Source organism: Triticum aestivum, chromosome 3A (genome assembly GCF_018294505.1).
Source record: "Triticum aestivum cultivar Chinese Spring chromosome 3A, IWGSC CS RefSeq v2.1, whole genome shotgun sequence".
Taxonomy (NCBI): domain Eukaryota; kingdom Viridiplantae; phylum Streptophyta; class Magnoliopsida; order Poales; family Poaceae; genus Triticum; species Triticum aestivum.
Window position 1 is genome coordinate 226,671,868 of NC_057800.1, and position 72,089 is coordinate 226,743,956.

Below are 72,089 nucleotides of genomic sequence, written 5' to 3' on the forward strand. Positions count from 1 at the left end.
CCCCGGGATTTCCAAAAAAATACAGACAACACTGGGTTCCCCAGGTGCCTCAATCCACCCAGTTGTTTGATTAAGTTGCCACCTTAAGTTGAACCATTAATTAACAATCTCACATCTGTCATGAATTTCACTCAAACCCAAACCACGACTACGAGCATAGCATAGCAATATAAGCAATACGTAGAAGTAACACCCAAGGGTTTGAATATAACAGGGCAATAGGTTCTACCTCAGCAACTACTTCCCAACCTACAAGTTAATGACATCCTAATCATGCAATGTTTGAGGATTGGAACTAATACATAAAAACTGGGTAATAATGGGATATGATCAAAGTATTACTTGCCTTGCTGACGATCCGCGAATCCTAGAGACTCGTAGTAACACGCTTCGCACTCCGGGAATTCTATCGCAAGCAAACAATAACATACATAAGTGAAAAGCAATGATGCACAAGCAAAACTCAAATAAGAGAGGTTAACCAGAAAGCTCAACTTAAGAACTCCGGTACGCAAAAAGAATCAAATCAAACGAAGCAACGAAAGTCAACCGGCGAAAGAAAACCACTTCGTTTACTAATCTAAACTTAGGTCAAATTTACAGAAGCAAAAACTTGTTTGAGTTGATTAACCGGAAAGAGGGTTTCAAGTCGAAACTCCAGGCGCTTGAATCGCCTGATTCCGATAAACGAGCGAAAAGATAAACAGAAATTAAGATTGGATCAGAAATCGCGATCAGAAAAATCATGGAATAAATCCGAGAAAAAGAAAAACAACGAACAGATTAACGAACGAACGTTCGTTATCCGGATCTAAACGAAGAACGCGTTCGTTAAAACGAACGAACGAGCGAACGCTCGCTAAATAAATAAACCGGAGAAAAACCAATCTATTTAAAAAAACTAGGGTTTTGAAAAAAAGAACCAAACGGTTTTTAAGAAAAAACGGCGGTTGGATCCGGCGACTACCTCCGGCGAGGGGCTCCGGCGAGGGCTTGGGCGGCGGGGCGGCGGCTCGCGGGGCGGCGGCGGCACGCTGCAGCGGCGGCGGCGGGGCTCGGCGGCGGCGGGAGGCACGGCTCGGGGTGGGGTGCGGGAGGCGGCCATGGTGGCGGTGGGGGGCTCGGACGGCGCGTATATAAAGGGGGCGGGGTGGTGCGGCTTGGAGGAGGGGGCAAGGCGGCGGCGACGGAGTCCGGCTTGGACTCATCGTCCGAGTCGGCGGCGGCGGCGGCTGGGCCGGCCTGGCTCGGCTGCGCCCTAGGCCCAGTCAGGCGCGGGATTTTTTATATATATAATACCGCCGACAGAAGAAAAATCCTAGAAAAATAAATAAAAATCTAAAAATTCCAAAACAAATTTTCACCGTCTAAATAAAATATTTAGGACGAGTTGAACATTTTCTTGGCCCTAAAATGCAATTTTGAAAACATGCAATTTTTCTAATGCAAATAAAATCCGAATAAAACCAAATAAAATCCAATAAATGATTTTAATATTTTTCCTCCAATATTTCAATTATTTTGGAGAAGTCATATTATCTCCACTCATTTGATTTAATATGAAATATTTTTTGGAGGGAAAAAATATTAAAATCAAAATCCTCGTTTCATTATTTGATAAAAATCAAATATGAAAACCGGAAAATCCCCAACTCTCTCGGTGGGTCCTTGAGTTGCTTAGGATTTCGAGGACTGCGAAACGGAAATGCAATAAATCATGATATGCATGGATGATATATGTATAACATTCCGAATTGAAAATTTGGGATGTTACAAACCTACCCACCTTAAGATGAATCTCGCTGTCGAGATTCGGGTTGGCTAGAAAATAGGTATGGGTGGTCCTTGTGGAGATCATCCTCTTGTTCCCAGGTGGCTTGATCCTCGGTATGGTGGCTCCACTGAACTTTGCAAAACTTGATAACCTTACTACAGGTGACTCTGCTGGCAAACTCAAGAATCTTAACAGGCTTCTCCTCGCAAGTCAAATCACTGTCCAACTAAATCGCCTCCAAGGGTACTGTATCTCTTAATGGCATATCAGCCATCTCAGCATGACACTTCTTTAGCTGTGAAACGTGGAACACATCATGGACTCCTGACAATCCCTCAGGTAACTCCAACTTGTAGGCAACTTCTCCCATCCGTTCCAAAATGCGATACGGTCCTACAAATCTCAGGGCTAACTTTCCTTTAACTCCAAAACGTTTCACTCCTCGCAAGGGCGATACTCGCAGATATGCTCTATCTCCAATTTTGTAGGTTACCTCCTAGGGTTTTGAGTCTGCATAACTCTTCTGCCTGGACTGAGCAATCTTCAGTCGGTCTTGGATCAGTTTTACCTTCTCCTCAGATTCTTTAATTAAGTCTGGTCCAAACAACTTTCGGTCTCCTACCTCATCCCACATCAACGGTGTTCTGCACCTGCCTCCATACAGGGCTTCAAATGGTGCCATATTCAAACTGGCTTGGTAGCTATTGTTGTATGAGAACTCTGCATACGGCAAATTGTCATCCCAACTAGATCCATAATCTAGCGCACAGGCTCTTAGAATGTCCTCCAAAATTTGATTGACTCTCTCAGTCTGTCCATCTGTCTGCGGGTGAAATGATGTACTGAACTCCAATCTCGTTCCCAAAGTCTGGTGTAACTGATGCCAAAACTTTGAAGTAAATTGTGTTCCTCGATCTGATACGATGGTCCTCGGAACACCATGCAGACATACGATCCTGGACATATAGATCTTGGCCAACTTTGCACTTGTATAGGTGGTTTTCACTGGGATGAAGTGAGCTACTTTGGTCAAACGATCAACTACTACCCATATGGAATCATATCCTGCTTTAGTCCAGGGTAATCTGGTGATAAAGTCCATGCCAAGTTTATCCCACTTCCATTCGGGTATCGGCATAGGCTGTAACAGTCCTGCTGGCTTCTGATGTTCTGCCTTAACTCTCTGACATATATCACATATGGCTACATACTCGGCAATACCCTTCTTCATACCAGTCCACCAGAAATGTTCCTTCAAATCCAAATACATCTTGGTGTTTCCGGGGTGTATCGAGTATGGTGAGTCATGCGCCTCTTGAAGTATTAACTTTCTGGTCTCCTAATTATTGGGCACGTAAATTCGGTCCTCAAACCATAGGGTAGCGTGCTCATCCTCACGGAAACCTTTGGCCTTTCCTTTGCCCATCTTCTCCTTTATCTCGGCAATCTCTTTATCATCTTTCCGGGCTTCCCGAATCTTGTCTAGCAATGTCGACTGAACCTCCATTGTGCCAATGAACCTTCTAGGTACAATCTCTAATCGAAGTTCCATGATGTCCTTTGCTAATTCCTTTGCCAGTCCTTTACTTTCAAGGATATTAGCATAACTCTTCCGACTCAATGCGTCTGCTACGACATTGGCCTTTCCTGGATGATAGTGTAGCTTCATGTCATAATCCTTTATAAGCTCCAACCATCTCCTCTTCCTAAGGTTCAGCTCCTTCTGGGTGAAGATGTACTTCAAACTCTTGTGATCCGTGTACACATCACAACGGTTTCCAATAAGGTAATGTCTCCAAGTCTTCAACGCATGCACTACGTCTGCTAGCTCCAAATCATGCGTAGCATAATTCAACTCATGAGGTTTTAGTTGTCGTGAGGCATACGAAACAACTCTTCCGTCCTGCATAAGCACACATCCAAGTCCTAAGCGAGAGGCGTCGCAATACACTTGGAACTCCTTATGTATATCTGGCAGTACTAGCACTGGGGCTGTAGTCAAACGTTTCTTCAACTCCTGGAAACTTGCTTCACAATCTTCTGTCCATTTAAACTTGGTATCCTTCTTCAACAGTTTATTCATTGGTTTTGCAATCTTGGAAAAATTCTCAATGAATCTCTGGTAGTATCCTGCGAGTCCAAGAAAACTGCGGATCTCGCTAACTGAGGTGGGTGCCAACCATTCAGTGACTGACTGAACCTTGCTGGGGTCTACTGCTATACCTTCTCCTGATATAACATGTCCAAGGAATCCGACTTTCTTCAGCCAAAACTCGCATTTGCTAAACTTAGCATACAACTGGTGTTCCCTGAGCTTCTCGAGAACTAAACGCAAATGCTCTTTGTGCTCCTCCTTGTTCTTTGAGTATACCATGATATCATCAATAAACACCACAACAAACTTGTCCAAATACTCCATGAACACCTTGTTCATCATGCTCATGAAATAGGCAGGGGCGTTAGTCAGTCCAAACGACATGACCGTGTACTCGTATAATCCATATCGCGTTGTGAATGCCGTCTTTGGTATGTCCTTCTCTCGTATCTTCAACTGATGATACCCTGATCGTAAATCGATCTTTGAGAACACTTTAGCTCCTTGCAACTGATCAAACAGATCATTGATCATCGGCAGTGGGTACTTGTTCTTTATCGTCACTTCATTCAAGGCTCGATAATCAACAACCATCCTTAGGGATTTATCCTTCTTCTCAACCAAAAGTACTGGGGCTCCCCAAGGTGATGAACTCCTTCGGATGTATCCTTTCTCCAATAACTCCTTGATATGTTTCTTAATTTCCTCTAGATCATTCGCGGGCATCCGATAGGGTCTCTTGGATATTGGTCCTGTTCCTGGTAACAGCTCTATCAAAAACTCAATATCTCTGTCCGGTGGCATGCCTGGTAACTCCTCTGGGAAAACATCCAGGTAATCCTTTACTGCCGGCACTTCCTCCTGAACAACTCCCATGAGGGCATTCACTTGGCTCCTTTTAGGCACATGCCTAGACACATACTTAATCCTTTTTCCCTCCGGGGTGGTGAGATAAATCGACTTACTCGCACAGTCAATGCTTCCTCCATACTTTGACATCCAGTCCATACCCAATATCACATCCAATCCTTGCGACTCCAAGATAATTAGGTCGGACGGAAACACATGTGTGCCAATGGTTAAGGGTATCTGGTCACACCATCGGCTAGCCATATATTCTGCTCCGGGTGAACTCACTAAAAGAGGGGTCCTAAGGGTTTGGGTTGGTAGTTTAAACTTATCCATGAATCCCCTTGATATGTATGAATGTGATGCACCAGTATCGAAAAGAACAAGAGCGGTAAATGACTTAACCAAAAATTTACCTATTACCGCGTCCGGCTGCTCTTCAACCTCCTCCACGTTAACGTGGTTCACTTGTCCTTTGTTGAATGGATTGGGCTTCTTCCCAGTGCTTCCATTTCCGTTTCCATTCCTTCCTTCAGGGCAATCATTGGCATAGTGCCCTGTCTTCCCACACTTAAAATAGGTAACCTGACTTAAGTCTCTTTTGGCGGGAGTGGATGGGTTGGAGCGGTTCTGATTGTTGTTAGCTCCGTTCCCATTCCCATTCTTAGCACCACTATGGTTATGTGATCCTCCTCCAGTGTGGTTGTGACCTCCATGGTTATGAACAAGTCCTCCCAAGTTCGGAATTAGGCGAGGCTTCTGCTGAGCTCCTGAGTTATACTTCCCTTGTCCATACTTTCTCTTGCGGCTCTCAGTCTGCTGCTGTTTCCCTTCAATCATAAGATCCTTATCTACCAACTCCTGGTAGTTGTTGAAGGTTGCTACCATCAACTGCATGCTCATCTCATCATTCAGCCCTTCCATAAACTTCTCCTGCTTCGCGGCATCTGTGGCCACATCATCAGGGGCATAGCATGATAACTTGCTAAACTCATCCACGTACTAAGCCACAGTATGGTTCCCCTGGCGTAGGTTGCGAAACTCCCGCTTCTTCATCTGCAAGGGCATACAAACGGTCTAGAACTATCGCAAAAGTGCTCACTACTACTATATACATGGGGGAAATACTACTAATAGTTGGTGGTCATCTAGAAATTTTGATCGGTGGAAGACTCCATGATGTCTGCTCCAGCTTCGTCTTCAAAGTCATCATCACTAGGGTCGGAGTCGGTGTCGTCGATGATGATGTAGTTGTCCGGGCAAGTGGAATCATCGTCTTCTACTCCCAGTGCTGGTCCTCCCATGAATACTCTGATCTTCTTGACTAGGTCGTCATTCTTCTCCAGTAGGGTCTTGATTTCCTCCTCATATCCATCGCGGGTAAACTTGAGTTCTTCCTCCAGCTCGATGATCCTAGTCTTCGCCTTCTTTAAGTCCATCATGTCCGCACACATCTGGTTCTCCTGACGTCGAATGTGCTGGTTTAACTCCTGGATGAAAGCTGCAATGGATCTATCCTTCTTAGTGCTGATTACTTCCCATTGCTCGTCTCGGCGCCCACATATTTGGTAGATAGTGTCCTGGAGATCCCTGTGATACACTTCTCCAATGCGTCCCATGGTGATGTGAGCTGCCATACTCTTTCCTAAACTCCAGGTTGGTGCGTCGAAGGAAAATCCTATGGGTTTAGAGGTTGGCGAGAATGTCCTTCCTAGAACTTGTACTTGAATCATCCAGCGCTCTTCTTCTAGTAAAGTGGCGTTGTACGTCCTGGTGAAGCTTGGTATTCCAATGTTCAAGTACCTAGTGACTTCCTTCAGGTGACGTCCAAAAGGTGTATCTTCATCCGGTTGTGCAAACTTGTTCTTTATCTCCGCCATCCTAAAGAGTAGAAAATGGAGAGGAGTCAGAAATGAGTAGAGAAGTGTGACCTAGGGTTTATCTTAGTGGTCATGTCCTACACTCAGCGTGTGCTCTAATACCATCTTGTAGCAACCCGACCTCAGATGGTCAAGTCTTTGTGCTTCAGTGTCATCCCTGGATCGGTAATGCCGACACACATAGTACTCGAGGATTTATAACTGAGTAGCAATCACACACTTATTACATCGAATAGTCTAAGAGAGAACTTATTACAGTAATATGGCTTAAGGCCATCTAATGCGATAACAGCGAAAGGCTTGGAAGATAAAGTGAGTCCATCAACTCCAATGGCATAGCTGAGCTACACGGCAACGACCTAACGAACCTTACTGCTCGTCTGAAAAGTCTGCAACATAATACGTTGCAGCCCGAAAACGGGTCAGCACATGGAATATGCTGGCAATATAACACAATAGAGCAGAAACAGAATAATGCTATCACTACATGCATATATGGCTAGTGGAAAGCTGTATGGTTATAGTTTTTGCGAAAAGCCAAATTTTCCCTACAACAAAGGAATACATTTTAATTTAACTATCATGGTGGTTGAAACATCATTGAGAAGGTACCACCAACTCAATCCCAATTAAAGTGATTAACAACCCAACAGTATTAATTAAAACATGGTGAGATACATGTGATAACCCAAGTACTAGATACTCAAGAATTGTCCATAACCGAGGACACGGCTAACCATGATTAGATTGTACACTCTGCAGAGGTTTGCGCACTTTTCCCCACAAGACTCGATCGCCTCCGTTGGATTTCTCGCACTACATGGTGTTTGAGAAATGGATGACCGAGACACAGTCTTTCAGAAACGTTAACTCTCTACTCCGGGTAGACCATACCAAACCTACCAAACCCACTACCTGCTGATCTACCTCTTCAAGAGCTTCACGCAACTTAATCAACTATGCTAGAGCCCATAATAGCTTGTGGCTGCACACGGAAGTTTCTAGCATGAATCATCTCAGTTCCCTTTGAGCCTGGGTGGCGGTCCATAGGAAGATCACACGGATACCCCGGGATTTCCAAAAAAATACAGACAACAGTCGGTTCCCCAGGTGCCTCAATCCACCCAGTTGTTTGATTAAGTTGCCACCTTAAGTTGAACCATTAATTAACAATCTCACATCTGTCATGAATTTCACTCAAACCCAAACCACGTCTACGAGCATAGCATAGCAATGTAAGCCATACGTAGAAGTAACTCCCAAGGGTTTGAATATAACAGGGCAGTAGGTTCTATCTCAGCAACTACTTTCCAACCCACAAGTTAATGACATCCTAATCATGCAATGTTTGAGGATTGGAACTAATGCATAAACACTGGGTAATAATGGGATATGATCAAAGTGTTACTTGCCTTGCTGACGATCCGCGAATCCTAGAGACTCGTAGTAACATGCTTCGCACTCCAGGAATTCTATTGCAAGCAAACAATAACATACATAAGTGACAAGCAAAACTCAAATAAGAGAGGTTGACCAGAAAGTTCAACTTAAGAACTCTGGTACGCAAAAAAGAATCAAATCAAACGAAGCAATGAAAGTCAACCGGCGAAAGAAAACCACTTCGTTTACTAATCTAAACTTAGGTCAAATTTACAGTAGCAAAAACTTGTTTGAGTTGATTAACCAGAAAGAGGGTTTCGAGACGAAACTCCAGGCGCTTGAATCACTTGATTCCGATAAACGAGCAAAAGATAAACAGAAATTAAGATCGGATTAGAAATTGCGATCAGAAAAATCGCGGAATAAATCCGAGAAAAAGAAAAACGACGAACAGATTAACGAACAAACGTTCGTTATCCGGATCTAAACGAAGAACACGTTCGTTAAAACAAACAAACGAGCGAACGCTCGCTAAATAAATAAATCGGAGAAAAACCGATCTATTTAAAAAAACTAGGGTTTTGAAAAAAATATAACCGAACGGTTTTTAAGAAAAACCGGCGGTTGGATCCGGCAGCTACCTCCGGCGAGGGGCTCCGGCGAGGGCTTGGGCGGTGGGGCGGCGGGGTGCGGTGACGGCGCGCTGCAGCGGCGGCGGCGGGAGGCGCGGCGCGGCTCGGGGCAGGTGCGGGAGGCGGCGATGGTAGCTGTGGGGGGCTCGGGCGGCGCGTATATAAAGGCGGCGGGGTGGGGCGGCTTGGAGGAGGGGGCAAGGCGGCAGCGACGGAGTCCGGCTCGGACTCATCGTCCGAGTCGGCGGCGGCGGCGGCCCGCGCAGGAGGCGGCGGCGGCGGCTAGGCCGGCCTGGCTCGGCTGGGCCCTAGGCCCAGTCGGGCGCGGGATTTTTTTTTATATAATATCGCCGACAGAAGAAAAATCCTAGAAAAATAAATAAAAATCTAAAAATGCCAAAACAAATTTTCACCATCTAAAGAAAATATTTAGGACGAGTTGAACATTTTCTTGGCCCTAAAATGCAATTTTGAAAACGTGCAATATTTCTAATGCAAGTAAAACCAAATAAAATCCAATAAATGATTTTAATATTTTTCCTCCAATATTTCAATTATTTTGGAGAAGTCATATTATCTCCACTCATTTGATTTAATATGAAATATTTTTCGGAGGGAAAAAATATTAAAATCAAAATCCTCGTTTCATTATTTGATAAAAATCAAATATGAAAACCGGAAAATCCCCAACTCTCTCGGTGGGTCCTTGAGTTGCTTAGGATTTCGAGGATTGCGGAACGGAAAAGCAATAAATCATGATATGCATGGGTGATCTATGTATAACATTCCAAATTGAAAATTTGGGATGTTACATTATGCTTACACTGCTAGGCTATGCTCGTAGACGTGGTTTGGTTTTGAGAGAATTCATGAAAGTTGTGAGAGTTATTGTTAACTAAGGTTTAACTTAAGGTGGCTACTTTATTACGCATCTGGGTGGATTGGTTGGGGCACCCTGGAGCACCCAGTGGTTTGCCTAGGCACCTGGAGAACCAGTGCTTTCCCAAGGGATCCCGGAGTACCCGTGTGATCACCCTATGGAATGCCACCCAGGCTCAAAGGAATCATAAGATTATTCATGCTAGAAACTTCCGTGTGCAGCCACAAGCCATTATGGGCTTTGGCATAGTTGAGTAAGTTGTGGGAAACCTTTCCATGATGGGCTAGGAGATGTAGGGGATTGTAGGTGTACCGGCCTATCCATCGGTTAAGGGGACCTCTTCGAAAAGACTGTGTCTCGATCATCCATTCTCAAACATCATGTAGTGTGAGAAATACAACGGAGGAGATCGAGTCTTGTGGGGAAAAGTGCGCAAACCTCTGCAGAGTGTACAAACTAATCATGGTTAGTCGTGTCCCCAGTTATGGACATCTTGAGTATCTGGTACTTGAATTATTGGTTTGATCTCGTCACTTTAATTAATAAATTTGAGGGATTAAACTTGTTATTTTGGGATTGAGTTGGAGGAACCTTCTCAATATATTTTTTCAACCAACTTGGTAGTTAATAAAGTATATTTCTTCGTTGTAGGGAAAAAATAGCTTTATGTAAATAATAACCTGATACGTCTCCGTCGTGTCTACTTTTCCAAACACTTTTGCCATGGTTTTGGACTATAACTTGCATGATTTGAATGGAACTAACTTCGGACTAACGCTGTTTTAAGCAGAATTGCCATGGTGTTATTTTTGTGCAGAAATAAAAGTTCTCAGAATGACCTGAAAATCAATGGAGAATTATTTTGGAATATATAAACAATACTGGAAGGAAGATCCACGTTAGGGGGGCCTCCACCTGTCCAAGAGGGTGGGGGCGCGCCCTACCCCCCTGGGCGCGCCCCCTGCCTCGTGGGCCCCCTGACGCTCCACCGACCTCAATCTTGACTCCATATATTCACGTTCGGGGAGAAAAAATCAAGGAGAAGGATTCATCACGTTTTACGATATGGAGCCGCCGCCAAGCCCTAAACTCTCTCGGGAGGGCTGATCTGGAGTCTGTTCGGGGCTCCGAAGAGGGCAATCCATCGCCATCGTCATCATCAACCATCCTCCATAACCAATTTCATGATGCTCACCGCCGTGCGTGAGTAATTCCATCGTAGGCTTGCTGGACGGTGATGGGTTGGATGAGATTTATCATCTAATCGAGTTAGTTTTGTTATGGTTTGATCCCTAGTATCCACTATGTTTTCAGATTGATGTTGCTATGACTTTGCTATGCTTAATGCTTGTCACCAGGGCCCGAGTGCCATGATTTCAGATCTGAACCTATTATGTTTTCATCAATATATGAGAGTTCTTGATCCTATCTTGCAAGTCTATAGTCACCTACTATGTGTTATGATCCGGCAACCCCGAAGTGACAATAATCGGGACCACTCTTAGTGATGACCGTAGTTTGAGGAGTTCATGTATTCACTATGTGTTAATGCTTTGGTCCGGTACTATATTAAAAGGAGGCCTTAATATCCCTTAGTTTCCGCTAGGACCCCGCTGCCACGGGAGGGTAGGACAAAAGATGTCATGCAAGTTCTTTTCCGTAAGCACGTATGACTATATTCAGAATACATGCCTACATTACGTTGATGAATTGGAGCTAGTTCCATGTCACCCTAGGTTATGACTGTTACATGATCGATCGCATCCGGCATAACTCTCTATCACCGTTCCATTGCGTACGAGCTTTCCATATATTGTTCTTCGCTTATTTACTTTTCCGTTGCTAATGTTATCATCACTACAAAACACCAAAAATATTAGTTTTGCTATCGTTACTTTTGCTATCGTTACCACTACTATCATATTACTTTGCTAGTAAATACTCTATTGCAAATATTAAGTTATCCAGGTGTGGTTGAATTGACAACTCAGCTGCTAATACTTGAGAATATTCTTTGGCTCCCCTTGTGTCGAATCAATAAATTTGGGTTGAATACTCTACCCTTGAAAACTGTTGCGATCCCCTATCCTTGTGGGTTATCAAGACTATTTTCTGGCGCCGTTGCCGGGGAGCATAGCTCTATTCTTTGAGTCACTTGGGATTTATATCTGCTTATCATTATGAAGAACTTAAAAGATCCAAGAACCAAGATTTATCCCTAAACTACGAGTGGGGGTAAGGAACTGCCATCTAGCTCTGCACTCGATTCACCTTCTGTTTTGAGTAAGCTTGCGACACCTAAACCTGCTTCTGCTATTAATTCTGATATGTCGCATGTTATTGATGATGCCACTTCTGCTATGCATGATACTTATGATGAAACTACTTCTATGCTTGATACTACTGTGCCACTTGGTGAATTTCTTGATGAACAACTTGCTAGGGCTAGAGAGAATGAAATTATTGAAACTGATAATATTGATGAAAGTGATGATGAAGATTCTCAACCTAGATATGAATTACCTATTGTGCCTGAGGGCTATGTTATGGATGAAGAAACTGCTAGAGATTTTCTTGCTTGCAATTATAGGAGTGATCTTAAGAAATTATTAGCTAAGCTGACATAAAAAACTTTGAATGCTAGAATGAAATATGATCCTGCTTATGCTACTTCACCTATCTTTGCTACTAATAAGGATTATGATTTCTCTGTTGACCCTGAGATAATTACTTTAGTTGAATCTGATCCTTTCTATGGCTATGAATCTGAAACTGTTGTGGCACATCTTACTAAATTAAATGATATAGCCACCCTATTCACTAATGATGATTAAACTCGCTATTATTATATCCTTAAATTATTTCCGTTCTCATTAAAGGGTGATGCTAAGATATGGTTTAATTCTCTTGATCCTGGTTGTGTGCATAGTCCCCAGGATATGATTTATTACTTCTCTGCTAAATATTTCCCTGCTCATAAGAAACAAGCTGCTTTATGGGAAATATATAATTTTGTGCAAATTGAAGAAGAGAGTCTCCCACAAGCTTGGGGGAGGCTTCTCCAATTACTTAATGCTTTGCCTGATCATCCTCTTAAGAAAAATGAAATACTTGATATCTTTTATAATGGACTAACCAATGCTTCCAGAGATCACCTGGATAGTTGTGCTGGTTGTGTTTTTAGGGAAAGAACACCAGATGAAGCTGAAATTTTATTGAATAATGTGTTGACCAATGAAAATAATTGGACACTTCCTGATCCAATCCCTGATCCAATTCCTGAACCAACTCCTAAGACAACTTCGAAGAAAAGGGGTATTCTATTTCTCAGTCCTGAAGATATGCAAGAGGCAAAGAAATCTATGAAGGAAAAAGGTATAAAAGCTGAAGATGTTAAGAATTTACCTCCTATTGAAGAAATACATGGTATTAATTTACCGCCTGTTGAAGAAATACATGGTTTTAATCCATCACCTATTGAAGAAACACATGGTCTTGATAACCCGGCACAGGTAGTAAAGGTAAATTCTCTCTATAGATATGATAAAGCTAAAATCCCATTTACTAAGTTTGCTAGCCCATGCTTGGATGAGTTTGATGACTTTATGGTTAAACAAGAAAACTTCAATGCTTATTTTGGTAGAGAATTAAAATGCAATGCTTACATGATTGAACACTTGAGTGATTATATGGCTAATGTTAAAGGTGAACTAAAACTTATTAGTAAACATGCTTCTATGGTTACCACTCAAGTAGAACAAGTACTTAAAGCTCAGAAAGATTTGCTCAATGAATTGAATAGTAAAAATAATGATTTTGTTGTTAGAGTGGCTACTAGAACTGGTAAGATGACTCAGGAACCTTTGTACCCTGAGGGCCATCCTAAGAGAATTGAGCAAGATTCTCAGAGAAATAATATTGATGCACCTAGTCCTTCTAAGAGGAAGAAAAAGAAAAATAGGACTCTACATGCTTCTAGTGATCCTTTTATTGACACACCTAGGAATCCCAATGATATTTCTATTTCTGATGCTGAAACACAATCTGGTAATGAGCATGAACCTAGTGAAAATTTTAATAATGATGCTCAACCTAGTAATGACAATGAAGTAGAGATTGAACCTACTATTGATCTTGATAACCCACAATCAAAGAATCAATGTTATGATAAGAGAGACTTTGTTGCTAGGAAGCACGGTAAAGAAAGAGAACCATGGGTTCAGAAACCCATGCCTTTTCCTCCTAAACCATCCAAGAAAAAGGATGATGAGGATTTTGAGTGCTTTGCTGAAATGATTAGACCTATCTTCTTGCGTATGCGTTTGACTGATATGCTTAAAATGAATCCTTATGCTAAGTATATGAAAGAAATTGTTACTAATAAAAGAAAGATACCAAAAGCTCAAATTTCCACCATGGTTGCTAATTATACTTTTAAAGGTGGAATACCAAAGAAACTTGGAGATCCAGGAGTACCAACTATACCATGCTCCATTAAAAGAAAATATGTTAAAACTGCTTTATGTGATCTTGGAGCCCGTGTTAGTGTTATGCCTCTCTCTTTATATCATAGACTTGATTTGAATAAGTTGACACCTACTAAAATATCTTTGCAAATGGCTGATAAATCAACTGCTATACCTGTCGGTATTTGTGAGGATGTGCCTGTTGTGGTTGCAAACGTTACTAGTTTAACGGACTTTGTTATTCTTGATATTCCCGAGGACGGTAGTATGTCTATTATTCTTGGAAGACCCTTTTTGAATACTGTAGGGACTGTTATTGATTACACCAAAGGCAATGTCACTTTTCATATTAATGGCAATGAGCATATGGTACACTTTCCGAGGACACAACCTCAAGTTCATAGCATAAACTCTATTGGAAAAATTCCATCGATTATTTTTGGAGGTTTTGAATTTCCTCTTCCTACTATCAAGAAGAAACATGATATTCTTATTGTTGGGGATGTGCATATCCCCGTTGAGGTAACCTAGTGTTATTCAAAAATTCTCCGGTTCCATGTTACTCGGAATGAGTTTGTTAACAAGACCTGATCAATCTTGTTAGTGGATTCCTTTTGATGAGCATGAGATGGATGAATTTAGAGAACACAACTCTCTATACACTCTTTTTACTTTCTGTTATTTATATTAAATAAAGCAAAAACAATATTTTTCTGTCTGTTTTCTGAATTATTAATGCACTAAAAAATATCCTGAAAATAAAAGTTCTCCAAATGCCCCGAAAATTAAATATGATTTTTTCTAGAATATTTAAGAATATCTGGCACTGGGAACACAGCAGGGGGAGCAAGCACCTGGCCACGAGGGTGGAGGGCGCGCCCACCCCCCTGGGCGCGCCCCCTGCCTCGTGGGCCCATGGTGGCTCCCCTCCACTTATCCCAGCTAGCACACACTCCTTCTTCCTCCCACAAAAATCACCAACCAGCTCAAACCCGAGTCCAAGCTCATTTTGCTACCATTTTCGATCTCCTTGCTCAAAGCTCCATTCAAAAAACTGCTTTGGGGGATTGTTCCTTGGTATGTAACTCCTCCAATGGTCCAATTAGTTTTTGTTCTAGTGCTTTATTCATTGCATATTTTTGCTGCATAGGTGACCCTGTTCTTGAGCTTGCATGTCAAATTTATATGGTCAAAATTAGTTTTAATGCATGATATATCCTCTAGGCACTTGTGGGAGTAATTGCTATCAATTTTGTTGAGTTTGGTTCACTTTTATTTTGAAGTTACTAAAATTTCAGAATTTTTTCAGAGGAAGAAATATGTTTAGGAAAATGTACCAAGGTGGTCCTTCAAGGAAGCAAGGACCCAGGCTCGCAATACGCGATGCCGATGATGAACCAACGAGGGAAGCTCAAGTGCGGGCTTGTGAATGGCCTTCGGAGGACTTTATGGATTGAGCAGGAATCAAGGAAGAATTTAACGCATATGTGTGTAATGCTGATCTTGAGAGCTTCGAGGCAGATAAGTGCCGCCAGTACCACTATCTCACTGATTCCTTTCTGAGAAGGTTTGAATTTTCATCATCACGCAATTCTCAAACTATCATGTTTGATCTTTATGAAAATTCTCATACTATGGACTTAGAGGATTTTAACACTACTTGCAAACTTCCACAATGGGGTAGTCCTAATGAACCTCACAAATCTGAATTTAGAGATTTTCTTGCTAGTATAACTGTGGCGGAATCTAGAGACATAACACAACCTACCATAGGGAGCATTCATTTTCCTTCTATACATTATTTCTCTCTCTTCATAAGTAGGTGCATAAATGGTGAGGATGAAGCATGTCACATGTGTGTCCCTAACCTTAGTGTTCTCAGGAGTGTTGTATTAGGAGATAAACATTATAATTTGGGAGCCATTGTTGCATGTAGGTTGCATAATAATAGATTTAATGGAGATTTCTTTGGTGGAATTTATGCAACCCGTCTAGCTAATTTTCTTGATATACCCATACATGGGTATGATATTGAGTTGCCTCCTGTTTATTTAGATTATGAGGCCATGGTTCATCATCAGTTTGTTGAGAGGAACAGTCAGTTCCTCCAGTACCGACTAATCTTTGACAGACGACGCACCTATCACGTCGCTCTCCCTGCTCCTACTTTCTTTGACTCTCAGGCAAAAGGGAGATATGTTATAACTAGGGAGGAGGCGGACGAGTATAAGAGGAGGACGGAGATGACCTGTCTCCAAGCGGCATCTCATGAGGCAATAGCTGCTGCATCTCAGTACGACCCCAGCTATAACTTTGGATATCCACTCGGCCAGCCGTGGCCATAGACCAACTTAGGCCAAAAGCCTAAGCTCTGGGGAGTACGTATTTCTCACCAACATTACATTCATGTTCACACACTCATGCTAGTTGTCGGTGCTCATACTTTTTCATTGTAATATCCATGCTAGTTTATTTTCTTTTTTTATGCCTTCTTCTTGTGTGTTTGATAAACCTTAAGAAAAACAAAAAAATTAGTTGTAGCTTTTTAGCTAGTTTACTTTCCATGCATGTAGTAATAGTAATTAAAAAGAAACCCAAAAAGATTTCTTGTTCTTCTTTTTCTTGTTGGGAGCTTTCCCGTCTAAATAGTTTTATTTCTTTTCTTTCCTTTGGGGTCGAGAGGAGAAGACCATAATGAAAATGTTAAAGTGGCTCTTATTTGCATTATTGTTGATCTGACAAAAGAGCCCATATTACCTTGTTTTCTCTCTTCAATTGAATGCCTGCAGATTCCAGCTTAGTCCAATGCACGTGCACTATTATTATTATCCACACTACTCGGTCGTGCAAGTGAAAGGCAATAATGATGATTATATGATGAACTTATTGAGATGAGAAAAGCTAGTATGAACTCGCCCTCTCTTGTTTTGGTAAATATGATTAGTCCATCGTTCCTGATTCAGCCTATTATGAATAAACATGTTTGCAATGACAATTAGAGATTATAGTTGCTTATGCCATGCTTAATTAGCTAGGAGCTTATAATGGTTTAACTTGCGTGCCAACATGCTATTAAAATGGTTGTGATGTGGTATGATAGGGTGGTATCCTCTTTTGAATGATTCGAGTGGCTTGACTACATGTTCACGCATGTAGTTGAAACAAAATCAACATAGCCTCTATGATATTTATGTTCATGGTGCATTTTATCCTACTCATGCTTGCATTCGGTGTTGATTATTTTTAATACATGTTCACGAATGTTGTCGCTCTCTAGCTGGTCGCTTCCCAATCTTTTTCTAGCCTTCACCTGTACTAAGCGGGAATACTGCTTGTGCATCCAATTCCATAAACCCCAAAGTTATTCCATATGTGTCCACCATACCTACCTATATACGGTATCTACCTGCCGTTCCAAGTAAATTTGTATGTGCCAAATTCTAAACCTTCAAATAAACATTTTGTTTTGTATGCTCGAATAGCTCATGTATCAACCAGGGCTGTCTGTATCTTCCATGTTAGGCGGGTTATTCTCAAGAGGAGTGGACTCCGCTCCTCACTCACGAGAAAATGGCTGGTCACCGGGATGCCCAGTCCCATGCTTTATGCAAATCAAATCAAAATAATTGCAAACAAAACTCCCCCGAGACTGTTGTTAGTTGGAGGCACTCATTGTTTCGAGCAAGCCATGGATTGATGCTTGTTGGTGGAGGGGGAGTTTACCATTCTGTTTGGGAACCGCCTATAATGTGTGTAGCATGGAAGATATATCCATCTCTCGGTTGCTATGTTGACAATGAAGGTATACCGCTCAAAATATTATTCATATCTATTTCAAAACCGAGCTCTGGCACCTCTACAAATCCCTGCTTCCCTCTGCGAAGGTCCTATCCATTTACTTTCTATGTTGAGTCATCGTCCTCTTATTAAAAAGCACCAGCTGGAGAGCACCAATGTCATTTGCATTCATTACTGTTAGTTTACATTGAGTATGACTTTACTGGATCTCTTTTACCATGAATTACAATGTCTAGTAAGTCCTTGATCTTTAAAGGTGCTCTGCATTTATGTTTTGTGGTCTCAGAAAGGGCTAGTGAGATACCATCTTGTTATATCATATCATGATTGTTTTGAGAAAGTGTTGTCATCCGAGATTTATTATTATTGCTCGCTAGTTGATTCTGCCATTGATATGAGTAAACATGAGACCTAAATGTTATTGTGACTATGGTTATTTCGTAATCTTTGCTGAAAACTTGAATGATGGCTTTACATATTTACAACAACAAGAGCAAACAGAGTTTGTAAAAGTTTTTCTTTATCACTTTCAGTTTATCAACTGAATTGCTTGAGGACAAGCAAAGGTTTAAGCTTGGGGGGCCGATACGTCTTTGTCGTATCTACTTTTCCAAACACTTTTGCCCTTGTTTCGGACTCTAACTTGCATGATTTGAATGGAACTAACCCGGACTGATGCTGTTTTCAGCAGAATTGCCATGGTGTTATTTTTGTGCAAAAATAAAAGTTCTCGGAATGACCTAAAAATCAACGGAGAATTATTTTGGAATATATAAAAAATACTGGAAGGAAGATCCACGTCAGGGGGGCCTCCACCTGTCCAAGAGGGTGGGGGCGCGCCCTACCCCCTGGGCGCGCCCCCTACCTCATGGGCCCCCTGACGCTCCACCGACCTCAACCTTGACTCCGTATATTCACGTTCGGGGAGAAAAAAAATCAAGGAGAAGGATTCATCGCGTTTTACGATACAGAGCCACCGCCAAGCCCTAAACTCTCTCTGGAGGGCTGATCTGGAGTCCGTTCGAGGCCCAAAGAGGGGAATCCGTCGCCATCGTCATCATCAACCATCCTCCATCACCAATTTCATGATGCTCACTATCGTGCGTGAGTAATTCCATCGTAGGCTTATTGGACGGTGATGGGTTGGATGAGATTTATCATGTAATCGAGTTAGTTTTGTTATGGTTTGATCCCTAGTATCCACTATGTTCTGAGATTGATGTTGCTATGACTTTGCTATGCTTAATGCTTGTCACTAGGGCCCGAGTGCCATGATTTCAGATTTGAACCTATTATGTTTTCATCAATATATGAGAGTTCTTGATCCTATCTTGCAAGTCTATAGTCACCTACTATGTGTTATGATCCGGCAACCTCGAAGTGACAATAATCGGGACCACTCCCAGTGATGACCGTAGTTTGAGGAGTTCATGTATTCACTATGTGTCAATGCTTTAGTCTGGTACTCTATTAAAAGGAGGCCTTAATATCCCTTAGTTTCCGCTAGGACCCCGCTGCCATGGGAGGGTAGGACAAAAGATGTCATGCAAGTTCGTTTCCATAAGCACGTATGACTATATTCGAAATACATGCGTACATTACATTGATGAATTGGAGCTAGTTCTGTGTCACCCTAGGTTATGACTGTTACATGATCGATCGCATCCGGCATAATTCTCTATCACCGATCCATTGCCAAAGAGATTTCCTTATATTATTCATTGCTTATTTACTTTTCCGTTGCTATTGTTATGATCACTACAAAACACCAAAAATATTACTTTTGCTACCATTACTTTTGCTATCATTACCACTACTATCATATTACTTTGCTACTAAATACTTTGCTGCAGATATTAAGTTATCCAGGTGTGGTTGAATTGACAACTCAGCTGCTAATACTTGAGAATATTCTTTGGCTCCCCTTGTGTCGAATCAATAAATTTGGGTTGAATACTCTACCCTCGAAAACTGTTGCGATCCCCTATACTTGTGGGTTATCATAACCGTAGAGCCTCCACCAGCCAAATATGCATATAGAAATAGACATTCTCCTTATTACTCTATGGTGTGAATTTGCCGGTACATTCAATGTACTGACCTACATGGCTGCAACGTCTCATGTTGCAGGGATCTTACGACGAGTAAGTGATACATTAGGGTTACGAGTTCTACACTCAACTTTGCCGTTGGTGTTGATGGGAATCCACAACCTTGTTGTTACTTTCGCTATTTGGATTGAGGTAATAGTATTTACGTTACTTTATACATGTGATTTACCTCTGTTATAAATCCTCGAGTACTGTGTGTGTCAGCATACCGATCCAGGAATGACACTTAAGCACAGAGACTTGACCGTCTGAGGTCGGGTCGCTACAAGATGGTATCAAAGCACATGTTAACTGTAGGACGTGACCCCTAGAAACTGGCAAGCCCATAGGAAAAGATTTTTCTCTACAACTTCATTTTCAAAAATATCTTTTACCTCTATTCTCTTCTGAGCTTATTCAAATATTCCCTTTTAGTGAGACTATACCCCTTTCCCCTTTTGACCACGCGAAGATTCAGCTGATGAGACCACTCCGAGAAGGACAAGATATCGGACAACTAAGATCATTTCGGAATGAAGAGGATTTCACCGTGTATTATAATGGAAACTACAATGGTTGGAGACTCCGAAGACTAGGAGAATTTGAAGGCTTTGAAGAATTTCTACATTGGTATGACATAGGAAGGCTACCCTTATGTAACTTGTCAGACTATGGAAGCTGTCAAAACCTGAGATCAAGGTGTATCAGAGAAAGATCGGAACATAGAGCATTAGAACTCAAAGATTTTGCCAAGAAAACCCTAATGCAGGAGATATCAACTATGGAATGATAGCTCATGGAAATGACGAGAGCAGAAACATGGCTATCCATGATGTTATCGCCCTCTTATGCTATTGTCACGGTGCTGAGTTAAGAATGCATTTTTTCGGAAGGATTGGATGACAAGAAGGCTGATGGAGCACCTATCAGCAAAGGATGCAGTTTTGACCTTAGCTGGTGTATCACTAGGATCTGGAGTATTACATCAAGAAGTTTAGGGTGGACCTCTAGGAAGCCATATTTTGACAAAGAAGTGTTTCGTGAAGAGCTCAGGACCCAGAAGCTGAAAGTAGCCAAGCTGGACGAGTAAAACCTCGAGATACAGGACATTCCGTCAGGAACTGAACAGTAGGACCATGGCTCATGCCAAGGATGTTGAAACCCAGAGGTTTGGAACACAACTCTAGAAATAATAAAGGACGTCATGAGAGATTTCGCGTCAATGGAGATGAACTGGCAAAAGAACTTGAGCAGGACAAGCATGATCGGAAGAAGCCATCAGAGACATGAACAAGACCTGAAGAGTTTGACGACTTTGAAGATTTATTAACCTTTAGAAGACCAAACCCCTGTTATATACCCACGTTAGATGCGACGATCGTGAGCTGTCAATTGTTTTTTTTTCGACAGCCACAAATAAAATGTCTTTCCAAAACTATTGTTTGTATTGTGTGTATCCCTCTCTATCTCTCTTATCTCACCCTGAAACCCTAGACCCAATAGAGGATGGATGGATATGAACTCATATTTCCGGGACCGATAAGTCAATTTGTCGTGGAGTTAACATGGCAGATGTCCTAGAACAAGGACTTAGTCATAGGGCCATCGCACTAGGAAGCTTAAAGGGGTTAATCGGGACAAAGGACACGCAAGAGAGTTTTTATACTAGTTCAGCCCCTTACGATGAAGGTAAAAGCCTACGTCTAGTTGGGATTGGTATTGCTGGGGTTTCGATCTCCAAGAGGCTCAACTCGCCGGCTTGGTTATCGATCTGTTGTTTCTTGCCCTAAGCCGCCACTGGATTGTCCCCTTATATACATGGGTTGATGCCCGGTGGCCTACAGAGTCCCAGCCGGCTCATAATTGTGTCTGGCTCGGTGACTTCCTTTACATGCCTTTCTTTACAAGTCTTCCCTTACATACGGCGGTTTACAATATCGGGCCTTAAGCCGGCCCCAGGCCTTTGGTCCTTCTATATGTTTAACAAACTATCATCTTGAATGTATATTTGGCTTCTTATGTAACCCGCCATTAGGGCTGACCCAGCCCCTCCTGGGCGGGTCATACTCGTAGTAATATCCCCAACATTAGGCCCTAGGTTGACTTTGAACTTTGTTCTCTATCAATCTTCAATACTTAGGTAGAATTCATCCTCTGTCTGAAAACTTCTGTAACCCGCCGTGACGTCATCTTCTGAAAACACAAAAGATCTTCATGACATCATCTCCCAACGGATCTTTCATTTTTTTTAATGCCTTTCGAGAATCGAGGCGTCCATTTATTTGGATAATCATTATTCGGGTCTCCTTGATTTTTGCGCCCGCCTGTTCGCACACTCCCTTATAAATAGGTATAACTTAGGACTTTTTCATTCTCCTCCTTCTGTCATCTTCCTCCTCTCACTACTTCGCTGCCGCTCGAGCTCTACCGCCGCCGCAGATTTCCTCGTCTTCTCCATCTCAGGCCGCTGCATCGACCTGACTTGTCTAGAGAAAACGCGACGAACCTCTGTAGCGAATCCACATCCGTAAGTCTCTCCTTCTCAAACTTTTTAGATCTGCATTAGGGCTTTATGAGTTCATCGGTGTTCTTCATCGTTCTTCATGAACTTTTCTGGTAGTTCTTTCTCCGCAACCCCTAGGGATCCAAAAAGGAAGTATAACTCGCGCAGTAGTTGTTTGGCGTCCATTTTTGATAGCCGTAGATTGTTTTTTCCTATACAGAGGCTTCGTTATAGCTGACGAACTCGCCTGTATTAGATATTTAGGTCTAGAATATTTTTCTTTTCAGAACAGCCATTTGATCCAAAATAATAGTGATAGCTTGGTGAAACTTGTTTATGCCAACACTTAGCTGTAGTTGCTTTCTGAGAAAGTCCATAGTCATGGCGGCTTATCTCTCTGGCTTCCTTTTCCTTATATGTCATTAGCCCTTAGTTAAGCCGCCATTGCTTGTTTTACATCTTCCACTTTGACTGTTAACCTGACCATAAACTGAACCGGCACGTTATTTCTTTTTCAGTTCCTTGCACGTCATGCCGTCAAAGACACCCACCGTCTGTAACTGGGTCCCCTCATCCATAACTGAGGAAAAGTTAAAAGAATTCTTTCTCATTGGGTTTCTGCCTTCAAAAACTGTCATGTCTTATCATGCTCTTGACCCGGAGGAAGAACGCCCCAACCCAAAAGACGGAGAAGTGATTGTCTTCACTGATCACATGAACCGTGGTTTCTCACCGCCCGGTTCAAAATTCTTCAGAGAGGTTCTTCATTTTTTCAAACTCCATCCTCAGGACCTTGGACCCAATTTCATTTATAATATTTGTAACTTCCAAGTACTCTGTGAGGTGTATCTTCAGCAAGAGCTGACCGTAGAGCTGTTTAGGGAGTACTTTTATCTGAACCGGCAGAACGAATGCACCAACGGTCCTAGCTTAGAACTTGGAGGCATCTCAATTCAGCGTCGTCGGGGTGTTGTCTTCCCTCTCATCGTCTTACCAAGTCACCCAAAGGACTGGAACCAAACTTGGTTTTATTGTCAGGATATTTCTCCAGCGAACGAGAAACGGCTACCGGGTTACCGCCCCGGTCGTCTTGACTCCAAGTTCACCCTTCCGGATAAACTCATCGTTGCTGAATGCAAGAGGCTACTTCCCTCCATCAGAAGAATTAACGCTTTGTTGGGCAATGGTTTAACCAGAGTAGATCTGACCCGCTACTGGATCTCATGGCGGGTTATTCCATTAAGCCATTGATCAAAACTGATGTATGAATACGGTGGAGGCCCGGACGACTCTCTTCGTCACAGCCCAGTTGAACTCACCGAAGAAGACATTGTTTCAATGTCAAATCTGTTGGTGAATGGAAAATATGAAGACTGCAGCATTGTTGGGTTGAATCCCTTCTGCAAACTCAACCCGGTACCAGAAGTAAGTATATTCTGATCTTTTTTCCTATGTGTTTTGCCCAGCTATATTACTTGAACACTGACTTTCCTTCTTGTCTTTTGCAGGCCAACTCTGACTTTTAGAAGGTAAAATATGACCATGAGGCTGCCAAGAAGGCGAAAACCGCCGCCATGAACACCAAGAAGACGACCCGGAAGTCAAAGAAGAAAAAGAAAACCACTGCTGAAGATTTGATGAAACTTGACGAAACATCTGACTCGGAGGTAGCCCTTGATTCCCTTGGCCAATTTTTTAACAATCTTATTAACACTGATCCTTACCAGGATGACACCGGGGCCAGTCAGGCCAGGGAAGCAGAGGTAACTATCATTTCCTCCGACTCAAAGCCCTTATCAAGACACAAAGTTCGACGAGTGATCCGTAAAGTAAGGTTTTCTAACCCCTTAGCTCACTTGGATCCCAACTTTCATTTGGAAAAATAGCAACATGAAAACCGCCGTGAAGCTGGGACTGAAAACGAACCGGTTGTCGTCCTTCAACAGACCCCTCGGAAACGTCCGAACGAGGTTTACTTATTGCTATATTTAACTCGCTTTAATGAATCCTGCTCCTCATATTTCTCTTAACTCTTTTCTTTTATTCTTTCAGGAGGTGTCTCGTTCCTCCGGCGACTCATCACAAACACAATTCCCGGCTTTCAAGACTGCACCTCGGTAATCAAAAATCCTCTTTTCTTCCGGGCTGCTCAATTGTATCTTGACCCTGACGATCCTGCAATATTTTTTCCTTAGCGGTCAGGCTAAATCCAAGAAGGCGAAGGCAGTAAAACCGGCGGAAGACCCACCAGTGCTAGCATATGACCCGGCTAGGCTGCCCTCTCCTTTAACTGACGCCCCAGAAGATCCGCCTATGGCCAATGAAGTAAATCCTCCGGAGCCATCCCTTGACGAAGCCACTATAAATCCTTCGACAGCTGGACCGTCAAGCTCAACCGTCCCGCCATCTCCACATGCTCAAGATGTTCAAATTACTGGGAGCCGCTTTGTTGAGCCGGGGAACCCAATGGTGTTGGCTTGGTGCACAGCAAAGCAAGAAGCATTGGAGAGGAAGAAGGTTCGCTTTGATGTTGCCAACTATGACCGTCTCAATGCCAGTGATATCTTATCCGCCTATCTCAGTCATGTACACTCCAGTTGTGAGTCTGAGATCGAGATGGTCAAGCAGCTTCAGTTGAAGTATGAGGTACGTTTTTTCCGATTTACCAATATTCCTCCAGCCCTCAAGTCTTCAGATTCTGAGAGAAACGAAATAACCTGTAGACTTAGAATATAAGCCGAAACATTTACCTCTGAATCTTTGCCTGGTATTGATATAACAAAACTTCACCCATAGTCCCCAAGGACCGGTTTATTTTGATCATTAATGAATCGGTACTTTAGAATTTAAAACTGTCTTTAAAGTACTTAACACTCCGGCTTAACCTTGATAAACTTGTTGAACTGCGTACATTAGCCCCCAAGTGCCAAGTGTTGTTACTTTGTATAGGACTTGGGACTTCAAATATATTGGTAGAGTCGTAAAAATTTGATTTGGCATACATTAGCCCCCAAGTGCCAAGTGGTTTATTCATAAAGTACTTGGGACTTGAATCTTGAATTTGGATACTGCAATTTAAAACCAAGTCTTGACTTATCTGAATGTTTCACATAATGCATTGTCTGAACTAAACTCTCAACCGACTGACGCGAAGACCCGGCTAGCGAGTCAGGAGTCAGAAATCAAATCTTCCACCTCCAAACTACAAATAAGCCTTTCTGAAACGGAAAATTTGAAGACTAGCTTTGCTGCCAAAGAGAAAACTTGGGAAAATGAGAGAACACTCCTGACCCGTCGAGCTGAGACAGCCGAAACAGCTCTGAAAGAAATTTCAACAGAGTTGAACAATTTGAAGGGTCGGGTGTCTCGGATGGTTGCTGCTATCTTTGGTAAGCTGCTTGAGTTGATCTTTAATGTAATTTTTGCCAAACTGGAATATGATCCGCCAACTGACTCTGTTAAAAATATATAGAGGTCCGCGAAGTAAAAATCTGAGCCAAGATCCGTTGATTAAACTGAAGGCGGTATACACCTTGGTTGAACAATTGTACATTGGTGCACAATGGGCTCTGGCCGCTATCTCTCCTGCAAATTAAGGACCCAACCGGCTTAGTGATGTCCTGAAGAAGCTGTCCATCCTTCCTGCCCGGTTCCAAGAAGTAAAACGCTCCTGTGCGTGAGCCGGAGCTTTGACTGCCCTAAGCCGCTCCAAGGCTTGGGTGCCAGACCTAGACCCGGCGGGCGTAGCAAGGGGCTATCCTACCGTGAAGGAGGACGGGTCTCCTTTTAGTCAGGATGACTTCATAGCCTGTGTCCGCGAAGTCCGGCCCCAGGCGACTAGTCTTGGAGATGATACCAATGTTGACAAGTACCAGCCGGGTTTTGATAGTGAAAATAATAAGATGGCCAGTCCTTCATACAAAGTAGCAGATCTGATCCCACCTGTGAGAGAAGATACCTTTGCCCCGGAAATTGACCCGGTCGGCCTGATTGATGACGAAGCCGAATTTGTCGCCATGAACGGCTTTGATTGGTCAAAATCCAACTTCCAGCAAATAGAAGGTGGTGAACTGGCGAGGGAGGGATGATGATCATCTTCCTAGGCTTATAAAGCCTTGTAATAACTTTAGTTAAAACACTGCATGTTTGCTTATGCCGTCATGCATGAAATACTTCTTATGTGAATCTGTGTTTCAGATGTCAATGTATGCATTATTTAATGTTTGTCTCTGCAATGGTTGAATTCTGTTCCTGTGAATACAAGGAAAAAACTGGCAAGGCGGTTTAGAACCAACTAGGCTTAAACACCTAATTTACAACCCATAAATTACCTCAATAAGAAAAACAGAGACAAATATAAATAACGGATAAGGTTGAATACTAACTCTTGAGTTAACGCAGCAGGTAAGTGCGTATAAGTAAGAACCATACCTTATCCTTGTTGATCCTGAGATCGCCGGTTTAAATAACCCAGGTGATGAATTGATAATTCAATATGTATGAAAAGTTGATAGTCCTTAAATACTCAATGATCATCATATCTTAGTAGCTCACACCTTTGGATCCTTGAACCACCGGCTTGAATAACCCGGGCGGCTGTGTTGTCCAATAATTGAGCCGGCTAAGAAAACCAGGCTATCTTATTTGTAATGTTGAAACAACAAAAACTCAAAGGCAAGCAACAGATAATTTTAACTCTGTATTCAAAAGGTTGGGGGTTTCTAATTCGAATACGATCAGTAAACCGGACCAAAGGGGTTAAGCTAAGGTTTGAATACGACCATATAGCCCCCAGTGGTTTTGGCGTTGCGCCGATCAAGAGGGTACCGACAGCTATGTTCTCTTTTGTTCGAATACGACCTATGTTTGAATAGGAAGCCCCCAAATGACCTTGAGAGGTTTTTAACGACCCTGATTCAAACACGATCCAAGTTGGACTCAAAAGGGGTTAAGCTATGATTCAGATACGATCAAGAAGCCCCCAAGTGAGTTTGGCCTTGAGCCGATCAAGAGGGTTATGACACCTATGTTCTCTTTGGTTCGAATACGACCTATGTTTGAATAGGAAGCCCCCAAGTGACCATGAGATTTACAACTAGATTCGGATACGATCATGAGCTGGACCAAAAAGGTGGAACTTGATTCAAATATGATCAGCTCCTTAATAGTCATTTTGTGAATAAAAATAATAAAGATGTATAGCCTTTGAAAGGAAAAGAGACCGATGGTCTAACTTTATTGCTTATCATAGTATATACAACGTGAACATATGTACAAGATGAGAGCCGGTGGCTCAGGTGTAGTATGGCCGAAGTTGAGCAATGTTCCACGGCCGGCGGGTCTCTTCCTCCGACTTACGTGAGTCTTTGTGCTCTCGAACATCAATGAGGTAATATGACATGTTGTTTAAATTCTTACTGACCACAAAGGGTCCTTCCCAAGGTGGGGATAGCTTATGTGCATCTGACAGATCCTGGATGAGCCGGAGCACCAAGTCGCCTTCCTAAAAAGTTCTGGACTTAACCCGGCGGCTGTGATAACGATGCAGGTCCTGTTGATAAATTGCCGACCGCGCCGCCGCTAAGTCTCTTTCTTCGTCTAATAAGTCAAGCGCATCCTGTCTGGCTTTTTCATTGTTAGCTTCAACATAAGCCGCCACATGGGGCGAGTCATGACGGATGTCACTAGGCAACACTACTTCTGCTCCATAAACCATGAAGAAGGGTGTGTAACCCGTAGACCTGTTGGGCGTAGTATTGATGCTCCATAAAACTGAGGGTAACTCCTCTACCCAGCAACCCGCCGTTCGGTGTAAAGGAACCATAAGCCGGGGTTTTAGCCCCTTCAGAATTTCCTGATTTGCTCTCTCGCTTGACCATTGGATTGGGGATGAGCTACAGAAGAAACATCAAGCTGGATGTGCTCTCACTGACAAAAATCTTCCATGGCCCCTTGAGACAGATTAGTGCCATTGTCTGTGATAATACTGTGTGGAAAACTGAAACAGAAGATTACTTTTTTCATGAATTGAACCGCCATGGCTACATCACACTTACTCACAGGCTCTGCCTCAACCCACTTAGTAAACTTATCAACTGCCACTAAGAAATGTGTCCTTTTATCTTAGACCTTTTGAAAGATCCCACCATGTCAAGCCCCCAAACCGCAAACGGCCAAGTGATTGGAATCATGCGGAGCTCTTGAGCCGGCACATGCGCTCGTCGTGCAAATTTTTGACATCCATCACATCTACTGACCAGATCCTCTGCATCAGCATGAGCCGTCAACCAGTAAAAACCATGACGAAATGCTTTGGCTACTAAAGATTTTGACCCGGCATGATGACCACAATCGCCTTCATGGATGTCACGAAGAATTTCTTGACCTTCTTCAGGGGAAACACATCGTTGGAACGCTCCAGAAACACTGCGATGAAATAACTCTCCATCCGAAATTGTCATGGACTTAGATCGCCGGGTTATCTGCCGAGCTAGGGTCTCATCCGCTGGCAACTCTCCCTGGGTCATGTAAGCCAAGAACGGCACCGTCCAATCTGGGATGACATGAAGAGCCGCTACCAACTGTGCCTCCGGGTCAGGAATAGCTAAATCTTCTTCTGTGGGCAACTTGACGGAGGGGTTATGCAAAACATCCAAAAAGGTGTTGGGTGGCACCGGCTCACGCTGAGACCCTAGCCGGCTTAAAGCATCAGCTGCTTCGTTCTTTCGACGGTCAATATGCTCCACCTGATAACCTTTAAAATATCCTACAACAGCATCGACCTCCCGACGATAGGCCGCCATGAGAATGTCTTTGGAATCCCACTTTCTAGATACCTGTTGAGCCACTAGATCTGAGTCACCAAGACATCTAACCCGGCTCAAGCTCATCTCTTTTGCCACTCGAAGACCATGGAGCAAGGCTTCATACTCTGCTGCATTGTTAGTGCATGGAAACATCAATCGCAACACATAACAAAATTTATCACCTCATGGCGAAGTTAACACGACTCCAGCCCCCGAGCCTTCCAATTGCCTGGATCCATCAAAATGAATAGTCCAATATGTGTTGTTCGGCTTCTCTTCTGGCATCTGCATCTCTGTCCAGTCATTGATGAAGTCAACCAGGGCTTGAGACTTAATTGCAGTACGTGGAACATACTTCAACCCATGAGACCCAAGCTCAATTGCCCATTTGGCGACTCGCCCCGTGGCTTCTCTGTTCTGAATAATGTCTCCCAAAGGAGCAGAGCTAACCACAATGATTGGATGTCCCTGAAAGTAATGCTTAAGCTTCCGGCTTGCCATGAATACCCCATAAACAAGCTTCTGCCAATGTGGATATCGTTGTTTAGATTCAATTAGCACTTCACTGACATAATAAACTGGTCGCTGAACCGGATGCTCTTTGCCAGCCTCCTTGCGCTCTACCACCATAGCCACACTAACAGCCCATGAGTTAGCAGCCACGTATAAAAATAGCGACTCTTTCTCAATTGGAGCAGCTAGGACCGGCGGCTCAACCAATTGTGCTTTTAGATCCTCAAAAGCAGCGTTTGCAGCATCGCTCCAAACAAAAACATCTGTTTTCTTCATCAATTGATACAGAGGCATAGCCTTTTCCCCTAACTAGCTTATGAACTGACTCAAAGCAGCTACATGACCCGCCAGTCGCTGAACATCATTGACGCAGGTTGGTTTGGCTAGAGACGTAATTGCTTTGATTTTCTCCGTGTTAGCTTCAATACCTCGGTTAGACACCAAAAAACCCAAGAGCTTGCCGGCTGGTACTCCAAAAACACACTTGGTCGGGTTAAGCATCATCTTGTAAACCCGAAGATTATCAAAAGTCTCTTTCAGGTCTGTGACCAAGGTTTCCTCTTCCCTGGATTTCACCACTATATCATCCACATAAGCATGAACATTGCGCCCAATTTGATCGTGAAGACAATTCTGCACACACAGTTGGTAAGTCGCCTGGGCACTCTTAAGCCCAAAAGGCATAGACACATAGCAGAAAGCTCCAAAAGGAGTTATAAAAGCTGTCTTTTCTTGATCCTTGACTGCCATTTTAATCTGATGATAACCGGAATAAGCATCTAAGAAACTCAACCGTGTGCAACCCGCCGTAGCATCAATGATCTGATCAATACGGGGGAGAGCAAAAGGATCAGCCGGACAAGCCTTCTTCAAATCTGTGTAATCCACACACATTCGCCAGGTGCCATTCTTCTTGAGTACCAGCACCGGGTTAGCTAACCATTCGGGGTGAAAGACCTCCAACCCGGCTGCCAATAGCCGGGCCACTTCTTCTCCGATGGCCTTGCGTCTTTCTTCATTGAACCGCCGGAGAAACTGTCTGACAGGTTTGAACTTTGGATCAATATTAAGAGTGTGCCCAGCGAGTTCCCTCGGGACACCCGGCATGTCTGAAGGTTTCCATGCAAAGATGTCCCGGTTCTCACGGATGAACTCGATGAGCGCGCTTTCCTATTTCGGATCCAAGTTGGCGCTGATGATGAACTGCTTGGATGAGTCACCAGGCACAAAGTCAACCATCTTAGTGTCATCAGCTGATTTGAATTTTAGCTCCAGCTCATCCTCTGTCGTTGGTTTCTTTAATGACGTCATGTCTGCCGGGTCAACATGATCCTTGTAGAATTTTAACTCCTCCGTTGCACAAACAGATTCAGCATAGGCGGCATCACCTTCTTCACATTCCGAGGCTATTCTCTGGCTCCCATGTACTATAATGGTGCCCTTGTGACCCGGCATCTTGAGCTGCAAATATATGTAACACGGCTGAGCCATGAACTTGGCATAAGCCGGCCGCCCAAATAGAGCATGATATGGGCTTTTGATCTTAACCACTTCAAAGGTTAATTTTTCTGCTCTGGAGTCATACTCATCCCCAAAGGCTACTTCCAGCTCAATCTTACCAACAGGGTATGCCGATTTACCAGGTACCACACCATGAAAAACAGTATTAGATTGTTTAAGATTTTTATCCGTCAACCCCATCTGGCGGAACGTCTCATAGTAGAGGATGTTGATGCTGCTGCCTCCATCCATGAGCACCTTAGTGAACTTATACCCACCAACTTAAGGTGCCACCACCAAAGCCAAGTGACCCGGATTATCAACCCGGGGCAGGTGATCCTCTCTGCTCCACACAATAGGCTGTTCTGAACAACGTAGATAACGTGGAATTGTTGGTTCAACGGCATTGACGGCCCTCTTGTGGAGTTTTTGGTCCCTCTTACATAAACTGGTAGTAAAGACATGATACTGTCCGCTAATCAATTGCTTCGGGTTGTTCTGATAGCCGGATTGTTGCTGCTGTTGATTCCCTTGGCCATGTTGTTGATTATATCCTCCCTGGTGACCAGGATAACCCTGACCGTGAAAACCTCCTCCGCTTGAACCGGCGCCCGGGCCCTGAAAGCCGCCTCCACCTGAGCCGCCACCTGGGCCGTGACCCCCATCAAATGCGTTTGAATTTTTAAACGCCTTCATGATCATGCAATCCTTCCACAAGTGGGTGGCTGGTTTCTCCCGGTGTCGTGTTTTGGACAAGGTTCATTCAACAACTGCTCAAGGGTGGGGCCTGACCCGCCCGATCGAGGGGGTTGTCTGCCCTTGCGCCGCTAATTACCACCCTGCGCATTAGTATTAGCAACAAACTCATCAGCCTTACGCTTACTACCTCCCTGATTCGCCGGGTTATGCTGGTAACCCTTGCCATTGTCGTTCTTCTTTCCCTTCGTTGCATTTTCATCATTAGGCACTGGGTCCTTGGTGGTATCAAAATCGGCATACTTGACAAGAGCCACCATCAACGTCCCCATGTCATTACGGTCAAGTGTAAGCCGCCCCAACTTCTGCTTCAGAGGTTCAAAGCGGCAATTTTTCTCCAACATCAAAACTGCTGAGCCGGCATCCATCTTATCAGATGAATGTATTATCTCCTTGACCTGGCGCACCCAATGGGTTGTAGACTCACCATCCTCTTGCTTGCAATTGGTCAGGTCCACAATCGACATCGGTTGCTTACACGTGTCCTTAAAGTTCTGGATGAACCGTGCTTTCAACTCTGCCCATGATCCGATAGAATTGGGTGGCAATCCCTTTAACCAGGTCCGAGCCGTTCCATCCAACATCATGGTAAAATACTTGGCCATAGCAGCATCGCTAACCTCCAATAGCTCCATAGCCATCTCATAACTCTCAATCCAAGCCCCTGGCTATAGATCAGCTGTGTAATTAGGCACCTTACGAGGCCCCTTGAAATCCTTTGGCAACCGCTCATTGCGTATGGCTGGTACCAAACAAGGCACGCCTCCGGTTCTCGTGGCCACTCCTACCTCAACCGAGGTTGTTGGATAAGCCGGAAAGGTTTGGTGAGCCGCCTGCACTGCCGCTATTTGGCCTGCTTGCTCCACCTCTTGACGAATCCTCCCCTGATCCGCCAAGTTAAAGGCTCCAGCCCGCACCGGCTCATGCTTGTATGGCTGGTTGTGGCGTTGAGCATTACTTGACATCTCTGCAGACTCCATGTGCCTACTTTAACTCGGGCTCCGGCTTGGGCGAGGAGTTGAGTGAATCCTGTCTCGATTATAAGAGTATGCATCTTGCTGGGCCAGAGCTGTCTGAAGTAGTTCTCTCACCCTCCGGGTTTCAATTGCTGCTGGCGAGTCGCCTTCCATTGGGAGAGCCGCCAAACGAGCTGACGCGGCAATGAGGTTTTCCATAGGGTTGGAGAAGTGACCCGGAGGTGTTGCTACATAACAAGGAGGAGATGTATTCATGCGAAGCGGCTCCATGGTTCTTGGCTGAGCCGGTGCACCGGGTGTCGTGACCCGGTTTGCTTCCGGCGGGTTGCTCCCCCGGCTCCGGGTGTATGGAACAGGTTCCTTGGATCTAGCGTTAGAGGAAGTCGTGATTGAGTTTTCTGATGCCTCCTCCTTATGACCTCGTTTGACGCATTAAGATCCACCGAGAGCCGAAAAGTTTCTGCTTGAAGCTGCTAAGCATGGGCATCTAGAGGTGCTCGTTCCGCTGCCATCCGGGTTTCCTCCGCGGCTAGATTTTCCTTAGCTTGCACCATCTCCTCCCGCACGCATGCCACTTCTGCGTCATGCTGGGCTTTATCCGCTAGTTCTACCATGTCGGTTAACAGAGTTGTCAGCTTATCCATGAGGTCCATTAGAACTTGAGCCGGGGGGCGCGCGGGGTCTCCTGACCTGGCAGCTACCGACCCAGTGGCTGCTGCGGTCGCTGCGGTGGAGTTCTGCCTGGGCTGCGTCCCTGCCATGAAGACTCCGACCCAATTCGGCGGCTCAAGGGGGTCCGGAATACTGCTGCCATCGGAATAGCCCCCGAGCATGCCGTCTTGTAGTTGGTACAACGAGTCCGTCTCACCTGTTGATGATGCAGTATCAGAGCAGATAGCCGTCTCCCCGCCTTCCATCGATCCTTCGGAGTATTCACCGCCATGGATGCAGCCTACGAAGGCATGCTTCATGACAGATTGAACACGGGCGGACCAGGCGCGCTGAGCCGCTTCGATGAGGTCGGTGTGGACGTCCGGCTCAGGGCCTGACTCGCCGATCCGGCCGACGAAGACGTGAATTCCGCCGAAGGGGACCCGGTACCCATACTCGATCGAGCTGGCCTCGGGGCCTCATCCTTCGTCGTCGATGTAGAGCTTGCCACGACGACTCTTGGTCATCCGGCCCACAGCGTATCCCTTGAGCCCTTCGAAGTTGCCCTTCAAGAACTCAAATCCACTGTGCGCTGGCCCCACGGTGGGCGCCAACTGTCGTGGAGTTAACACGGCAGATGTCCTAGAACAAGGACTTAGTCGTAGGGCCATCGCACTAGGAAGCTTAAAGGGGTTAATCGGGACAAAGGACACGCAAGAGAGTTTTTATACTAGTTCAGCCCCTTACGATGAAGGTAAAAGCCTACGTCTAGTTGGGATTGGTAGTGCTGGGGTTTCGATCTCCAAGAGGCTCAACTCGCCGGCTTGGTTATCGATCTGTTGTTTCTTGCCCTAAGCCGCCACCAGATCGTCCCCTTATATACATGGGTTGACGCCCGGTGGCCTACAGAATCCCGGCCGGCTCATAATTGTGTCCGGCTCGGAGACTTCCTTTACATGCCTTCTTTACAAGTCTTTCCTTACATACGGCGGTTTTCAATATCGGGCCTTAAGCCGGCCCCAGGCCTTTGGGCCTTCTATATGTTTAACAAACTATCATCTTGAATGTATATTTGGCTTCTTATGTAATCCGCCATTAGGGCTGACCCGGCCCCTCCTGGGCGGGTCATACTGGTAGTAATATCCCCAACACAATTGGAGACAGGCCAATGGATTCAGAATAGGGAAGATCACATGAAGAATAACCCTATAGCCGGAAAGGATATGACCCAGCATGCTCTTTAGTGCTTTGAAAGAGGTGCTGCTACTTGGTGGAGGATGTACCAAACCATCAATGGATGGCACGGAGTAACCACTTGGGAAGAATTGAAGTTGACTCTGCTAAATTCTCGTCTTGTGTCCCAGAAGTTGAAGCCTTATAAAAATGATGTGAAGAAACCTTGCGCATGCAAGATTTGTGGAGAAATAGGACACAACCATAACAAACACAAGGATGAATGCCCTCATTGTGAAGAAAGTCACCCAGATGAAGAATGCCCAACTGGGCAGATTACTTGTTTCTTGTGTGAAGGGACTACCCACTACCCTCTTCGGTGTCACATTTACCCTGTGGTTCAAAGAACCACCCAACAGGAGAAAGAAGCAATGAAAGGAGCCCTAATGGAAATTTTAGAAGAACTAGTGATGAAGGAAGAGGTGGAGGACACACCCAAAGCAGACCCAATTAAACCCTGCACCAAGTCGTGCTATTCATGTGGAGAAGAAGGACACATCTCCCAGAATTGTCTGAATGGGGACCTAGTAGAATTCCCGACAGAGGAAGTAGAGTATGACCCACAGGAAATAGAAGCCCTGACTGGAACGGAAAAGTCCAGGAAGAGAAATAGATTGGATTCCAGGAAGGACCTGAGTCAAATCATATGTTTCAGGTGCAAAGATTCAGGGCACTACTTCAGTGGTTGCCCTAAAAGGAAGCCGAGGACCCAAGGAGGCTACATAATCATCAGGAAACCTCAAAACTTGTCAGAAGTAATATGTTTTTGTTGTAATGAAGCAGGGCACTTTGCCAGAGATTGTCCCAAGGAGAAGGAGGCTAGTGCTAAATAGTTTAGTTTGCAACAAGAGAAATATAGTAGTAGTAGTGAGAATGTTTTTCCTTTATATTGAGGCGATGAGTTAAGGCATGTAACGGAAAAGCAAGAGATTGTAAACATTGGAGAATCAATAAAGTTAGCATTGTTGGTACTGATTTGGAATTTATGAGTAGTGACTCTATGAAGGAATATTTTACCATTTTCGAGGATATGAGAAATATGGTCTGTGGATGAATTTGTGCATTTTAAGGGAGGTAGTACCCTGCGAGGGATTTGACCCCTGGAAAAGGATAAGGATATTCCACGGAGTGGACTTTGGACAAAGTAAGTACGAGTTTTATCTCGATATGTGGGATACTCTAAGAATATTAAGGGATGAAGTATTATTGGATATAAAGGTGGTACAATGTTAGTAATATGGAGCAATTTTAACTCCATGATGAGTCTGAGTAATCACGTCTTAGTTTGGTACAAATAGAAGGGATGGAGACACTACAATTGGATGGATTTAAGAAATGCTAGGAAGCTGGATGTTGGAATAATGATCAGATGGCCGATGATGATTTCAAGGTTTGCAAGTGATGAGATGGGCCATAACCCACAGGCCCCAGGACCTGCCAAGAAGCAAGCACATTCTTGCTGAAGGAAAAACCCTGGAAGAAGATACGACTTTATCAACATACGATCCTATAGGAGTAACATAAAACCCGAGAGTTGTGAAGGAACAATAGATGTTTGTTTGGCTTGCAGAATCAATGGATTTATCTGAACTTGGTTCATCGACAAGATAAATTCTGCAATGCTTGTGAGGATGACTGAGTGTTAGAATACGAGATTCGCTAAACCATATACAAGGTAATGATTTGGGTGCGGGATGGATTGATCACCATACCGACTTACTCTTATTATTCGCCTTGCTACAAGGGATGGTAAATATGAGTGACTTACCTATAGTAGAGTGACGACGATCAAAACCTTGTTTAAACATTAGAATGGTATGACAATTTTCCCTTGTACAAGGCAGTTGTTGCCAACCATAGGTCATACGGTGAGGTTCAAGCCCAGACCCGTTTTCTGCAGGGACCCAGTCAAATTGTTTGATGACCACCATGAGATATCAATACTTGTTTAGTATTGGCGCTAGACCTATCAGATAAGAAGACCCAGTCACAGAAGAACCTGACCAAGATGAAAGGACACAAGAATCGAGGAAAAAGGTTGTGCCACTACCGGAAGAGCCCGGTGAAGGAATTATTCTGAAGATCTGAGAAGATCGATACTGCCAACAATAAGGATGGAGTATATGAGTTTTGATGGAACCGTAACAATGCTTCTAAGGGTGGTAGCACCCCAGACCCCCGTGACGATCGATGGATTTTGAGAAGACCCCGAACCTAACCTATTTCTTGCTAGCCTCTCCGAATCTCGAGGACGAGATTCATTTTAAAGGTGGTAGGTTTGTAACATCCCAAAATTCTAAATTTTGGAATGTTATATTAAATAAATAGTTTTGATTGATTGTTTGATTTGTGGTATGGTTGCTTGTGTGAAATTGAGTGAAATTTGAAAACTTTTTGAAAGTTAAATGAGAGGGAATAAAAGGACTTTCCCAAAGTTTCATATTTGCATCTCCATAAATTCAAATGTATTTCAAACACACAAACCCTATAGTGAAGATAACATGACTTCTTCAATTTAAATTAAATGAAAAAGGGTTTTTGGAAATATTTGAATTTCATTTGGAAAATATTTCAAATTTCAGAAACTTTATGCAACTCAATGATTTTCATGAGAGAAGATAAAATGACTTCTTCAAATCATATGAAATATGAGTTGGAAGTTTAAAAGAATCAAATTTAAAGTCCCTTTGAAATTATTTTCACTTTGGAGTTATTTGGGTTTTATTCAAATTATTTTTCTCCAAACATAAAATAAATAGAAAATAGGGTAAAATGATTCCCTACATCAGAAAATTGGAGAGAAATAAATTTTAAATCATTTTGGTATTTTTTAAAAATGATTTTATTGGGTTTTGTTGCATCAGTAGCACTCTTTGCTTTATTTAAAATTTTGTGGATTTTATTTGGCACTAGCAAAATGTTCATGTTATAGAAAATCTTTTTCTGAAAATTCTGATATATAACACGCATATATAAAATTTTATCTTATTTTTGTTATTCAGTTTTCCTTTTGTTTCTATTTTAAAAAAAAACTGTACATGCGGTCCATAATTATTTGTCGCCCACACATGTAGTATAGTTGCAGCGGGCGCCTCATCCTATTTTTTTCTCCTAAATGAGCCAGGCCCAGCCAGCCATAATCCTTTCCTGTTTTTTCTTTCTTCCTTTGGCAAAAAAAAACTTGCTGATCGTACGCGCGCGGCCGGCCGACGGCCTTTAGGCCCGTGCGAGGCATTTTGGTTTTCTCTCTGTTTTGTTTATTTTTTTCTATGTTTAATCCTATATTGTCTAGTTTTAGATGATCACATATCTCTTCAACCATATAGATCTAAAGTCTTCAAAAATCATTTGATTCAGATTAAATTAATATTTTGGTTTGACTAGATTTATTAAAAAATATTTCTTTTCCCTTCGGTGGGATTTCTGAAAATTATCTCTTCTTTTCGAAGTCATCTTTTCTCTGCATATTTCTTCGCTTTTTTTCTTTTTATACATCTGTAGTTTATTATTTTTAGACTAATACGATAGAATAATTAGATAATCAATTAGTCTCTGTATTTATACATTCGACCTACGAATCTTTTAACCGTAGCTATCTTCCGTAAAACAGTTTGGTCCTGATTTTTCAAATAGACATAATTTTTTACTCGTTGATCCAAATTAGATGAAACCAGCGTCTATAGTTTTGTATTGTTTTCACCTATCCAGCAAACCTGTCACATCAACTTTTTGAAATTTTCAAATTTCGAATTTTTTTTAGATTCATATTCAAACTTCTTTTGATCATAACTTGAGTTTCGTAACTCTGATTTAGTTGATTCTTTTTGCAAATCGAAGCTCTTGACCTAAACTTTCTGATAAGACAAAATACACCCAATTTTGATATTGTTAGAAATTGTTTTCTGTTGCAAGAGTTAATTGCTTGTTTTCGAAGTTTTCTGAAGTCTTTTCTTCGATTCTTTTGCATGAGTGCTTATGTATGCATTTGCTTGCTCACGATAGATTGACCGGAGTGTGACGAGTAGAACTATCAGGAGTTATGAGTGTGAATCATCTTCATCAACTGTACAAGGCAAGTTCACACTTTGATCATACTTTTCATACCCAGTTTTATGCATTAGTTTTACCCTGAAACATTGCATGAGTAGGATTGATAACCGGTTGTAACATCCCAAATTTTCAATTTGGAATGTTATACATTAGATCATCACTGCATATCATACTTTTATTTGCTTTTGGCCTGATCCAGAAATTCTACGCAACTCAAGGACCCACGGAGAGAGTTGGGGGTTTCGTTATTTTCATATTTGAGTTTTCTCAAATTTTGAAAATAGGATCATTTGATTTTATTTATTTTATCTTCAATTATTTCCATTATAAAAATATGAGAGATGGAATAAAATGAATTTCCCAAAATAAAGAAATATTGAGGATTTAATAAAAAAATAAAATAAGATTTTATTTCGGGGTTTTGGCTAGTTTTATTTGAATTTAGGAAAAATTGCATGTTTTTCAAAACTGCATTTCAGGGCCAAGAAAATGTTCATCTCGTTCCAAATATTTTATTTAGGCGGTGAAAATTTATTTTGGCATTTTTAGAATTTTATTTTATTTTCTAGAATTTTTCTTAATTTCGGCGGAATTGTTTTGAAAAAAAACTATTCGCGCGCCCGACTGGGCCGAAGGCCCAGCCGAGCCGGGCCAAGCCCGCGCCGCCACCGTCTCCCGCACCGGCTCGGGACCGGAGTCCCGTGCGAAGCCACTGCCGTCGCCCGAGTCCGGGAGGAGCACGCCTCCCGAGACGGCCCCTTCCCCAAGCCGTGCCGCCCCCCTCTCATAAATACCCATCGCCGCCACCTCACCCCGCCACCTCGCCCCGCCCCGCCTCCCGCAACTGCCGCTCGCTGCCGCCGACGCCGCCCCTCCCCGCCAGAGCCCCTTGCCGCCGGAGTCCGACGAGGTAGCCACGCCGTTCGCCGCCGGTTTTCCGGAGAAAACCGATCCCGTTTTTCCTTGAAAACCCTAGTTTTTTTATTTTTATTAGATCGGGTTTATCGGTTCTTTTATCTAGCGAGCGTTCGCTCATTCGTTCGTTTCAACGGACGAATTCACCGTTTAGTTTCAGATAACGAACGTTTGTTCGTTAATCTGTTCGTCAGTTTTTCTTTTTCTCGGATTTTCCGCGATTATTTCTGATCGCGATTTCTGATCCGATTTTCGTTTTAGTATAACTTTTCGCTCGTTTATCGGAATCGGGCGATTCAAGCGCCTAGAGTTTCGTCTCGAAACCCTCTTTCCGTTTAACCAACTCAAACAAGTTTTTGCTTCTGTAAAATTTGACTTAGGTCCAGATTAGTAATCGAAGCTTGTTTTCTCTCGCCGTTTGACTTTCGTTGTTTCGTTCGATTTGTTTCTTTTGCAAACCGGAGTTCTTAAGTTGAACCTTCTGGTTAGATCTCTTATTTGAGTTTTACCTGTGCATTAGATGAGTACTTATAGTATGCTTGTTTGTTTGTTTGCGATAGAGTACCCGGAGTGCGCCGCTTGCTACTTCGAATCTCTAGGTTTCGCGGATCATCAGCAAGGCAAGTAACACTTTGATCATACCTTTTACTACCCAGTTTTATTGCATTAGATCAACCCTCAAGCCATTGCATGAATAGGATCTGATTAATATGTGGGTTTTGGGAAGTAGATGAGGTAGTACCTATTACCTGTTTTATTATCAAACCCTGGGAGTTACTTCTACGTTTGCTTATGCCATGCTATGCTTGTAGACATGGATTGGGTTTGAGTGTATCCATGACAGATGTGAGAATGTTAATTAATGGTTCAACTTAAGGTGGCAACTTTAATACACATCTGGGTGGATTGAGGCACCTGGGTATTCCAGCGATTGCCTGTTGTTTTTCTTTATGGACCGCCACCCAGGCTCCAAGGGATCATGAGATTATTCATACTAGAAACTTCCGTGTGCAGCCACAAGCTACTATGGGCTCTAGCATAGTTGATTAAGTCGTGCGAACTCTTACAGTGGTAGACTAGCAGATGTAGGGGAAAGTAGGTGTAACGGTCTACCCGATCGTAAGGTGCTAGCGCTTCTGAAAGACTATGTCTCGGTCATCCGTTTCTCAAACACCATGTAGTGCGAGAATCCCAACGGAGGAGATCGAGTCTTGTGGGGAAAAGTGTACAAACCTCTGCAGAGTGTATAAACTAATCATGGTTAGTCGTGTCCCCGGTTATGGACGTCTTGAGTATCTAGTACTTGGATTATCATGTGAATCTCATCATGTGACTTTAATTAATTTTGTTGGGTTTTAATGATGATGTTTAATTGGGATTGAGAGGGTGTCTACGCTCTCAATGTTTAACAACCACCATGATAGTTAAATAAAATTTATTCCTTTGCAGTAGGGAAAAATTGGCTTTACGCAAAACTGTAACCATAGAGCTTTCCACCAGCCATATATGCATGTAGTATAGCCTATTTCTGTTCACTACTCTCTATGTGTTACATTGCCAGCATATTCCATGTGCTGACCCGTTTTCGGGCTGCAACGTTCATGTTGCAGACTTTTCAGACGACGAGTAAGGAGCCTTAGGTCGTGGTTCTATACTCAGTGATGCCGTTGGAGTTGATGGACTCACTTATCTTCCAAACCTTCCACTATTATCATTATTAGATGGCCTTAAGCCATATTATTTTGTAATAAGTTCTCTTTTGAAACATTCGATGTAATAAGTGTGTGATTGCTACTCTGTTATAAATCCTTCAAGTACTGTGCGTGTCAGCATTACTGATCCAGGGATGACACGGATGCACAGAGATCGGACCATTTGAGGTCTGGTCGCTACAAGATGGTATCAGAGCACACGCTAACTGTAGGACACGACCACTAAGATAAAGACCTAGATCACTATTCTCTTCTCATTTCTGACTTCTCATCTTTTCTACTCTTTTAGGATGGCGGATGCAAGGAACAAGTTCACGCAACCAGATGAAGATACACCCTTTGGACGCCACCTGAAGGAAGTCACTAAGTACCTGAACATCGGAGTACCAAGCTTCACCGGGACCTACAATGCCACTTTACCCAAAGAGGAGCGCTGGATGATTCAAGTTCAAGTCCCAGGAAGGACGTTCGCGCCAGTCACCGAGCCCATAGAGTTTTCCTTTGATGCACCAACCTGGAGTCTAGGAAAGAGCATGGCAGCCCACATCGCCATGGGACGTATTGGAGAAGTTTACCGCAATGATCTCAAGGATACTATCTACCAGATTTGTGGGCGCCGAGATGAGCAATGGGAGATGATCAGCACCAGGAAGGATAGATCAATCGCAGCTTTTATCCAGGAGTTAAACCAGCACATTCGACGTCAGGAGAACCAGATGTGCGCAGGCATGATAGATCTGAAGAAGGCGATGACAAGAATCACGGAGCTGGAGGAAGAACTCAAGGCTACACGTGAAGATTATGAGGAGGAAATCGTCGTACTAGTGGAGAAAAATGACGACCTGATTAAGAAGATCGAAATATTCATGGGAGACCCCACACTAGTAGAAGAAGATGAAGAACCCAAGGAGATTCACCCAGAAGACTACATCATCACCGACGACACCGACTCTGACCAGAGCGATGATGACTATGAATACGAAGCTGGAGCAGATATCATGGAGTCTGCAACCGAGGAATAGTTCTAGTAGACCACCACATCAGTAGTACTATTCCACCATGTAAATAGAGTAGTCCGAGCACTTTTGCGATAGTTAGACCAATTGTATGACTTGATTGATTGATTGAGTGAAATGTTTGTGTTTGTCTCATGTGCATATGGGTAGTGTTTTCTCATTAGACCTCATTCTATTCTAATCTCTCCCCTCTAAACCCATCAGATGTCTCCGAGACGTGACAATGGATTTGCATTTCCACCGGAGCTCACTCAGTTGATCCAGTAGCAGAATGCGTTGATGCAGTTGCTAGTCCAGAATCAGAATCAGGGGAACAACAACAACAACAACAACCCACCACCACCACCTGTTGATCACTTAACCCGTTTCCTTAGACTGAATCCGCCGGTGTTCTCCAGTAGCACCGAGCCTATAGTAGCAGATGATTGGCTCTGCAAGATTGGAAGGAAGTTAACCACTACAGGATGTATTGACGCCGAGAAGGTGCGTTTTGCCAGACATCAGTTGGATGGACCAGCAGCATCATGGTGGGAGAATTACACTGTCACCGACCCTATAGCCACGGTGACATGGGACCAATTTCAGCAGGCTTTCCGTACAGCCCATGTTTCAGCAGGAGCTATGGCCATGAAGAAGCGTGAGTTTCGCAACTTGCGCCAAGGAGGACGGACAGTTGGCCAATACGTGGATGACTTTAGTAAGTTAGCACGTTATGCCCCGGATGACGTTGCTACAGATGCAGCTAAGCAGGAGAAGTTTCTAGAAGGACTGAATGATGAGTTGAGTATGTAGTTGATGTTAGCAACTTTCAACAACTACCAGGAGTTGGTAGATCGTGCTCTTATGATTGAAGGGAAGCAGCAACAGATTGAGAACCGCAAGAGGAAGTATGGACAAGGGAAATACAATTCAGGAGCTCAGCAGAAGCCACATTTTACCCCGAAAATGGGAGGACATTTTCAGCATACCCATGGAGGAGGGAGTTCGCATAATCATAATGGCCCCAAGAATGGTAATGGGAATGGGGGAGCAATGGTCAGAATCGTACCAACCCATCAACCCCAGCCAAGAGAGACCTAAGCCAAGTCACTTGTTATAAGTGTCAGAAGACCAGACATTATGCCAATGAATGTCCTGAAGCCCAGAATGGAAATGGCAATGGAAGCTCTGGGAAGAAGCCGAACCCTTTCAACAGGGGACAGGTGAACCACGTTAACGTGGAGGAGGTTGAAGCCCAGCCAGATGCAGTAATAGGTAAGTTTTTGGTTAAGTCATTTACTGCAATCGTTCTTTTTGATACTGGTGCATCGCATTCATACATATCAAGGGGATTCGTGGATAAGTATAAACTGCCCACCAAGGTTCTTAGAACACCTATGTTAGTAAGCTCACCAGGAGCGGAGTATATGGCCAGTAAAGGATGTTTTCAAGTGCCATTGAGTATAGGTAGGCATGTGTTTCCCTCGGATTTAATCATTTTGGAATCACAAGGTTTGGATGTAATTCTGGGTATGGATTGGCTATCGATGTATGGAGGAAACATCGATTGCGCCAGTAAGTCGATTTTGCTTACCACCCCAGAGGGAAGAAGGATCAAGTATGTATCACGGCATGTGCCGAATAGGACTCAAGTAAATTCCTTATCAGGAGTTGTACAGGAGGAGGTACCGGTGGTAAAGGATTTTCCGGATGTATTTCCAGAAGAGTTGCCAGGCATGCCACCGGATAGAGACATTGAGTTTTTGATTGAGCTTTTGCCAGGCACAGGACCAATATCTAAGAGACCGTATAGAATGCCTGCAAAGGATTTGGAGGAGATTAAGAAGCAGATTAAGGAGTTACTGGATAAGGGATATATTCGCCCAAGTTCGTCACCTTGGGGATCACCAGTACTTCTAGTGGAAAAGAAGGATGGATCGTTAAGGATGGTTGTTGATTATCGAGGATTGAATGAGGTGACGATCAAGAATAAGTACCCACTGCCGATGATAAATGATTTGTTTGACCAATTGCAAGGAGCTAAGGTATTTTCCAAGATCGATTTGCGATCAGGATACCACCAGTTGAAGATTCGAGAGCAGGACATACCTAAGACAGCTTTTACCACAAGGTATGGGCTGTATGAGTATACCGTTATGTCATTTGGCCTGACTAACGCACCTGCTTACTTTATGAACATGATGAACAAAGTGTTTATGGAGTTTTTGGATAAGTTCGTCGTAGTGTTCATTGATGATATACTGGTTTACTCGAAGAATGAAGAAGAACATAAAGAACATTTGCGTTTGGTACTTGGTAAGCTCAGAGAACATCAGTTATACGCCAAGTTCAGCAAATGTGAGTTTTGGTTGAAGGAAGTGGGATTCCTCGGACATGTTATATCCGGAGAAGGAATAGCCGTAGATCCCACCAAGGTTGTCACTGTGACAAATTGGGAAGCCCCAACAACAGTTGGAGAGATCCGGAGTTTTCTTGGACTCGCAGGATACTACCGGAGGTTCATTGAAAATTTCTCGAAAATTGCAAAACCTATGACGGAGTTGTTGAAGAAGGATACAAAGTTCAAATGGACTGAAGAATGTGAGGCCAGTTTCCAGGAGTTGAAGAAACGTTTGGTTACATCGCCAGTGTTGATTCTGCCAGATCAGCGCAAGGATTATGAAGTATATTGCGACGCTTCACGTCGAGGACTTGGAGCAGTGCTTATGCAGGAGGGAAGAGTTGTTTCATATGCCTCACGACAGCTTAAGCCCCATGAATTGAATTATGCTACACACGACTTGGAGTTAGCAGCCGTAGTGCACGCATTAAAGACGTGGAGACATTTTCTCATCGGAAACCATTGTGAGGTGTACACGGATCACAAAAGTTTGAAATACATCTTCACGCAGAAGGAGTTGAATCTCAGGCAAAGGAGATGGTTGGAGCTCATCAAGGATTATGATATGAGATTACATTATCATCCCGGAAAGGCTAACGTAGTAGCTGACGCATTGAGCCGCAAGAGCCATGTCAACACACTAATGACCGGAGAGTTACCAAAGGAGTTAGCCGAGGATCTTCGTGAGCTATGTTTGGAGATAGTTCCGAGAGGCTATGTAGCAGCATTGGAGATTCAGTCTACTCTGATGGATAAGATCAGAGAAGCTCAGAAGACCGACAAGGAGATTGCCACCATAAAGGAGAAGATGAGCAAGGGAAAAGTTAAAGGATTTCGTGAGGATGAACACGATACCTTATGGTTTGAGGACCGTATTTATGTGCCTAATGACCCGGAGATCAGGAAGCTAATTCTTCAAGAGGCCCATGATTCGCCGTACTCAATTCACCCAGGAAATACCAAGATGTATTTGGATTTGAAAGACACTTTCTGGTGGACCGGAATGAAGAAGGATATTGCAGAGTATGTAGCAGTTTGTGATGTATGTCAGAGAGTAAAGGCAGAGCATCAGAAGCCAGCAGGATTGCTACAGCCATTGCCGATACCCGAATGGAAGTGGGATAAGCTAGGCATGGATTTTATCACGGGATTACCCAGGACCCGTTCAGGCTATGACTCAATATGGGTTGTAGTCGATTGCTTGACGAAGGTAGCTCATTTCATCCCAGTGAAGACCACTTACACCAGTGCTAAGTTGGCAAAGATATATATGACCAGGATCGTATGTCTGCATGGAGTTCCGAGGAGCATTGTATCATATAGAGGAACTCAGTTTACCTGAAAGTTCTGGAATCAGTTGCACGAAACTTTGGGTACCAGGCTAGAGTTCAGTACAGCTTTTCATCTGCAGACCGATGGACAGACCAAGAGAGTCAATCAGATTTTGGAGGATATGCTGAGAGCTTGTGCGCTAGATTATGGATCTAGTTGGGATGACAACTTGCCATATGCGGAGTTCTCTTACAACAACAGTTATCAATCCAGTTTGAAGATGGCCCCTTTTGAAGCCTTGTACGGAAGAAGGTGCAGAACACCATTGTCGTGGGACGAAGTTGGAGACCGCCAGTTATTTGGACCAGATTTGATTAAGGAGTCTGAACAGAAGGTGAAGTTGATTCGCGATAGGCTCAAGGTAGCCCAGTCCAGGCAGAAGAGCTATGCAGATTCTAAACGCAAGGAGATAGTTTACGAAGCCGGAGATAGAGTTTATCTTCGTGTATCTCCACTTCGAGGAGTTAAGCGCTTTGGAGTTAAGGGAAAGTTAGCGCCACGTTTTGTGGGACCATACAAAGTTTTGGAACGCATGGGAGAAGTTGCTTATAAATTAGAATTACCTGATGGATTGTCGGGAGTTCACGACGTGTTCCATGTTCCCCAGTTGAAGAAGTGCCACACAGAGATGGCGGATATACCGCTGAGAGATACAGTGCCGCTGGAAGCGATTCAGTTGGATAGTGATTTGACCTATGAGGAGAAACCAGTCAAGATTCTCGAGTATGCCAGCCGAGTCACCCGCAGCAAGGTTATCAAGTTTTGCAAAGTTCAGTGGAGCCACCACACCGAGGATGAAGCCACCTGGGAGCGAGAGGAAGATCTACTGAAGGACCACCCTCACCTATTTTCTAGCCAACCCGAATTTCAAGGGCGAGATTCATCTTAAGGGGGGTAGGTTTGTAACATCCCAAATTTTCAATTTGGAATGTTATACATTAGATCATCACTGCATATCATACTTTTATTTGCTTTTTGGCCTGATCCAGAAATTCTACGCAACTCAAGGACCCACGGAGAGAGTTGGGGGTTTCGTTATTTTCATATTTGAGTTTTCTCAAATTTGAAATAGGATCATTTGATTTTATTTATTTTATCTTCAATTATTTTCCATTATAAAATATGAGAGAGGGAATAAAATGACTTTCCCAAAATAAAGAAATATTGAGGATTTAATAAAAAATCAAATAAGATTTTATTTCGGAGTTTTGGCTAGTTTTATTTGAATTTAGGAAAAAATGCACGTTTTTCAAAACTGCATTTCAGGGCCAAGAAAATGTTCATCTCGTTGAAAATATTTTATTTAGGCGGTGAAAATTTATTTTGGCATTTTTAGAATTTTATTTTATTTTCTAGAATTTTTCTTAGTTTGGGCGGAATTGTTTAAAAAAACTGTTCGCGCGCCCGACTGGGCCGAAGGCCCAGCCGAGCCGGGCCAAGCCCGCGCCGCCGCCGTCTCCCGCACCGGCTCGGACCGGAGTCCCGAGCAAAGCCGCCGCCCCCCGAGTCCGGGAGGAGCACGCCTCCCGAGACGGCCCCTTCCCCAAGCCGCGCCGCCCCCCTCTCATAAATACCCGCCGCCGCCGCCTCACCCCGCCACCTCGCCCCGCCCCGCCTCCCGCAGCCGCCGCTTGCCGCGCCCACCGCCACCGACGCCGCCCCTCCTCGCCGGAGCCCCGAGCCGCCGGAGTCCGATGAGGTAGCCGCGTCGTTCGCCGCCAGTTTTCCAGACAAAACCGATCCCGTTTTTCCTTGAAAACCCTAGGTTTTTTTTATTTTTATTAGATCAGTTTTATCGGTTCTTTTATCTAGCGAGCGTTCGCTCGTTCGTTCGTTTTAATGGACGAGTTCACCGTTTAGTTTCAGATAACGAACGTTCGTTCGTTAATCTGTTCATCAGATTTTCTTTTTCTCGGATTTTTCGCGATTATTTCTGATCGCGATTTCTGATCTGATTTTCGTTTTAGTATAACTTTTCGCTCGTTTATCAGAATCAGGCAATTCAAGCGCCTAGAGTTTCGTCTCGAAATCCTCTTTCCATTTAACCAACTCAAACAAGTTTTTGCTTCTGAAAAATTTGACTTAGGTCCAGATTAGTAATCGAAGCTTGTTTTCTTTCGCCGTTTGACTTTCGTTGTTTCGTTCGATTTGTTTCTTTTGCAAACCGGAGTTCTTAAGTTGAACCTTCTGGTTAGATCTCTTATTTGAGTTTTACCTGTGCATTAGATGAGTACTTATAGTATGCTTGTTTGTTTGCTTGCGATAGAGTACCCGGAGTGCGCCGCTTGCTACTTCGAATCTTTAGGTTTCGCGGATCATCAGCAAGGCAAGTAACACTTTGATCATACCTTTTACTACCCAGTTTTATTGCATTAGATCAACCCTCAAGCCATTGCATGAATAGGATCTGATTAATATGTGGGTTTTGGGAAGTAGATGAGGTAGTACCTATTACCTGTTTTATTATCAAACCCTGGGAGTTACTTCTACGTTTTCTTATGCCATGCTATGCTTGTAGACGTGGATTGGGTTTGAGTGTATCCATGACAGATGTGAGAATATTAATTAATGGTTCAACTTAAGGTGGCAACTTTAATACACATATGGGTGGATTGAGGCACCTGGGTATTCCAGCAATTGCCTGTTGTTTTTCTTTATGGACCGCCACCCAGGCTCCAAGGGATCATGAGATTATTCATACTAAAAACTTCCGTGTGCAGCCACAAGCTACTATGGGCTCTAGCATAGTTGATTAAGTTGTGCGAACTCTTAAAGTGGTAGACTAGCAGATGTAGGGGAAAGTAGGTGTAACGGTCTACCCGATCGTAAGGTGCTAGCGCTTCTGAAAGACTATGTCTCGGTCATCCGTTTCTCAAACACCATGTAGAGCGAGAATCCCAACGGAGGAGATCGAGTCTTGTGGGGAAAAGTGCACAAACCTCTGCAGAGTGTATAAACTAATCATGGTTAGCCGTGTCCCCGGTTATGGACGTCTTGAGTATCTAGTACTTGGATTATCATGTGAATCTCATCATGTGACTTTAATTAATTTTGTTGGGTTTTAATGATGATGTTTAATTGGGATTGAGAGGGTGTCTACGCTCTCAATGTTTAACAACCACCATGATAGTTAAATAAAATTTATTCCTTTGCAGTATGGAAAAATTAGCTTTACGCAAAACTGTAACCATAGAGATTTCCACTAGCCATATATGCATGTAGTATAGCCTATTTCTATTCACTACTCTCTATGTGTTACATTGTCAGCATATTCCATGTGCTGACCCGTTTTCGAGCTACAACGTTCATGTTGCAGACTTTTCAGACGACGAGTAAGGAGCCTTAGGTCGTGGTTCTATACTCAGTGATGCCGTTGGAGTTGATGGACTCACTTATCTTCCAAACCTTCCACTGTTATCATTATTAGATGGCCTTAAGCCATATTATTTTGTAATAAGTTCTCTTTTGAGACATTCGATGTAATAAGTGTGTGATTGCTAATCTGATATAAATCCTTCAAGTACTGTGTGTGTCAGCATTACTGATCCAGGGATGACATTGATGCACAGAGATCGGATCGTTTGAGGTCTGGTCGCTACACATTTGGGTATTGGGAAGTAGTTTATGAGGTAGGAACCTATTGTCTTGCATTTCAAACCCAGGGTGTTACTACGTTATGCTTACACTTCTATGCTATGCTCGTAGACGTCGTTTGGTTTTGAGAGAATTCAGGAAAGTTGTGAGAGTTATTGTTAACAAAGGTTTAGCTTAAGGTGGCTACTTTAATACGCATCTGGGTGGATTGGTTGGGGCATCCTGGAGCACCCAGTGGTTTGCCTGGGCACCTGGAGAACCCAGTGCTTGCCCAAGGGATCCCGGAGTACCCGTGTGATCACCCTATGGAATGCCACCCAGGCTCAAAGGAATCATAAGATTATTCATGCTAGAAACTTCCGTGTGCAGCCACAAGCCATTATGGGCTCTGGCATAGTTGAGTAAGTTGTGGGAAACCTTTCCATGATGGGCTAGAAGATGTAGGGGATTGTAGGTGTACCGGCCTATATATCGGTTAAGGGGGCCTCTTCAGAAAGACTGTGTCTCGATCATCCGTTCTCAAACATCATGTAGTGCAAGAAATACAACGGAGGAGATCCAGTCTTGTGGGAAAAAGTGCGCAAACCTCTGCAGAGTGTACAAACTAATCATGGTTAGCCGTGTCCCCGGTTATGGATATCTTGAGTATCTGGTACTTGAATTATTGGTTTGATATCGTCACTTTACTTAGTAAATTTGAGGGATTAAACTTGTTATTTTGGGATTGAGTTGGAGGAACCTTCTCAATATTTTTTTTCAACCAACTTGGTAGTTAAATAAAGTATAGTCCTTTATAGTAGGAAAAAATTAGTTTTATGCAAATGATAACCGTAGAGCCTCCACCAGCCAAATATGCATATAGAGATAGACATTCTCCTTATTATTCTATGGTGTGAATTTGCCAGTACATTCAATGTACTGACCTACACGGCTGCAACGTCTCATGTTGCAGGGATCTTACGACGAGTAAGTGATACGTTAGGGTTACGAGTTCTACACTCAACTTTACCGTTGGTGTTGATGGGAATCCACAACCTTGTTGTTACTTCCGCTATTTGGATTGAGGTAATAGTATTTACGTTACTTTATATATATGTGATTTTCCTCTGTTATAAATCCTCAAGTACTGTGTGTGTCAGCATACCGATTCAGGAATGACACTTAAGCACAGAGACTTCACCATCTGAGGTCGGGTCGCTACATGTACCCCTTTGCCAAACTCATGGAAAGATATACAATACGTCTGGTACACAGCATGTTATACTTTATAGAACCTATGGCTGAGGCATAGGGAATAACTTTCATTCTCTCTCTATCTTCTGCCGTGGTCGGGAGGCACAACATGTTTTTTCGTTTCCGAGAGGCACGGCCGTGACAACCATGCCTCTTGGGGAAGAAAAACCATGCCTCTTGTGAAAGAAAAATATATTTTAAAAACGCATTTTTCTTTCGTTTCCGAGAGGCATAAGTGCGCCTCTTGCGGAAGAAAAAACGAGTTTTTCGCACAATTTTTTTTTCCTAATTTTTGTGCCCAAAAGCTAAGGAAGATCAATGAAAACCAAAATAGTAGAAAACCCCCGAGGAAAAACCCGTTTAAAAAGCCAAAAACATGTGCAGTAAAATAAAAAAATTCCGAAGGAAACGCCTAGACTGCGATACACGACGACGGCTGAGAGTGCGCCAACCCACCCCAAGTGATCGTTGGGAGGCTCCCGAAGAAGCGCCTGCCAACTAGTTGCTCCCCCTCCCATGCAAGATGTTTTTTTAGAAACGCCCATAATGGGTTGCCCAGCAGGGATAGTCGGTATTGAGCGTTTTTTCTTTCATTTTCTTCACATCTTTGCTATGTTTTTTGCTTTATTTATATTACTTCAACGTATATTTCATAATATTCTAGATATATCTATAATAAAAATTATTTCAAATACAGAATTATAAAATTGTTGAACAGGCATTTAAAAATGTTAAATGTGTATTGAAAATGTATTTAATATATATATATAATATACAATGTGTATGAAAACAATAGAAATCAAAAGATATATGTGAAAATATTAATCATGCGTTTAAAATATGTTGAACATGCATAAAAGGCCTTTGTTCTATACAAAAAATGTACTATGTGTATAAAAAATTAGACATTAAAACATCTATACATTAAATGTTAAGCATGTATATAAAAATGTTACACTTTTTTTTGAAAACAAGGTTGACCCCTGGCCTCTACATCTAGGTAATGCATACAACCATTTTATTAATTATTCACAAAAACCTTATAAAGTAATACATCAATATGTTTGAAGCGGTATCTTGGCAACATTTATCGCTACTCCTATCCACTTGATGAAGGGTGCAAATAGTCTTAGCCGAATACCGAGACCTCTCACCTAAGCCTAACATCTAAAGTCGGAGCCCCCAACCAATCCACATACCAGGTCTGGGGAACACACCGGTCAGATGCACTCTCATAGGTCATTGCCACCATCTTCCACCGATCCATTTTTAGAATAGGTACTGACACATCGACCTTGTAAGGCCTGCCATCGACGCCCGCACGGCACCAGACAACGCCATCCTCCTACGCGAGTCCATCTACATGCATCGGACGTCGAGACTCCACTGCGCCACACCGCTGAGACCCGTCGTCGTCGATGCGGAAGATGTACCATGCTCCACCTTCCACCTATCTCTTCAGCGTTGTTCCACAAACGATGCTCCAAAGAGAGAAACGACACTGCAGTGCCGCCATCGTCCAATCTGGAAGACCACAACCTAGGGTTTTCCCCGAAGCAGCACGAGTCGGTCGACAGTACTTACACGATGATGCATTCATCAAGGTAACAACGCAGAATGCCACCATAGCCCGCTGCAGCTCAGTTTTCACTGACAACTATGTCTCTCCGACTCGCAGCCGGTACTAGATGACGGATCACGAGATCCGACGACCCAGCCTCAGGCCGACCGCCTCCGACGGAGGAGATGACCACCGCCACCAAGCCCAGGATTGCTGCCCCGGGCGGCCGCATGATGGAGAACAAGACCAGGAGCGTCGCCGCGATTTGAAGCCTAACCGAAGGTTGAGCAACTGCCATGGCCGCCGCCACCTGCCCCTGTGGCTGCAGACCCACCGCCACACTCTAGTCGTCGTTGTCCGCCATCAACGCCGATGGGATCAAGATCGGAATCGCGGCTGCAGCGATCTTCAGATCTGACGCGTGAGAAGAAGGCCGGCGTCGCCGAGCCGCTCGGGCTTTGCCCTAGCGTGTCACCGGCGACGACGGGAGGCGAGTGATGGCGGGGGGGGGGGGGGGGAGGCCGGGGACGCTACGATGCGGCGCCGCCCAGGAGCGGGGGTAGGGCTAGGTGCGGGCTTTTGGTACTAAAATATATATATATAAATAAAACAATATTAAATATAAAATGTTACACATGTAGTTAAGAACTTCTAAATGTGTATAAAAATGTTCCTGGTGTATAAACAAATATAAAATTGTTTATGAAAAAATTAGACATTAAAATATACTAATAATGTATTTAAAAATTAAAAAAACATGTATATAAAAAATCCTGATATATACAATTTTTTTTACAATATGTATGCCAAAAAGTAGAATTAAAACAATGTGTTAAAAATATTAATCATGTATTTAAAAAATATTAAATATGTGTAAAAAGATGTTCTCAATATATACAAAAAAATATAGAATGTGTATAAAAAAGTTGATGTCAAAGATATATATTTGGAAAAAAATATTAATTATGTATTTGAAAAATGTTCAACTACATATAAAATGTTGAACTACATAAAAAATGTTAAAAATATATTAATTATGTATTTGTATAAAATTTTAAACATGTACACGAAATATTTCAATTCAATACAAAAAGAGAAAGAAAAACAGTAAAAAAAAGTAATGAAGGAAACCAAAGAAAACCTGCGCAAACGAATGGAAAAACAGTGAAACCAAGAAATAACCTGTAGAAAACCAATAGAGAAACAAACAAAAGAAAAACGAAGAAAGCAAGAAAACCAAGAAAGACACAAAGAAAAAAAGAGAGAAAACCATTTAAAACCGTGGAAGAAACAAAAAAGTCGGTAAAAAAAGAAAAATCGAAGACAGGAGAAAACTTATGAAGAAACAGTGAAAAAAATAATGAAAATGCAAAAAAAAATACCTTGAAGAAAGCAGTACGTGAACCAGCAAAAGCATGCCACTCGATCGGAACAGCGAAGTGAAAAAGAGACGAAAAACGGGTCGGCTCGGTACTGTAGCGCTGTGAATACGCTTCAGGCAAGAGCGAAGGGACACTCGCTACAAGTGAGATATAGCATTGGCGCATGTATTAAACAGGTCCGTCTGCAACATGTTTAGACTAAGTAAAAGATCAGTGATAGGCGCCGGCCGACCGGTCAAAAATTAGGCCGACTGTGCGTCAGTCATCATATGCTAGTGGTCCGGTTGGTCAGTGATAAGCCCCGTCCGACCGGTCCAAAATTAGGCCGCCTGTGCGTCAGTCATCATATGCTAGTGGTCCGGTTCATCCAATCTAGTCCAAAAATAGTTCATCGTGAAAAGCTCCTTCTTCCTCGCGTTACACTTGCGTCTTACGCATCTCACGTATTTCCTCCGTTCCAAAATAGATGACTCAACTTTATACTAACTTTAGTATAAAGTTGGGTCATCTATTTTGGAACGGAGGGAGTAGCTCGTTAGGCGCGCGGTGCCGCACTCTTCCGATGCCGTTAGTTACTGCACCGTGTCGTTCCTCATGCTCTACGCTAGATCTCATCGCCGGGATTCGCGGCAACCCACCACCAGCATCTTGTTTGTGTCTCGCCACCGCGCTTAAAGCACCATGGCCGTTGTGAATGGATGTAGCAAAAATGTCACCGGTAGTAGCAAAAAAATTGACACAGCTGTAGCAAAAAAATGTTCGTCCTCGCCATCGCTGATCGCAACTAAGTTGTAAAGCACCATCGCCGCTGTGAATGGATGCAGCAAAAACATCGTCAACAGTAGAAAAAAATTGACACAATTGCAACAAAAATGTCGTCCTCGCTGTCCCCGGTTGCAGCTAAGTGGTAAAGCACCCGTGGGCATCGTGAATGGATGTAGCAGAAATATCACTAGTACTCCCTCCGTTCGGAAATACTTGTCATCAAAATGAATAAAATGAGATGTATCTAGACGTATTTTACTTCTAGATACTTTCCTTTTTATTCATTTTGATGGCAAGTATTTTCGGACAGAGGGAGTAGTAGCAAAATTCGGACAGGTTGCATGCCGTCGTAGATCGTAGCTAAGTCATAAAATGATAAAATCTGACATGTTGCAACAAAAATGTGGCCGTCGTCCGTCGCAAATCGCAGCTAAGTCATAAATGGATATAGCAAAAAAATCGATAGTAGCAAAAAACAACGATGGTTGTGACAAAAACGTTGTCGCCGTCGTCACAGGGACACGGCTAAACCATGAAAGATTGCAGCAATTTTTTTGCCAGTATCAGCTTCTGCCATCGCCGGTTGTAGCAAAAAACATACTGCTCGCAGTCACTGTCGGATTTCGGGTTCCGCAGACCCTTGAGAGGTTCAAACTCTGGGGTGCGTGTGAAGAACTCAAACTCCCCAGTCTGCCTACTCAACAATCTCACGGCCTAGCTTGATGAACTCAAAGAAAAGGAGACATGGCAGTTTACCCAGGTTTGGACCACCTTGCGGTGTAAAACCCTACTCTTGCTTTATAGTGGATTGGCCTCGTGGGGCTGAGGATGAACTAGTACAGTGGGAGAACAACCTCAGGAGGAGGAGTGTTCTTGAGCTCAAGTGAGCTGGTGAGCTGGTCAGGGTGGAATGGATCTGATCCCCCTCTATGGTGGTGGATAGTTCCTATTTATAGTGGCCTTGGTACTCTTCCCAAATGAAGGCGGGAAGGGATCCCACAACGGCCAAATTCGAAGGAAGACAACTAGTACATGCTATCCTGACAAGAATAGTCTTCGCCTGCAAAAGTCTTTGATTGTGATGCCGTGGTGGGCTCATCGATGACCTTCGTCCTGCCATCCTGGCGGTGTTGGTCTTGTTGCACCGGAATGGAAACCCTTGGCCGATTCCTTGGGACTCCGCGCCTGCGCTTGCCTCCTTAGCACCAAAGAGGAAACTAGTACTCTACGCCCGCTGGCGCCCGCCTGTCCTTGGTCGTCATGGCTCACGTCATCGGTGCCTAGCAAGGTGAGGCCTGTATAGAAATCTCCGCTCCTCGGGAGCCAGCCTGAGGTGGCCGCTCCTTGTGGAGGTCTTGGTGTCGTCCGCCTCGCGAGGGTCTTGGGTTGTTGATGCCGAAGTTGGGTCGTGCCAAGCCATCGGTAAGCCACACCATGGGCCGCAGGCAGGCAAGTCTGGGTACCCCCGTTCCCAGAATGCCGACAGTAGCCCTCGAGCCCAAGGCGTGTTCGAACTTGGCTTTGAGGCGAAGCCAAATGGCAAGTATGGAGCGCGGCGGGCCCTAACCGCACGCAGCTTTGGTCGACGCATGGCGATTGATGGGATGTGGGCGTCTCCGCTTCCCCACACGGCCTCGACAACTGTTTGACTTGACGAGACTCTGCTGCATGCAGAGAAAAACCATCATTGCGTGGGATCATGGAGGCCGACGGTTGGCCTCCCTTCGGCTATAAATGAGGGGAGGCGTGAAGCCCCCCTTGCTTATCTCCATCTTCTCGCCGCCCGCTTCTTCTTCTTCCTCTTTGTCTTGCCGCAACATCCATGGCGCCGACGAGGAAGTTCTCCGCAGCTAAGAAGGGGAAAGCACCCAAGGAGGGGCCGGACTCGCCACCGCCCAAGAGGGGGAGAGGCCGCCCCCGCAAGCATGTTGCAACCCCTGCGGTAGCTCCTCAAGGGCACAGACGCACCTATTCACCGGCCGGTGTCGCTTTGGGTGGCCACGGCGGTGCTTCTTCTCGAGGTGGGGGCCGCCAAGGGCGAGGAAGCCCATGTGATGATGGGAGGCGTGCCATGATTGCGCGGCCTCCTCGACTGCGCTTCCATTCGGCGGATGTGCTCCCGGAGTTTGTCGTGTGGTCGGAGAAGCCTGCCGGTACATGGCTCCAGGTTCCGTGCTCCTTTGCTAGCGAGTTGTCGGCCATGGGGCTTGACAGCCTCTGGCTGCAGGCCAACGACTGCTGTAGCAGGGCCTCATGGGCCGGGGTCGAGGTCACCGTCGTAGGCAACGTGGCCCTGACCCGTGGTTGGCAGGCGTTCGCCCGTGCACGAGACCTGAGCGGGAGGTGCACCCTCCACTTCAAGTACGACGGCCTCGCGCCTTTATGTGAGGGTGTTCAGGGTGGACGGCCGCCGCGCAGGGTGCTGCCCCGAGGATGGCAGCAGCGACGATGAGATTGGCCTTGACGACGGCCGCGACGACGGCGAGGTTGAGCTTGCCCTTGGTGACAGTCGCGCCTCCCCCAGTGGCGGCGGCTCCTCCTCCGGTGAGAGCATCAGCAGTGAAGGCTATGATCAGCCGCCTTGCCGCCGGGCTCGGATCTGGGGAGACGATGGGTCGTCTCGCCGTCGTGCTCCGATGAAGCGGGAGGAGGACTCGTGCTGAGTCTGGGGCTGTCGGAGCCTGGCTTCAGGAGCTGCTACGGCCGTGCGGGCTACTTTTGTTTAACCTTTCCTTCCTCCTGCATTTTGAAAAAAGTAGATGGCCGCGCTGGGGTGTGTATTGAACTATGGCACTTACGCACTATGCTATGCTTATTATTTTGATGTTATGTCGTGATATATGTGTTCCGAGTAGGTGCGGTTTGGGTAACTTAGCTTGATATGCTTGCGGCAGCTTCCTGCCTAGCGGGGGTGCACCTCTCCAGCAGCGTCCGACGGAGCTCCCTTCCTGACGACTCGGGAGCCGTCGGGGCTCAGGAGGCGTTGTAAAGCTGCAGATTTATTAGAAACCTTGGTTGGGCATCTCATTCTTCCTCGCGCGAGCCCCCAGGCGTGGGTTGGTTGGGGCTGGTACACCGTGTCGCACTGCCCAGAGGCACGGACTTAAGAGGGTGCACACGCCCACGAGCTCATTCAAGAGCATCTCGCGAGGATTTAAAGAAGCTGAGGCTTCGGCGAGGTGTGTTCGCAGTGCGGGCGAACCCAAACAAGCACACCTGCCTAGCCCCCGCGCGTGTGACATGTGAGGAGGAGCAACGGGAAACTGCCGCTCTTCCTAGGCCAAGACTGAGAGGCGAGTGAAGTAAGAGGAGAAAAATTTCAACTCGGCGAACGAAAAAGAATGCGAAAACTCCAAATTCCATTAAAAAGTCACAAACCAACTATAGAAAGCAAGCAAAAGAACAACCGCATATGGCACCTTGTCTAGTCTTCTCACCAGCGCGAAGCTAAGTGCTGCCACTAGGACATGGGAGGGAGCCCCCGTGAGGCCCGCGGGCGACACTCAGGAGACTCCGGGGCGTGTACAGCCCCACTCAATATTACATGAGAGTGTCACGAGTGGAGACCTTCACAGGCAGGGGGCCTTGCTTCATGGGTAGAACTTCCGAAGGTGCTTGATGTTCCAGGCATTCTGGATGGGGATCCTGTCCTGCATCTCCAGGCACGTGGCGCCTTGCCTGGAGACACGGACGATCCTGAACGGGCCCTCCCACATGGGTGAGAGCTTATGCAGCCCCTCCCTAGAGAGCACCCGCCTCAGGACAAGATCACCCACCTTGAGCATCCTGGAGCGGACGCTGCAGCAGTGGTATGATACGTCCATTTTGCATCATGCTTTTATATCAATATTTATTGCATTATGGGCTGTTATTGCACATTATGTCACAATACTTATGCCTTTTCTCTCTTACTTTACAAGGTTTACATGAAGAGGGAGAATGCCGGCAGCTGGAATTCTGGGCTGGAAAAGGAGCAAATATTAGAGACCTATTCTGCACAACTCCAAAAGTCCTGAAACTCCACGAAAGTCAGTTTTGGAATATATAAAAAATATTGGGCAAAGGAAGAACCAGAGGGGGGCCACCCACCGTCCACGAGGGTGGAGGGCGCGCCCTACCCCTGCCTCGTGGGCCACCTAGAAGCCCCCCGATGCCCATCTTCCGGGATAAGGTGTCTTGAGCCCTGAAAAAAAATCAGAAGGAAGCTTTCGGGACGAAGCGCCGCCGTCTCGAGGCGGAACCTTGGCAGAACCAATCTAGGGCTCCGACGGAGCTATTCTGTCGGGGAAACATCCCTCCGGGTGGGGGAAATCGTCACCATCGTCATCACCATCGATCCTCTCATCTGGAGGGGGTCAATCTCCATCAACATATTCACCAGCACCATCTCCTCTCAAACCCTAGTCCACCTCTTGTATCCGATCTTTTCTCAAAACCTCAGATTGGTACCTGTGGGTTGCTAGTAGTGTTGATTACTCCTTGTAGTTGATGCTAGTTGGTTTATTCGATGGAAGATTATATGTTCAGATCCTTTATGCACATTAATACCCCTCTGATTATGAACATGAATATGATTTGTGAGTAGTTATGTTTGTTCCCGAGGACATGGGAGAAGTCTTGTTATAAGTAGTCATGTGAATTTGGTATTCATTTGATATTTTGATGAGATGTATGCTGTCTTTCCTCTAGTGGTGTTATGTGAACGTAGACTACATGAAACTTCACCATTGCTTGGGCCTAGGGGAAGGCATTGGGAAGTAATAAGTAGATGATGGGTTGCTAAGGTGACAAAAGCTTAAACCCTAGTTTACGCGTTGCTTCATAAGGGGCTGATTTGGATCCATATGTTTCATGCTATGGTTAGGCTTACCTTAATTCTTCTTTCATAGTTGCGTGCTTGCGAGGGGGTTCATCATAAGTGGGATGCTTGTCCAAGGAAGGGCAGTACCCAAGCACCGGCCACCCATATATCAAATTATCAAAGTAACGAACGCAAATCATATGAGCATGATGAAAACTAGCTTGACGATAATTCCCATGTGTCCTTGGGAGCGCTTTCCTTTATATAAGAGTTTGTCAAGGCTTGTCCTTTGCTACAAAAAGGATTGGGCCACCTTGCTGCACCTTGTTTACTTTTGTTACTTGTTACCCGTCACGAATTACCTTATCACAAAACTAACTGTTACCGATAATTTCAGTGCTTGCAGAGAATACCTTACTGAAAATTGCGTGTCATTTCCTTCTGCTCCTCATTGGGTTCGACACTCTTACTTATCGAAAGGACTATGATAGATACCCTATAATTGTGGGTCATCAAGACTCTTTTCTGGTGCCATTGCCGGGGAGTGAAGCGCCTTTGGTAGGTGGAATTTGGTAAGGAAAAAATTATATAGTGTGCTGAAATTTACTGTCACTTGTTACTATGGAAAATAATCCTTTGAGGAGCTTGTTTGGGGATTCACCCCGACGAGTAGAGCAAAGAGTTCTCCTCAACCTGCTGAACCTACTAAAAATATTTACTTTGAAATTCCTTTGGGTATGATAGAGAAACTACTAGCTAATCCTTTTACAGGAGATGGAACATTACATCCCGATATGCACCTAATCTATGTGGATGAAGTTTGTGGGTTATTTAAGCTTGCAGGTATGCCCGAGGATATTATCAAGAAGAAGTTCTTCCCTTTATCTTTGAAGGGAAAGGCATTGACATGGTTTAGGCTATATGATGATATTGGATCATGGGACTACAATCGATTGAAATTGGATTTCATCAGAAGTTTTATCCTATGCATCTGGTTCGTCGTGATCGTAATTATATATATAATTTTTGGCCTCGCGAAGGAGAAAGTATCGCTCAAGCTTGGGGAGGCTTAAGTCAATGTTATATTCATGCCCCAATCATGAGCTCTCAAGAGAAATTATTATTCAAAAAATTTATGCCCGACTTTCTCTCAATAATCGCTCCATGCTCGATACTTCTTGTACTGGTTCTTTTATGATGAAGACTATTAAATTCAGATGGGATTTATTGGAAATAATTAAATGCAACTTTGAAGATTGGGAACTCGACGAAGGTAAGGAGTTAGGTATAACACCTAAGTTTTATTGTGTTAAATCTTTTATGGATACCGACGCTTTTCGTGAATTTAGCACTAAATATGGACTTGACTCTGAGATAGTAGCTTCTTTCTGTGAATCATTTGCTACTCATGTTGATCTCCCTAAGGAGAAGTGGTCTAAATATCATCATCCCATTGAATTAAAAGTATTTGAATCTATTAAAGTTGAAGAAAATACTATCACTTATAATGTTGATTCTATTGTTCCTACCACTTATATTGAGAAACCACCTTTCTCTGTTAGAGTAAAGGATCATGCTAAAGCTTTAACTGTGGTTCGTAAGAGTAATGCTAGAATACCTACACCCCCTGAACAAATTAAAGTTGAACCTACTATTGCTATTGTTAAAGATCTCTTGGTCGATAATATTGATGGGCAAGTTATTTTCTGTGATGAAGCTACTAGAATCGCTAGACCCGATACTAAAAATAAACATAGACTTGTTGTAGGCATGCATGTTGTTTCTGTTAAAATGGGAGATCATTGCTATCATGGCTTATGTGACATGGGTGCTAGTGAGAGTGCAATACCTCATTCCTTATACGAAGAAATTATGCATGATATTGTACCTGCTGAGATAGAAGGTATTGATGTTACAATTAAGCTTGCCAATAGAGATACTATTTCACCAATTGGGATTGTTAGAGATGTTGAAGTCTTGTGTGGGAAAGTTAAATATCCTACTGATTTTCTTGTTCTTGGTTCCCCACAAGATGACTTTTGTCCCATTATATTTGGTAGACCCTTCTTGAATATTGTTAATGCTAAGATATACTGCAAAAAGGATATTATTACTGTTGGTTTAAGGGATTTGTCTCATGATTTTAATTTTGCTAAATTTCGTAGACAACCCCATGATAAAGAATTGCCTAGTAAATATGAAATTATTGGTCTTGCTTCTATTGTCGTGCCTCCTAATGATCCTTTAGAACAATATTAGCTAGACCATGAAAATGATATGTTTATGAATGAAAGAAGGGAAATAGATGAAGTATTCTTTAAACATGGACCTATTTTGAAACACAACTTGCCTGTTGAAATTCTAGGGGATCCTCCTCCGCCCAAGGGTGATCCCGTGTTTGAGCTTAAACCATTACCTGATACTCTTAAACATGCTTATCTTGATGAAAAGAAGATATATCCTGTTATTATTAGTGCTAACCTTTCAGAGCAGGAAGAAGAGATATTATTGAAAACTCTGAAGAAGCACCATGCTGCTATTGGATATACTATTGATGATCTTAAGGGCATTAGTCCCACTCTATGCCAGCACAAAATAAAATTGGAGAAAGACGCTAAACCAGTTGTTGATCACCAACGACGGTTAAATCCCAAGATGAAAGAAGTGGTAAGAAATGAAATACTAAAGCTTCTAGAGGCAGGTATAATTTGTCATGTTGCTGATAGTCAGTGGGTAAGTCCTGTCCATTGTGTCCCTAAGAAGGGAGGTATTACTATTGTTCCTAATGATAAAGATGAATTGATCCCACAAAGAATTATTACAGGTTATAGAATGGTAATTGATTTCCGCAAATTAAATAAGGCTACTAGAAATGATCATTACCCTTTACCTTTTATTGATCAAATGCTAGAAAGATTATCCAAACATACATATTTTTTCTTTCTAGACGGTTACTCTGGTTTCTCTCAAATACCTGTGTCGAAAGAGGATCAGGAAAAGAGCACTTTTACTTGCCCTTTCGGTACCTTTGCTTATAGATGTATGCCTTTTGGTTTATGTAATGCACCTGCTACCTTTCAAAGATGTATGACTGCTATATTCTCTAACTTTTGTGAAAAGATTGTTGAGGTTTTCATGGATGATTTCTCCGTGTATGGAACTTCTTTTGATGATTGCTTAAGCAACCTTGATCGAGTTTTGCAGAGATGTGAAGAAACTAATCTTGTCTTCAATTGGGAGAAGTGCCACTTTATCGTTAGTGAAGGAATTGTCTTGGGGCATAAAATTTCTGAAAGAGGTATTGAAGTTGATAAAGCTAAAGTTGATGCTATTGAAAAGATGTCATGTCCTAAGGACATTAAAGGTATAAGAAGTTTCCTTGGTCATGCCGGTTTTTATAGGAGGTTCATTAAGGACTTTTCTAAAATTTACAGGCCTGTGACTAATCTCTTAAAAAAGATGTTCCTTTTGTCTTTGATGATGATTGTGTAGAAGCATTTGAAATGCTTAAGAAAGCCTTGATTTCTGCACCTATTGTTCAGCCACCTGATTGGAATTTACCCTTTGAAATTATGTATGATGCTATTGATTATGTTGTAGGTGTTGTTCTAGGACAAAGAGTTGATAAGAAATTAAATGTTATCCAATATGGTAGTAAAACTCTAGACAGTGCCCAGAGAAATTATGCTACTACTGAAAAAGAATTTTGGGTAGTTGTATTTGCTTGTGATAAGTTCATACATTATATTGTTGATTCCAAAGTAACTGTTCACACTAATCATGCTACTATTAAATATCTTATGAAAAAGAAAGATGCTAAACCTAGACTTATTAGATGGGTTCTCTTGCTACAAGAATTTGATTTGCATATTATTGATAGAAAGTGAGCTGAGAACCCCGTTGCAGACAACTTGTCTAGGTTAGAGAATGTTCTTGATGACCCACTACCTATAGATGGTAGCTTTCCTGATGAAAAATTAGCTGTCATAAATGCTTCTCGTACATCTCCATGGTATGCTGATTATGCTAATTACATTGTTTCTAAATTTATACCACCTAGTTTCACATACCAGCAAAAGAAAAAGTTTTTTCTATGATTTAAGACATTACTTCTGGGATGACCCACACCTTTATAAAGAAGGAGTAGATGGTGTTATTAGACGTTGTGTACCTAAGCATGAACAGGAACAGATCCTACTCAAGTGTCACTCCGAGGCTTATGGGGGACACCACGCTGGAGATAGAACTGCACATAAGGTATTGCAATCCGGTTTTTATTGGCCCACTCTTTTCAAAGATGCTCGTAAGTTTGGCTTGTGTTGTGATGAATGTCAAAGAATTGGTAATATTAGTAGATGTTAAGAAATGCCTATGAACTATTCACTTGTTATTGAACCATTTGATGTTTGGGACTTTGATTATATGAGACCGTTTCCTTCCTCTAATGGGTATACACATATTTTAATTATTGTTGATTACATTACTAAGTGGGTAGAAGATATTCCAACTAGTAGTGCTGATCATAACACCTCTATTAAGATGCTTAAAGAAGTTATTTTTCTGAGGTTTGGAGTCCCTAGATACTTAATGACTGATGGTGGTTCACATTTTATTCATGGTGCTTTTCATAAAATGCTTGCTGAGTATGATGTCAATCATAGAATTGCATCTCCATACCACCCATACTCTAGTGGTCAAGTAGAAATGAGTAATAGAGAGATTAAATTAATTTTGCAAAAGACTGTTAATAGATCTAGAAAGAATTGGTCGAAGAAACTTGATGATGCATTATGGGCCTATAGAACTGCATACAAAAATCCTATGGGTATGTCTCCGTATAAAATGGTTTATGGAAAAGCATGTCACTTACCTCTCGAACTAGAACATAAGGCATATTGGGCCATTAAAGAGCTCAATTATGATTTCAAACTTGTCGGTGAGAAGAGACTATTTGACATTAGCTCACTTGATGAGTGGAGAACCCAAGCCTATGAGAATGCCAAACTGTTTAAAGAAAAGGTTAAAAGATGGCGTGACAAAAGGATACAAAAGCGTGAGTTTAATGTAGGTGATTATGTTCTGTTATACAACTCTCGTTTAAGATTGTTTGCAGGAAAACTCCTCGCTAAATGGGAAGGTCCTTACGTTATCGAGGAGGTCTATCATTCCGATGCCATAAAAATCAACAACTTCAAACGCACAAATCCGAAGGTGGTGAACGGTCAAAGAATCAAACATTATATCTTAGGTAATCCCATAAATGTTGAAACCAATGTTATTGACACTGTAACCCTGGAGGAGTACATAAGGGACACTTTCCAGAACGTTTTAGACTCCGAAAAGGAATAGGTATGTGGTACAGTAAGTAAACCGACTCCAAAACAGTTCTAATAGAATTTTTCTCTGTTTTGGAATATTTAAGTAAATAGGAAAATAAGAAGTAGTCCGAAAGGGACACGAGGCGTCCACGAGGGTGGATGCCGCGCCCTACCCCCTGGGCGAGCCCCCTGCCTCGTAGGCACCTCGTGTGCCCTACGGTCTCTGTTTTCTTGCACAATACTTCTTTTGGTCGGTAAAAATTCATTATATCATCCCCCGAAAGTTTTGACCACGGTACCACGGAAAAATCCCCTGTTTTCGTATTAAGCTATTTTCTGCCAGAGTTTCCAAGGCCAAGCATTATGTCGTCATCCTCCTCCAACAACGCGGACGATGATGCTTGGTTGATGCAGATGGAACATAGAAGGGAGGATGCCGAGGGATCCATGATGGGGGAGTATGAAGGAGATTCACTTGAGGAACAGCCTCCGGCTTCGGAGAGGGGTACTTTGGCGGGCATCTCCACTATTCCGAATCCCCATCAAGCAATAGAAGCTACAAACAATCATGAAGGCCAAGAGGTTCGAGGAGGGCTTCCCCCTAGGAGGCCCTTACACAGGTTTCATCGGAACAACTTTCATAATTTGGTTCATAATTACGGAGTGGAGAACACCCCTCATACACATATACCCTCCGATTAGGACATATCCTGTCCAAGTGAAAGCAATGCAAGGAAGAGTTCTTGGGGTTCCAAAATAAGCATCTTATGGAGGAAATACAGAAGAATGCAAATATGCTCCAACGTGCGCTCCAAGAACTGCAAGTTCTGAAGGGTGCATTATTGAAGTTGACTACTTCATCAATAGCCCCATCATCACCACCTCCGAAGAAAGAGACATAAATACATGGGTATGGGCACTCCCCTTGGCAACTGCGACGCTTGGGGGAGGTGCCCCGGTATCGTATCACCATCACACTTCTATCTTTACCATTTTTCTTAGTTCGATCCTTTTGGTTATATCTTGATCTAGTAGAATAAAGTTTAGTATTATCTAGCTTTGAGTTTTGTGTTGATCCTTATCTATGTAATCGAGTCCGTCAGCTATCTATAATAAAGATTATTCTTGAGTCGAGGGCCTAGTTATCTTGCTATGATCTTGAGGGGAAAAAGAATAAAAAGAAAGAATAAAAAGAAATAAAGAGATCATATTGATCTTATGGAGAGTAATGACTTCACATATAAAGAGTATGATGAATAAAAGTTGTTGAGAGCTGACAAACATAGTTTTGGTCATCATTGCAATTAATAGGAAGCAATAAAGAAAGAGAGGTTTTCACATATAAATATACTATCTTGGACATCTTTTATGATTGTGAGCACTCATTAAAATATTACATGCTAAACAGTTGATGTTGGACAAGAAGACATCATAATGGGTTATGTTTTCTTATATCCGAAATAAATTATATTGTCATGGATCATCCAACATGTTGATCTTACCTTTCCCCCTCATGCTAGCCAAATTATTTGCACCAAGTAGAGATACTACTTGTGCTTCCAAATATCCTTAAACCCAGTTTTGCCATGAGAATCCACCATATCTACCTATGGATTGAATAAGATCTTTCAAGTAACTTGTCATTGTTGCAAGCAATAAAAATTGCTCTCTAAATATGTATGATCTATTCGTGTGGAGAAAATAAGCTTTATACGAGCTTGCGATATGGAAGAAATAAAAGTGATGGACTGCATAATAAAGGTCCCTATCACAAGTGGCAATATAAAGTGACGTTCTTTTGCATTAAGATTTTGTTCATCCAACCATAAAAGCACATGACAACCTCTGCTTCCCTCTGCGAAGGGCCTGTCTTTTTTGTCTTATACCTTACACAAAAGTCATGGTGATCTTCACCTTTCCTTTTTACACTTTATCCTTTGGCAAGCACTATATGTTGGAAAGATCTTGATATATATATATATCTAATTGGATGTGGGTTTTCATAAACTATTATTGTTGATATTACCCTTGAGGTAAAAGGATGGGAGGCAAAACTGTAAGCCCCTATCTTTCTCTGTCTCCGATTAAAACTTCATACCCATAAGTATTGCGTGAGTGTTAGCAATTGTGAAAGACTAAATGATAGTTGAGTATGTGGACTTGCTGAAAAGCTCTTATATTGACTCTTTCCGATGTCATTATAAATTGCAATTCTTCAATGACTGAGATCATAGTTTCTTAGTTTTCAATGAAGTTTCTGATTCATACTTGACATTGTGAATAGATTGTTACTTTAGCATAAGAAATCATATGAAATATATATATATATATATATATGTTGCTATTCTAAGAATGATCATGATGCCCTCATGTCCGTATTTTATTTTATTGACACCTCTATCTCTAAACATGTGGACATATTTTTCGATGTCGGCTTCCGCTTGAGGACAAGCGAGGTCTAAGCTTGGGCGAGTTGATACATCCATTTTGCATCATGCTTTTATATTGATATTTATTGCATTATGGGCTGTTATTACACATTATGTCACAATACTTATGCCTTTTCTCTCTTATTTTACAAGGTTTACATGAAGAGGGAGAATGCCGGTAGCTGGAAATCTAGGGTGGAAAAGGAGAAAATATTAGAGACCTATTATGCACAACTCCAAAAGTCCTGAAACTCCACGAAAGTCAGTTTTGGAATATATAAAAAATATTGGGCAAAGGAAGCACCAGAGGGGGGCCACCCACCGTCCATGAGGGTGGAGGGCGCGCCCCCTGCCTCGTGGGCCACCTGGAAGCCCCCCGATGCCCATCTTCCAATATAAGGTGTCTTTTGCCCTGAAAAAATCAGAAGGAAGCTTTTGGGACAAAGTGCCACCGTCTCAAGGAGGAACCTTGGTGGAACAAATCTAGGGCTCCGGCGGAGCTATTCTGCCGGGGAAACATTCCTCCGGGAGAGGGAAATCGTCACCATCGTCATCACCATCGATCCTCTCATTGGGAGGGGGTCAGTCTCCATCAACATCTTCACCAGCACCATCTCCTCTCAAACCCTAGTTCATCTCTTGTATCTGATCTTTGTCTTAAAACCTCAGATTGGTACATGATGGTTGCTAGTAGTGTTGATTACTCCTTCTAGTTGATGCTAGTTGGTCTATTCGGTGAAGATTATATGTTCAGATCCTTTATGCACATTAATACCCCTATGATTATGAACATGAATATGATTTGTGAGTAGTTATGTTTGTTCCTGAGGACATGGGAGAAGTCTTGTTATAAGTAGTCATGTGAATTTGGTATTTGTTCGATATTTTGATGAGATGTATGCTGTCTTTCCTCTAGTGGTGTTATGTGAACGTCGACTACATGACACTTCACCATTGTTTGGGCCTAGGGGAAGGCATTGGGAAGTAATAAGTAGATGATGGGTTGCTAGAGTGACAGAAGCTTATACCCTAGTTTATGCATTGCTTCGTAAGGGGCTGATTTGGATCCATATGTTTCATGCTATAGTTAGATTTACCTTAATTCTTCTTTCGTAGTTGCGGATGCTTGCAAGGGGGGTTCATCATAAGTGGGATTCTTGTCCAAGGAAGGCCAGTACCCAAGCACCGGTCCACCCACATATCAAATTAGCAAAGTAACGAACATGAATCATATGAGCATGATGAAAACTAGCTTGACGATAATTCCCATGTGTCCTCGGGAATGCTTTCCTTTATATAAGAGTTTGTCCAGGCTTGTCCTTTGCTACAAAAAGGATTGGGACACCTTGCTGCACCTTTTTTACTTTTGTTACTTGTTACCCGTCACGAATTACCTTATCACAAAACTATCTGTTACCGATAATTTCAATGCTTGCAGAGAATACCTTACCGAAAACTTCTTGTCATTTACTTCTGCTCCTTGTTGAGTTCGACACTCTTACTTATCGAAAGGACTATGATAGATCCCCTATACTTGTGGGTCATCATGGTACCGCCGTAGCGCCTGCTGGTACCTTGATGCTCGGAGCGCGGCTTAACGGCGGCGTTCCTCCCCCAGCACGAGGTCCATCCCCCGTGAGGCATCCTGGCGTGCCTCGTCAAACGCCAAGACCCGCGCGGAGTGATGCCTGACCTCATGACGGAGAACCGCTTCAGCTCAGTAGACGAGGAAGAATGGAGTTTCGCCTGTTGGCTTGGCCGCGGTGGTGCGGATGGACCACAACACGTACTGGAGCTCGTCCAGCCAGCCCTTGCCGCAGGCCTTGAGCTTGTTCTTGAAGGTTCTTGCCTTCACGCCTCTCAGGACCTCCGCGTTGGCGCGCTCAGCCTGGCCATTGCTCCTGGGGTGTGCCATGGAGGCGTAGCATATCCACGTTCCAAGGTTAGCAAAATATGTTTTGAAAAGGTTGCTAGTGAATTGCGAGCCGTTGTCGGTGATGATACGATTAGGAACCCCGAACCGGCTCACGAGGCCCTTGATGAACTTGACCGCCGAACCAGCTGGGATGGTGCGGACGGCCTCAACCTCCGCCCACTTGGTGAACTTTTCGATGGCGACGTAGAGGTAACGGTAGCCCCTCGGCGCTCAAGGAAACGGGCCTAAGATGTCCAGCCCCCAGACCGCGAACGGCCACAAGAGCAGGATGGTCTGGAGACCCTAAGCGGGCTGGTGGATCTACTTCGCATGGAATTGGCATGCTTCACACGATCTCACCAGCTCGATGGCATCATTGAGCACCGTGGCCCAATATAACTCACAGTGGAATTCCTTGCCCACAAGGGCATGCGATGAAGACCGATGCCCGCAGTCTCCGCCATGTATGTTCGCCAGCAGCTTGTGCCCTTGCTCCCCGGAGATGCACTTCAAAGAGACATCGTTTGGCCACTTCCAGTAGAGCTCATCGTCTTGAATGCAGTAGGACGTGCCCTGGCGAGCCACATGCTCTGCGTCTACTTCCTTCTCCAGCAGTGTCCCTGAAGCAGATGCGCCTTGAACTCCTCGGTCCAGTGATACGTCTCCAACGTATCTATAATTTTTGATTGTTCCATGCTATTATATTATCTGTTTTGGATGATAACGCGCTTTATTTTACACTTTTATATTATTTTTGGGACTAACCTATTAACCGGAGGCCCGGCCCAAATTGCTGTTTTTTTGGCCTATTTCAGTGTTTCGTAGAAAAGGAATATCAAACGGAGTCCAAACGGAATGAAACCTTCGGGAACGTGATTTTTGGAACAAACGTGATCCAGAGGACTTGGAGTGGACGTCAAGCAATCAATGAGGAGGCCACGAGGCATGGGGCGCGCACACCCCCTAGGCGCGCCCTCCACCCTAGTGGGCCCCTCGTTGCTCCACCGACCTACTTCTTCCTCCTATATATATCCATGTACCCCGCAAACATCCAGGAGCACCACGAAACCCTATTTCCACCGCCATAACCTTTTGTACCCAAGAGATCCCATCTTGGGGCCTTTTCTGGAGCTCTGCCGAAGGGGGCATTGATCACGGAGGGCCTCTACATCAACTCCATGGCCCCTCCAATGATGTGTGAGTAGTTTACCTCAGACCTTCGGGTCCATAGCTAGTAGCTAGATTGCTTCTTCTCTTTCTTTGGATCTCAATACAAAGTTCTCCTCGATTCTCTTGGAGATCTATTCGATGTAAACTTATTTTGCGGTGCATTTGTCAAGATCCGATGAATTGTGGGTTTATGATCCAATTTATCTATGAACAATATTTGAATCTTCTATGAATTCTTTTATGTATGATTGGTTTATATTTGCAATTCTCTTCGAATTATCAGTTTGGTTTGGCCTACTAGATTGATCTTTCTTGCAATGGGAGAAGTGCTTAGCTTTGGGTTCAATCTTGCAGTGCTCGATCCCAGTGACAGAAAGGGAAACGACACGTATTGTATTATTGCCAGTGAGGATAAAAATATGGGGTTTACATCATATTGCATGAGTTTATCTCTCTACATCATGTCATCTTGCTTAAGGCGTTACTCTGTTCTTATGAACTTAATACTATAGATGTATGCTGGATAGCGGTCGATGTGTGGAGTAATAGTAACAGATGCAGAATAGTTTCGGTCTACTTGTCATGGACATGATGCCTATATACATGATCATACCTAGATAATCTCATAATTATTCGCTTTTCTACCAATTGCTCGATAGTAATTCGATCACCCACCGTAATACTTATGCTATCTTGAGAGAAGCCACTAGTGAAACCTATGGCCCCCGGGTCTATTTTCCATCATACAAGTTTCCAATCTATTTTATTTTGCAATCTTTACTTTCAATCCATATCATAAAAATACCAAAAATACTTATCTCATTATTATCATCTCTATCAGATCTCACTCTTGCATGTGGCCTTGAAGGGATTGACAACCCCTTTATCGTGTTGGTTGCGAGGTTCTTATTTGTTTGTGTAGGTACGAGTGACTCGCGCGTGGTCTCCTACTGGATTGATATCTTGGTTCTCAAAAACTGAGGGAAATACTTATGCTACTTTACTGCACCACCCTTTCCTCTTCAAGGGAAAACCAACACAGTGCTCAAGAGGTAGCAAGAAGGATTTCTGGCGTCGTTGCCGGGGAGGCTTACGCAAAGTCAAGTCAAGATTTGATCTCCCGACAACTGGCTATTTCTGGCGCCGTTGCCGGGGAGATCTACGCCAAGTCAAGATATACCAAGTACCCATCACAACCCTTATCCTGTGCATTGCATTATTTGCCATTTGCCTCTCGTTTTCCTCTCCCCCACTTCACCTTTGCCATTTTATTCGCCCTCTTTTCCTTTTGCCCTCTTTCTCCATTCCCCTTCTCTTTTTCAATTTGCCTCTTTTGCTTCTTTGCTTGTTTGCTTGCATGTTGGATTGCTTGCTTGTCACGATGGCTCAAGTTAATACAAAATTGTGTGACTTTGCTAATACCAACAATAATGATTTTATTAGCACTCCGATTGCTCCTCTTACCGATGCTGAATCTTGTGAAATTAATACAACTTTGCTGAATCTTGTCATGAAAGATCCGTTTTATGGCCTTCCTAGTGAAGATGCCGCTACCCATCTAAACAACTTTGTTGATTTGTGTGATATGCAAAAGAAGAAAGATGTGGACAACGATATTGTTAAACTTAAGCTATTTCCGTTTTCGCTTAGAGATCGTGCCAAAGCTTGGTTTTCGTCTTTGCCTAAAAATAGTATTGATTCATGGAATAAGTGCAAAGATGTTTTTATCTCTA